The 72,089-nt window shown below is 36.3% G+C and overlaps 6 protein-coding genes and 1 long non-coding RNA gene across 16 annotated transcripts; 4 read left to right on the forward strand and 3 right to left on the reverse strand.

Annotated features, from left to right (window-relative positions):
* Positions 1 to 16,385: 16,385 nt before the first annotated feature.
* On the reverse strand, positions 16,386 to 18,502 carry LOC145031390 (beta-glucuronosyltransferase GlcAT14C-like). The gene is made up of 3 exons (XM_078979935.1): positions 17,729 to 18,502; positions 17,557 to 17,632; positions 16,386 to 17,466 (listed from the first exon to the last, which is right to left on the reverse strand). The coding sequence occupies exons 1-3, from the start codon at positions 18,261 to 18,263 to the stop codon at positions 16,827 to 16,829; spliced, it is 1,251 nt and encodes a 416-aa protein (XP_078836061.1). The 5' UTR covers positions 18,264 to 18,502; the 3' UTR covers positions 16,386 to 16,826.
* A 6,571-nt stretch (positions 18,503 to 25,073) lies between these two features.
* On the forward strand, positions 25,074 to 27,460 carry LOC145031400 (non-canonical heme oxygenase HOZ, chloroplastic-like). 2 transcript variants are annotated; one of them, XM_078979945.1, is made up of 9 exons: positions 25,074 to 25,462; positions 25,640 to 25,909; positions 26,024 to 26,126; positions 26,210 to 26,289; positions 26,369 to 26,446; positions 26,538 to 26,629; positions 26,712 to 26,823; positions 26,911 to 27,036; positions 27,120 to 27,460. In XM_078979945.1, exons 1-9 carry the CDS (start codon positions 25,217 to 25,219, stop codon positions 27,228 to 27,230), a joined length of 1,218 nt encoding a protein of 405 aa, XP_078836071.1. In that variant the 5' UTR covers positions 25,074 to 25,216; the 3' UTR covers positions 27,231 to 27,460. The 2 variants fall into 2 exon arrangements, with proteins under 2 accessions (XP_078836071.1, XP_078836079.1); XM_078979953.1 differs by having other exon boundaries at positions 25,075 to 25,462; positions 25,706 to 25,909.
* A 2,615-nt stretch (positions 27,461 to 30,075) lies between these two features.
* On the reverse strand, positions 30,076 to 31,086 carry LOC145031414 (uncharacterized). The gene is made up of 2 exons (XM_078979961.1): positions 30,727 to 31,086; positions 30,076 to 30,253 (listed from the first exon to the last, which is right to left on the reverse strand). Exon 1 carries the CDS (start codon positions 31,028 to 31,030, stop codon positions 30,758 to 30,760), a length of 273 nt encoding a protein of 90 aa, XP_078836087.1. The 5' UTR covers positions 31,031 to 31,086; the 3' UTR covers positions 30,076 to 30,253; positions 30,727 to 30,757.
* A 1,223-nt stretch (positions 31,087 to 32,309) lies between these two features.
* Positions 32,310 to 33,189, forward strand: LOC144996977 (uncharacterized). Its single transcript, XR_013659688.1, has 2 exons — positions 32,310 to 32,537; positions 32,711 to 33,189. It is a non-coding gene; the product is annotated as an uncharacterized LOC144996977 (long non-coding RNA).
* A 3,142-nt stretch (positions 33,190 to 36,331) lies between these two features.
* Positions 36,332 to 38,540, reverse strand: LOC145031424 (RING/FYVE/PHD zinc finger superfamily protein). 5 transcript variants are annotated; one of them, XM_078980004.1, is made up of 8 exons: positions 38,367 to 38,540; positions 38,019 to 38,151; positions 37,544 to 37,863; positions 37,362 to 37,447; positions 37,134 to 37,280; positions 36,928 to 37,030; positions 36,709 to 36,821; positions 36,332 to 36,568 (listed from the first exon to the last, which is right to left on the reverse strand). In XM_078980004.1, exons 3-8 carry the CDS (start codon positions 37,779 to 37,781, stop codon positions 36,476 to 36,478), a joined length of 780 nt encoding a protein of 259 aa, XP_078836130.1. In that variant the 5' UTR covers positions 37,782 to 37,863; positions 38,019 to 38,151; positions 38,367 to 38,540; the 3' UTR covers positions 36,332 to 36,475. The 5 variants fall into 5 exon arrangements, with proteins under 5 accessions (XP_078836130.1, XP_078836123.1, XP_078836108.1 ...); XM_078979997.1 differs by having other exon boundaries at positions 37,980 to 38,151; XM_078979982.1 differs by having other exon boundaries at positions 37,544 to 37,868; positions 37,980 to 38,151.
* Positions 38,541 to 61,291: 22,751 nt separating this feature from the next.
* LOC145031458 (golgin family A protein) lies at positions 61,292 to 62,524 on the forward strand. Its single transcript, XM_078980016.1, has one exon. The coding sequence runs from the start codon at positions 61,403 to 61,405 to the stop codon at positions 62,165 to 62,167; it is 765 nt and encodes a 254-aa protein (XP_078836142.1). The 5' UTR covers positions 61,292 to 61,402; the 3' UTR covers positions 62,168 to 62,524.
* A 6,676-nt stretch (positions 62,525 to 69,200) lies between these two features.
* LOC145031468 (DUF1666 family protein (DUF1666)) lies at positions 69,201 to 71,609 on the forward strand. Of its 5 annotated transcripts, none has more exons than XM_078980035.1 (5): positions 69,201 to 69,790; positions 69,869 to 70,355; positions 70,433 to 70,837; positions 70,927 to 71,132; positions 71,215 to 71,609. In XM_078980035.1, exons 2-5 carry the CDS (start codon positions 69,908 to 69,910, stop codon positions 71,464 to 71,466), a joined length of 1,311 nt encoding a protein of 436 aa, XP_078836161.1. In that variant the 5' UTR covers positions 69,201 to 69,790; positions 69,869 to 69,907; the 3' UTR covers positions 71,467 to 71,609. The 5 variants fall into 5 exon arrangements, with proteins under 5 accessions (XP_078836161.1, XP_078836168.1, XP_078836177.1 ...); XM_078980042.1 differs by having other exon boundaries at positions 69,201 to 69,786; XM_078980051.1 differs by having other exon boundaries at positions 69,201 to 69,783.
* Positions 71,610 to 72,089: the final 480 nt, after the last annotated feature.

The raw sequence follows: 72,089 nt of genomic DNA on the forward strand, positions 1-72,089 counted from the left end.
CCAATCAAACACAAATCAAATTCAAGGATTCTAGTTTAAACAAAAACATAATCACTAGAATAGAATCACAAATCAAACATCAAATCATATGCTTCAAGTCAAGCAATCAACATTTTTTTGAACAAGAACTAGAAACTAGGGTTTCTTAGCCACACATGGCTAAGAACAAATCAAACAAGAATAAGATGGAATTGGAATGTTTAATCCTTACAAAAGTGAAATCCCAATGTTTGCAATGATTAAGTCTTCTCAAAAGCTCCAAGAATTCTCCCAAAATTGGCCTAGATCGCCAGAAACTACTCCCAAAACCGTTCTCTCCTCAAAAATGACGTCTCCTGCTCTTTTATTAAAGTTCACGTGACATGCCATGAGGCCATGCGTTTTTGGCATGGCCATGCCTTTTGCCCATGTGTTTTTTCTTTGGCATGGCCATTTGTCTTGACCATGCGTTTTTGGCATGGCCCATGCTTTTTGCTAAAATTCCAAAACGTCTTCACTGTTGGCTCCATCTTCATGTTCCAAAGCTCTACGTTCCAAGCATCCAAGCATCCATGCATCCATGCATCCAAGCTCCACGTTCCATGCTCCATAATGCCTGCAAAATAAATCAAAAATAGTGAAGTACCAGGCACTCTTAATGAAATATGTAATTGCCCTAATAATCAACTAAATGCAAGAATTATAAAGTAGAATGCTATAAAAAGACGAAAATAAACATGCAAAATAGGTGCATAAAATGCACCTATCAGTTGGTATTTTGGATTTGTAAGTTTTTGGTATCTTCGATATGGATGTATCAAAATATTGTTATATTTTTTGGTAACAATATTAGGATGTGAAGTGGAATGACTTTAAGTTATGGTGTTTATTTGCATGATTTTCGTAATATGTTGACATGAATGTTCAATAAATAAATTAAAATTTCATTGTTTTAATAATTTATATAATATATGTTTACATATAAGTTATAAAACAAAGTAAAATTAAGCAAAATGGACAAAAAAAGGAAATGATGTCATTTTACATGAATTCCAATTTCATTTCCTATAAATCAAACAAAATTTGTAATTAATTCCAATTCCATTTCCTACCAACCAAACAACATACGAAAATGGATTCAAATTCCTCATAGATTGTTTTTCCAATTTCGATTCAAATTCCTTCAGCAACATTCTGCAAACCTAACAACACATCATTCTCCTCTGTTAGGAATGCAATCCGACAACCCGACTCAAGAACTCCTACATAAAGTCTAGTTCTGATTTCCAATAATGAACTCTTTAGCACTCATGGCCAACTGACGGAGTACATGATGCAAAAAAAGAGCAATCAAAATCTACAAAGAGAGATAGACCTGTTAGGGGCCAAAGTAAGGAATATTGTAAGGAACGCCCCGAAACCCTCCACTCATAGGATTACCCCTTCGGTGCCGAGAAACTTGAATTTCGACATGGACGGATATTCACTGAATCATAACAAATATTTGATCCTAATGGAAAGCGCTATAACAACATAACATGTCACCCCTGCCACTCGATTCCATACTCCAAATTTACGCATCGACCGGAGGTGTGATAGATTGGCATCAGAGCTAAATTGGCTATAGAGAACTCGTATCCTCGAAAGGGGAATACAAGTATAGAAACTGGCTTCTAATATAAGTATTATTATTATTATTATTATTATTATTATTATTATTATTATTAATTACACTACTTATTGGCTACTTATGGTATCGGGAATCTGGTTTGAAGGGGCCGCATAGGGTTGTTGGATTTCAGAACGGCTTAATTGCTAAAATGGTCCTGCCCTTCGGTGTTTCATGTCTTGCCCTCGTCTATACTTGGTAGTCTTAAAGTACAAAACAAAATTTAATAATACTGCAAACCCCATCAACAATAATATATAAGAGTGATATATACTCTGACCTGTGATGAGAACACTTACTACATCCAGACCCACTAAATTTGGTAGTGCCAAGCAATTGGCCTATCAATTGACTAAGCAGTGTATCCGTCAGGGTACCATAACCCCACAAACTCGAAAGAACCAGGTTGGGAGTATAAAAGGGAAGTTCCATGAAAAGTCAAATGGGAACTTCAAGCGTCATAAACCGAATCCAGAATATGTGGTTATGTGCATCGCAATTACAAACACTCACGCTCCATCAAAGCCCTACCCTGGGAAGTTACCCCATAGCACCAAGTGTAATTTCCACCATCTTGGAAATTGTATGGTCTGCAACATCTGTAACTTAAAAGGTTAAACCTCTAAGTTTTGCAGAAAATCCTAAGCAACACAACCTCAACCTCTATTGCAGGAAAGAGCCGTAACTGCTTCGAATCCAATCAACCAATGCATTTGAAGGAGGGCTCCCTAAAGCTGAAGAATCAGGGTGGCCAAGGAAGAACATTTGTGATAGGTGCTAGGGATGCTCTCCAGAAACCAACTGTGGTAATTGGTATGTTTCCTATCAACAATATTTATGTATCAGTATTATTTGATACTAGTGCTAATAGAAGCTTTATTTTCCCATAAGTTTAGAAGAATGATTAACCATAAATCATGCAAACTTAATGAAGCTTACATGGTAGAAGTAAAAAAAGACCAGTTAAAAAGAGCCTTAGAAATACTCACTAATTGCCTTCTCACCCTAAATAACCACGTCTTTCACATCAACCTAATACTTATGACCATTGGAAGTTTCGATGTAATCATCAGAATGGATTGGTTATCACTTTATCGAGCAGAGATCTTATGTTACAAAAAAGTCGTTCGACTACGTTTACCCAACCATGAAGCTCTCATGATTTACGGAGATAAATCATGAAAGAATCTAAGAATCATCTCTTGCATGAAGGCAAGAAGGTGTTTGCAGAAGAGATACTTTTCTTTTTTGGCACATATGGTGGATATGAAAGACAAGGGTAAGAAAATCAAAGACATTCTGCAAGTGTGAGATTACACGGACATATTTGTAAAGGATTTTCCTAGAGTACCTCCAGTCAGATAAGTCGATTTCTGAACTGACTTAATCCTGAGTGCAACACCAGTGGCAAGATCTCCTTATTGTCTGTCTCCATTGGAAATGCAAGAACTATGCATTCAACTCCAAGAACTTATTGACAAAGGCTATATCCGGCCAAGCTTCTCTCCATGAGGAGCTTCGGTACTATTTGTCAAAAAGAAGGATGAATCGCTTAGGATATGCATCGACTATCAATAGTTGAACAAACTCACCATGAAGTACTGATATTTACACCTGAGGATCGATGAACTGTTCGACAAGCTACAAGGATCCTGTTACTACTCAAAGATCGATCTAATATCCTGTTATTCTCAACTTAGAGTCCAAGAAGCATACATTCCAAATATGACATTTAGGACTCGGTATAGTCACTATTAGTTTATGTATGCCATTCGTATTGACCAAAAACCCCAAACGAAGTACGCCAATTCTTAGGGCTTGCAGACTATTATCAAAGATTCGTTAAGAATTTAACCAAAATTGTAACGCCCCAATATATTGACATAAAATTTCATTTAATTTAGAAGAAGAATCATAAATCAATTGTTTAAATAAAACCGATACATTATAATCAGAGTATACATCCCAGAACAAGTCAAAATTGGAACATAAAGTGTATGTGTCATGCAGTCAACTTGAGCTCTTCCTTTTGAAAACTGAAGTACGTGAAACATAAGCTGACAACCGTAATTACAAAGCTTATTGAGATCCCGAAGATACCACATACCATCCAAATCATGCAATAATGAGATATGGGCCACGCCCACACTCGGATAAGAGTAAGATATGGGCCCCGCCCACACTCGAATAACGGGCCCCGCCCAATGAGATATGGGCCCCTTCCACACTCAGATTATAATGAGATACAGGCCCTGCCCACACTCAGATAATAATTAGATAAAATCCACGCCCACACTCAGATAATAATGAGATATGGGCCCCGCCCATACTTAGATAATAATGAGATACGAGCCCCACCCACACTCAGATAATAATGTGATACTGGCCCCACCCACACTCGTATAATAATGAGATACGTGCCCCGCGCACACTCAGATAATAAAGAGATATGGGCCCTACCCACACTCGCGTAACATATATCAAATAAACACATACACATGCAACATAGATACATAGCATGCAAACTGTCGTTGGGCCCAGCCCGGTCATCAAACCTTAGCCCAAAAAGCATAAAACACATACACATGCAAGAGTCACAAAGACAGCTAGCATACTAACATATCATAAATATGGGCCGACATTGGTGCCTTCAAGCTGCTAAACCCAGTAAGGAAACTTACCTTACACTGCCGAATCACATAGACAACCCCTAGTTGCTGGTGGACAGATTCTCGAACTGTAAATCATTAAAACAACACCCAATTAACAATTGGGTTCCAATGCATAACCATAATTCTATACTTGGGGTAAAAGACTATTTTACCCCTAACCTAGCTTGGTCCAAAACCAAGGCCCAAACTCACACTCTAGAGGCCCAAAAGCCAAAAGATCAACCAAGACCCAATTATGGCCCAATTTTCCAAATTAGGCCCAAACCCCTTACATGGGCCTTACCCTAAAGCTCAACCAAAATCCTAGTCCATACTCTTGTTCTCAGATGGCCCATCAATAACCTAATCACCTAAGCCGAAAAGAAAGCCCAACTCAAACCCCAACAGAATTAGGGTCTTCACATAAAATGACGATTAGGGTTAAGTAAAAACACTTAACCCATTAAGTACATCATGCTACTAGGTCAATCATACAATGTGATCGGGCATAATTCATAATTCCAATCCAACGGTCCAAAACGCGAGTCCCAACAAGTCCAAACTAAAGTCTTCCAAGATTAGGGTTTCCTAAACCCTAATTAGGGTTTCCAACTAACACACATGCCAATTAGGTCCAAAGTTAAGTTTTTAGGTTAATTAGAGCTTCACTAGGTCGGGCACCACCCACTGCCACCTTGGGCGGCGGTGGTCGATGGTGGTTCACAACGGCATCCACCACCTCACGATGGCGACTCGAGAGATAATTCCAACAACCAAAAAACACACACAAACTATACATCATTTACACACACACACATCCACCCCTCATGGTTGTTGGTGGTGGTACGAGATGGCAGAAAGTGGCAGCCTACATGGTTGGCAGCCATGGTGGTTTTTTTCTCGGTTTTGGCCAACAAACACCCACACACTTCTTGGTTGTAGCAAAAACACACATACACAAACATGTGATTTATCGCAAAACATGCACCCATCTTAGCTACTTCAGGTGGTAGGCAGTAACCGAAGCATGACAGCAGGATGGAACAGCCGCTAAAGCGGCAACGACGACGATGTGTACGAAGAAGTGACGATAGAACGGAGAGGGGTGAGAAGGAAAGCACTTTGCACCACTACCAGAGGGGACAACGCCCACCACGATTTGATTTTCCGAGCTCCCGACTGAAACGATATCCAACCGATGGTCTTTGTCTTCAACAACAACAGGAATGGCAACATCGGTACTTTACTCGGTGGTTCCCGGGTCCGACAGCAGTGGCGGCGGCTGGAGGTTAGAGGGATAAGGGTGGAGGTTGGGATGAGATTTTTAGGGTTAAGGTTTTGAATTGTGTAAGGGATGAGGGAAGGAAGGTTGATGAGTCTTAAGCCCCCATCCAATTCTAACATTTAACCAATTTAACTCTTTCAGCCCCTTCTTCTCTTTTCTTTTCAATTTAAATCTAGTAATTACCCAACAGCCCCTTCTCTACAAAATATTTTTCAAACTAAGCCCTAACTACCAAACAACTACCAGCTTCGAAAATTCATTACAATTCAAGTCCAAATGTTTCAATATAGGTCCTCAAAATTCCAAAAAAATTATATCATTTAACTTCCCATGGCTAACGCTGATAAATTATTACAGCTTTAGGGCTATTATTCAATTATTAATTTTATCTATTTATTTATTTATTAAACGAAATGTTACAATTATCCCCCACTTAAATTGGATTTTGCCCTCGAAATCAGTCCTTACCATTCTTGACCCGCAAAACAACTTGAGCAACACGGCCACAATCCCAAGCATACCCCAGCCTTCCTAAGGCAACCAAACCAGCCCTCGCGGGGCTCTACAACCCGACGATGAACTCCCTGCAACATAATCACATTTACTCAATCTGAAATCTGAAGTCTCAAGATGGTCTGACTCCTTGATAGACCGTCCATAATGAATTATTATTATTGAATCTCGTCCACTTATCTCCCAGCTAGCTACTCAGCTTCTAATAACTTGAGGTTCCCATTAGAAAACAGAATCATAAACCAAATATCCCTGCATGACACTTATACTTGACAAAAGGTGTAATGCCCGTGTTTCTCGGCTTGTCATTAATAGCAATGTAATAGTCTAGGTTAACCTTTGTAACCCGTCTTGAAATAATAAAGATGTATTATTTGAGTATTATGTGTTTTGTGCTTACTTGTGTGACTTAAATGAATTAAGAAAAAAAATAAGCATCAAAATGAAATGTTAGATAATCCTGATATCTATGAAGGATAGAAGGATGTGATAGTGGTCGTGACGAGGTTTTCAAATATATAAAGAATGCTGAAATCCGAGTTATAACGAAGAAGTTGTGACCTGTCAAAGTTTCACGACAAAACCAGCACGATACTGAATGACGTAAAATACAAATTTAAGATAGAGTGATATCTAGCCTTAGTGATCTAAACGAAAGTCTTAGAATATGTTAAACCGAGAGCCTACATAAAAATAACACCTAAATCTGACTTCGAATATGAGATCAAGCGATATTTAGCCAAAACTTTCTAAATGAGAATTGAAGATCTCATCAATAGTAGTGCAACGACGGAAAGACAGACGAAAACGGACATCAGACGAAGGAGTTATGATTTTCTAACGGAGTTTCCCTGTTCCGGCCTACTAAAAATAATATAACAAATATATAATACAAATAAAGTCAAAATTAGCCGACGGAGTCCAAACGAAAGTTGTAGATCTTGTTTCTACCTATGCGTGCATATAAAGAACGTCGAAAACAGAGCTCGTATGCGAAAGATATGAATTTCTGAAGTTCGGGGCACGAAACCTGGTACTATGTCAGAGTTCACGACGTGAACACTGTGTTCACGACGTGAATTCAAAGATTTGACCCTTCCGGAGCTGGCAGACCCAGGTGGACGAGTGACACATGAAGTGACGATCAAGCCCCACGACGTGAGCATTAGAAACTCACGACGTGAACCCAGAAAACTCACCTTATAAATAGAAATCAAGGGTCAGCCGATTTAGGTTGCTACTCCGTTACTCTCCCACTCCCGATACCCTCTCTAAGCCCTAATTTAACCCCCCGAAGCCTCGGTATCATCCCGAGACCCGAAGCGAGTCCCGAAGCCCAATGATCCCGAGAAGAAAAGAGTTTCTGAGGCGAAGCTCTGCCTGCGAGAAGCCCGGTGTGTGAAGATCTTCCAAATCTACCGAAGAATACTACTTCTGCAAGCCGTAGTGCTGTCTGATCATCTTCTGATCTAATGATTGTATATTCCTTTTCATCTAACACATAGATATAAAGTATCTTCGAGTGAATACGTGCTATGTGTATATAGATATATATTATTTGTTACTTGGAATAAATCTATATATTTGGAACGAGTAGTAAATGAATATCTTATCAGTTTTTAAGTCGCATATGTATGCATATGTATATTGTTATCTACAAAATGTTGGGTAGAACTTAGGTAGATAGTTGATGTGTGATAAACTGATGAGAGGCCTCGATGTTGTTGTTGTTGACCTAGTTATCTAGCGGAGTATGGATGACGACCACAGACTCTTTCTAGATAGTCCTGTGGAACGCTAGCAGGTTCATAACCTGTATGTGTTGTGAACGATGTGTTCACCGGTGTACTCTATCCCCATCATGGTTGCCTTTAGGACATCTATTAATGTCCGTCCCGATGAAAATCCTACATTAGGTCCCTAGTAATAGATGTTGTTTTAGGGATGTAAAGTGAGGATAACAGGAATAAGTAATCGGGCTATTGTTGGTTAGTGAAATTAAATATAATTATTTATTGTGGGTTGAAAACCCTATATGCTCACCAGGATCCCAAGCCTGACCCACTCAGTTTTGTTGTATTACAGGTAGTGGCGCGTGAGCATAAGTTGGATGACTTATCAAGATCTTTTGATATTAGACCAGTTGTTATATGTAACTGTTGTATGGTCTATCTTTTGTTGTTTATGCTTTTGGTCTGTTTATCAGAACATGACATCCCGAATATTGTTATATAATGAAAATGCATCTCTTGATGAAATGCTTTGATAAACTTTATTTTATCATATTTTGTGTTAGGAAAAAATTCCACAACTCTTTTAAATCAAAAGGATTTTCTCTGAAATTATTTTAAAAGCATAAATGAAACTGGTCTCTTTTGGTCGTGATTTTGGGGATGTCACAGAAGGCTCAGATAATTCTTCGAGTGGGAGACTCATCCTTGCAACAGATAGACTCAGACGAGAGTTGCAAATCATGATCAAATCATCTACTCTAAGATTATCCAAACCCAACTGCAAGTAAACTGATATCTCCTCCGAGTAACAAGCTACTCCACACTCGAGTTCCAAATCAATAATACCGACCAGATTTATCTTGATTCTCTTACCAATAGAACCAATCCAAGACACAATCGTGAGAGCCGACCTATCATGCAAAACTGAGTCCATTCATTACGCTTGAACCCTTCAATTGATGCCCTCAGCATAAAAATACCCCAATCCTCAACCCACAGAAACAAAAATTATGCACAAAACACTCGCGATACCGACTCGAGATATTACCCATAAACCAAGATCCACATATATGCACTTGCATCTCACCCAACACTTTCTAATAACGAACACAATTGCTAGCCCGAGATGTAAAGGTTCCCAAACCAACGCTGAGACTACCAGTCTCGCACCTGGTCCAACCACCATGTTCCCAAGAGTCCAAACAATAATGCTACCCAGCCTATAAACCTCCATGAGTCACACACTGACCACTACCTGATCCTACGACTCAAGATCCAAATCCTTGACTCAACGGTCTCAACCAGGTCTCACCTGTATTGCCAAAATCACACGGGTGTCACCCACGGGTCCCACCCATCTATATCATGGAGTTGCCTTGCTCACAGGTCCCATCCTTCTAGACCTATACAGGATCGACTCTGCTCTGGACCTCAATGGTCTTCAACCCAAATAGAGAAATACTCCTCGGCAGACCTGGCCGGCATGCCAAAGGCACAATTGATTTCCTATTTACACTTATAAACATTTCCATCGTTGTCTTGCAACACTTCAAATCGATCATGGTTACCATCCATGACCTGACCACACTTTAACCATCACAATCCCACACACCTGAGTCGAAGCCCACATGCAACTAGGTGTTCGGGTCATACATCGAATTTCGAAACCCTACTCGGATAAGAACATGTAGTGAGGCTCTAACATAGCCCTCGATATGGATCCATTCACAATCCTGTTATGCATAAAAATGAAGGCGTCGACCAACTGTTGGAAGTTTTCCTGGACTTCCAACTTATACAACCTCACTCCAAGTAGCCTCTTGGGTCGTCTCTATTCCTGGACAGGATGCAAAATTTGCCCTAGTTCTACACCCGATCCAACTCCCAGAAATTCTGATCGATTCTCCCCCATTTGGATTTGACGAAGCTCCTTCATCCCATAAGTCTGATGGATTCCACACCCATCAAACCTCCTATATCATAAACCGCCTATGACCTGTGCTTACCAAACTAGCTTTCCATTACTAGTCAATCGCAACGATTGCCCAACTACTGGAATCCGGAAGAATACTCTTGTGGCCTTAAATAGTCTGATGATCCAAATCACCTCCCATGATACCATACCAATTCCTTGAGTTCTTATGCTAACCCTGTCTAAAGATCCTCCACGCAATACTCCTGAACAGATCCCGAATAAGACCCGGAACAATAATAGAACACATGGAACCAACTCCACAAGATACGTCCATCTGAAGATTCATCAAAGACTTCTTGGCATGCAGAATGGCATATAACAATCCTTGATAACCCAGACAATAGCAAAGAACCGACTCGAGATTTAACTTATTCAAACTCAATCAAAATTCCATAGCGATACAAATTCCTCATACCCACTTTGAAGAAGCAGAAGATAAAATACTCGCAAACATGTGAAGGAATCCTGACTACCTCCTCCTAAGTTACCTCGGCCATCCTGAGGACATGGTGCAAAACTCCCGTTTGATTCCAATGACAAGAACTAACAGGAGGACCCTCCTTCCTGGAGGATTCTAGAGATCCACAAGCTTTGGGCTCTAGATGAGCCCCCAACTACCCTACTACAATCTCGGCCCAAAAGGCCCTAAGATGATAATCCAAGAGCTCCAAAATCCCTTCCTTGACCGAACCCAAGACCACCGAGGTCCATTCTAAAATACCACGAAGATCCTCATCCCACAGGCTTCCTAGATTCTCCAAGACTCTTCCTGATTTGAGTATAGATCATGTGATTTCAGTAGTATGGGCCCAATACTACCTTCCACACCTATCCATACTTTCCTCAAGAATCCTCTAAGTCACCTCCTCAATCCATATGCTGACAATCGCTAACCCATGCAACAAATCCCACTGAAGAAACCCCTAGGCTTTCCTAGGTTTCTGACCTCACTCTGCCATCAGCTGCTGAAAAAATCCCCATAATACCATTCACCTACATCACGAACACAATCACACGCAACTAAGCTTAGATAATCCTTCGAGTAACAGGCTCGTCCCTACAACGGTTGGACTCAAACAAGAGTTGCGCAATAGAGTCAAATCTATCACTTTGAGATTATCCAACCTTTGTCACATGTGACTTGACATATTCACTTAGTAGCTGACTCCCATCACCTATAAATTCCACAAAGCACAAAGTAAGAAACATGCGTGTAGTATCACTCCAAGTCAACCTACTACCACACATACTAGGAGCTCCCACTCCCTTTACTAATTTCCTTACACATACAATCCAACCCAACACAACATCTGATGTATCCTATACTACCAGACATCACATATCAGGCCAACCTATCACTGGCTAACCAGAACTAGCATGCAAGTCTACAAGCTCATACAATAGGCATACAAAGGTATCTCTCCTAGAAATCTAACATGCAAAAACAGAGCAGATCCTTAGCCCTAACTAGCATGCGATTTCACAGATTCACATACCAATGCATAACAAATAACATGTATGGGTATTTTGGGAAAACTTACTTGAGCTCGGTTGATTGCATGCACCACACCATTTCTTCTCTTAGAAAAATCTTTTTCTAAAATATATTTATATTTGAAAATCTTTACCAAATCCTCGGCTTGAGCTCAGACACACCAGAAAGTATGCCTGAATCCCTCAAACCAAATCTCTAATACCAACTTGTAATGTACCCAAAATATTGATATAAAATTTAGTTTAATTTAGAAGAAGAATCATCAATCACTTCTTTAAATAAAACCGATACATTATAATCAGAGTGTAAATCCTAGAACAAGTCAAATGCAATACATAACGTGTGTGTCATGCAGTCAACCCGAGCTCTTCCTTTTGAAAACCAAAGTACATGAAACATAAACTGAAAATTGTAAGCACAAATCTTAGTGAGATCCCCAAGATACCACATACCATACAAATCATGCAATAATGAGATACGGGCCCCACCCACACTCGGATAACAATGAGATACGGGCCCCGCTCACTCTCGAATAACGAAGCCCGCCCAATGAGATACGGGCCCCGCCCACACTCAGATAATAATGAGATACGGGCCCTGCCCACACTCAGATAATAGTGAGATATATGCCCTGCCCACACTCAGATAATAATGAGATACAAGCCCTACCCAAACTAAGATAATAATGAGATACGGGCCCTGCCCACACTCAGATAATAAGGATATACAGGCCTCGCCCACACTCAGATAATAATGAGATACGGTCCCTATCCATATTCAGATAATAATGAGATGCAGACCCCGTCCACAATCAGATAAGAATGAGATAAGTGCCTCACCCACACTCGCGTAACATATATCAAATAAACACATACACATGCAACATAGATACATAGCAAGCAAACAGTCATCGGGCCCTGCCCGGTCATCGGATCTTAGCCCGAAAAGCATATAAACACATACAAATGCAATAGCTACGAAGACAACTAGCGTACTAACATAACATAAACATGGTCCAGCATTGGTGCCTTCAACCTGCTAAACCCAGTGAGGAAACTCACCTCACACTGCTGAATCACAAAGACAATCCATGGCTGCTGGCTGATAGATTCCCAAATTGTCAATCATCAAAACAACACCGAATTAACAATTAGGTTCCAATGAATAACCTTAAATCAATACTTGGTGTAAAAAGAAAATTTTACCCCTAACCTAGCTTGGTCCAAAACCAAGGCCCAAACTAACACTCTGGAAGCCCAAAAGCCAAAAGCTCAACCAAGGCCTAATTATGACCCAATTTTCCAAATTAGGTCTAAACCCCTTACATGGTCCTTACCCTAAATCCCAACCAAAATAGTAGTCCATACTCTTGTGTTGGATCAGTGTCTAAGTCCATAACTATTTTGGTATGTACTTGACCCGATGGTGCATGGTCCTTTTGGGTTGCCTTCACCAAAGCAACTTGATAGGATGAATTATGGAGAGAAAGGATTAAATATGATTTATTAATATATTATGGGAATAATATATTAAAGGAGAAATGATATTGATTAATTAATATTAGTCAAGAATTAATAAGAATTAAGTTTGTGAGTAAAAGAGATTAATTAAACTTAAGGGACTGGAATTGTAATTATAAGATAATTGCAATTGGGCTATGGATTACCTTATATTATAAGGTTAATTGTAATTATAAGATAATTGCAATTGGGCTATGGATTACCTTATATTATAAGGTTGGACGAATTCTATGGGGAAACCCATAAGAAATCATCCAAGGCCTTTAATTAAAGGAGTCCATGGGTTGCTTAGGGCTTAAGCATCCAAATTAGGGTTTCCTTGTTAGATAACCCTAATAGCCTCTCTACATATAGAACCCTTATGCCTCAAAAACGTGGACAAACTTTCTTCTAGGGTTTTGGACGGTTTTGGGCAGCCTCCTTCTCTTCTCCTCTTCATCCTCTTGCTTTTGGTGTTTGTGAACCATTAGAGGAGTGACATTTGTGACTCTAAGCTTTCTAAAGTCATTACAAGAAGGAATTGTGATTGTTATTGCTACATAAAAATCAAGGTAATATCTTAAACCCATTATTATGTTAATATCGATTATCATATGCTAGAATTAGGGTTTATAGTCTTGGATGAATTGCATGTACAATAGAGAAACCTAGATCCAAGCATTAGAGTTTGTATGAGCATATAGGATGTTCTTATGACCAAAACCCATCAGTGGTATCCGATCCTAGATTGGTTTATATTGTATTGATGCTATATGTTGCTGAAAATCGTTTTCTGGCCTTCTGTTCGACCTGACTTGGCGAGTCACTACCTGGACTCGGCGAGTTCCAGAGTGTGACTCGGCGAGTCGGAGAGTCAGATAAAGGGATTTTCGGATTTTGTTGCTGTTTTGCTTAAGGATAATTACCATATTCGTTTTAAACCTATAAAATACGAATTTTATTGTTTCTTAATGAATATCCTTGCCAAAACACAAGATAATTACCAATTGATTATATAATAACTTCCTTATATGATAAAGATTGAATTATTTGTATTAATTGGGTAACTTATTTTGCAAGAAATTGAAATTAGGTCAAATATAGATAATGATGAAATTAATTGTTTAATTTATATTATTTGTTATTTGATCCTTGTGTTATAAAAAGTATCAATTTTTCCCCTTTAGGTTTTATAATTTAAATTTGAACTTAAAAGTTTGGTTTTTGAAATTTAAATAGTTAAAACTCAAATGTTTTGAATAGTTTCAAAACTTGTCCTCAAGTTTTTGAATTTAAATGTTGATTAAAAGTTAATTTAGAAATGTTAAATTCTTAAACCCTAGCATTGTTTTGAAAAGTTCAAATCACACCCTTATGGTTTTATTAATTAATTAAGGTGTATAATTAAAAGAGGTTTAATAAATCCATAATAGTTTTGGCTTACAATTTAATTGAATTAAAAGTATAATTGTTAAATTTGACAACCTAGTATTTTAAAAGTGTAAAATACACCCTATACTATATATAACATTAAAAGTCTAACATTGTATATATATATATATATATATACGTATGAGTAAAAGTCAGTCTTACCGTTAGTAGGCCTCATTCACGAAGCTGATCTATAAGGGGTGTTTAAGGAAATTGCCTATAAAATGGCGATTGAATGGGTATCCACTCTTACCCACCGCACTCTTGACTAGTGAAGGGTCGTTAGCCGAACGGGTAGGATAGGACAAAACCTTCCATTATAAGTATAATGAAGTACAAAAGTAACTAAATATTTTTTTTTAAAAAATTCCCAATCTTAGTTACTTAGGCAAAAGTGAATTGATGCAATTCCATGAAATTACACTTTGTGCCCTTGCGAAGACGTTAGTGGAGCGTGTGTGGTTTAGCGGCACACTAAATGGTTCTAAGCAAAGGTAGCAAAGGGTGACTCAATGTTTGTCATAGTTCGGTGGAACGTGTGTGGTTTGCCGGCACATCGAATAGGTGACCGTAACATGTGAGGGCACCATGTAAGTTTGCATGGTTATTCACACCCGCTTTGTAATCCTCGGCATCCCATTCACAAACAAGAGGGGCATATCGAGATTTAGACATGCCATTGAAATGTTCAATGAATCTTAAAGGATCTAGGAGTTTTTCATAGACTTAAAACTTAAATTTCTTTTTCGTTTTTCGTGGTGGAAATTAGTGACTCGCCATTCACTTACCTTCACATATTCTGCAACTAGATTACGGCATCTCTTTTCTAGGTTGTAGCGTATTGTGTTGGGTCATAGCCTTAATATCTCATTTGGGTGATTTATTAAGGACTCAATCTATCAACTAACTTAAATTTATGTTTTTCTCCCGTTTTGTAGATGTCAAATTTCGACAACTATGGTCTTCCCAAATCCCGTGGAACAAGCTTTCCACATGAAGATGAGATTCCACGATTCGATCGAGGAACAAGAGATCATGCTTCACTTCCTCCACCTCCTCCCGTTATTCTTCCTAACCCACAAGATCGAAGAATTGAAAGGTTCAATTTCACTAAAGCCCTATTGGAAATGAAACATGAAGATGGTAAACTCGTGTGTGCCCACATTCTAGGAATGAAATCACACATTGATAGGTTGAGAATGTTGGGTGTGTCATTCCCGAATAAGTTGGCTGTGAACTGGGTTCTGCAGTCACTTCCCGAATCGTATAATGAGTTCAAAAGAAAGTATTATATGATGGATCATGACGAAAGCCTCATTGACCTAACTTACATGCTCATTGCTGCTGAATCAGAAATGATTTGGCAAAGCAATGGAGCATATTTGTTGGGAGGGTCAACCAACCATGCTTCCGAGGACGTTCTAGGAGAACCGACCTGCATTTGCTGCCAAGAGAAAGGGCGTTAGATACAAGTCTGTCCTAAGAACCTGAAGAGTCCAGAAGATGGGAGAGTCAAAGAGTATGACTATGCTTCAGGTAAAATCCACTATCTGATTCGATTAAGTTCCTATTCGTTGATTCTTAATACATAATGTGATAAGATTGCATTTGAATGTTTTGCAGGATCGATGAAAAGAGAGGAAGTTTGATGAAATAGCAAGATGAATCTAATCACGAAGACATGAATTCGAAGATTAGATTTTGAGCTTAGATAGAGTTGTTAGGATTATTTATTACATAGTTTTTCGGTTGATTTTGCATTGTAAGGACAAATGTTTTCCGCTGCTTTTATAAATAAAAATAAATTTTGTTTGACGTGTTTATTTATTTATTTCCTTGCAATGAAATCGTTATGAAAAATTGATGTTCGTATATTTACAACAAATGGATGTGATTCTTAATTATGTTGTTTGTGGAAATGTCGAGAATTTACCAAATAGGGAAAGTTTCTCATCGCCCAAGTTTCAATTGGATAGAGATTTGGAATCGTACAACAAGAATTGTATGGTGAATGAATAAACTTTCACATTTGGAAATTAGACTAATTCGTTGACAAAGTGTCAAGTGAAGGACTGGGAGATCAAGTACATAAGATTATGTGTTGATCAAGTCCACCACAAGAGTAACAAAGATATTCGTTATGATTTACTAAAAGTTTAGCAAATATGATTACACTTATAAGATTAAGTGTAATTCTGAATTGATAGTAAAAGTTTAAATCAATAAGCAGAACGAATAAGAAGAATCAAGTAGGCAGAAAGATAAAAGTTTCTCCATTCTAAGAAGAAGGGAGGGTACTTTTTATGCTTTATGATAGGTCTTAATGATTAAGAACCATTTCATGAATATACGTAGCATTAGCAATATGTATTTGGAATTAGTAGCAAAATATACTTATATAATTATATATAGATTTAACTCTTTAAAGAGACTATGTTCTCCGAATAAACCAACCTTGATAGCATTCATGAAATTTGCTACTAATTCCAAATACATATTGCTAATATTGCTAATGCTACGATATATTCATTCTCTCTTCTTTCCAAATTTAAGAACACAAGTTTGCTATAGGAAAAAAAAATCATTAAGTAATTCATCAAATATTGTCTCGACAACCATCAAATCTCCTTGTTCCTTCACCAACAAGTCTGGACAATGTTTGTCCTAACTTCACTCCTCGAGGACTTTCCTCAACCGAGTTTATGTCACCCCATCTCCAACCCTCTCTTCCTTTGCTTGCCGTTTTGTTTATAGTCATACTCACATTCTTTTTCTCGTCAAAGCACCATTTGCCACGCACAACCCCATTTCCACAACGCTTCAATATGTTGTTGTCAATCTCCTGCATCAACCCATCATCATCTTCTTTCTTCAAAGGCCTTGCAACAATCGCCATCTCCCCCATTTTGTTAAGGGTATCGTTTTTACTCATAACATATCTCAAATCATTGTCGATTGTCACGTTCTGAAAACCGGGTGAGTTACATATGATTGTTTGGAAGTACAACTCAAGAGGAGATTCCACGTTGCTCATGTACATTAGCAGTTTCCTAGGAAAGTTGTCCCATCCTTCTACACAAAACTCTATAAATGATCGGCTTAAGATTACCCAAGGAGATCCTGCTACAATCTTGAACATGTTTGGTGCATTTCTACTCCCTGTCGCGTAGAAGATCGGACTGTTCTTTCTCTCATAGACGTTTGGGTCCACAACCACTCGCTTAACTCGTTCATTCCTGCAACCCATTAACAGGTTGAAATCGATCTTTTAATCAAGAAATCAAAAGATGTTCATCTTATATCGAAATCTATCTTATAACACTTACACATCAGAGACGCTAGTGTTGGCGAAATGCACAAAGTTGAGGTCCCTAGGTAAGAATGTAAAAGCGTGGAGGATATCTGCAAACATTTGTCCAGTTTTTATTTACAAATTAGTGAAATTTTGTAATGAATTATTGAATTGAATCAAGATTATGTATATACAAAATTACAAACCATCTTGCGTGATTAGTGGGTAATCGGAAGGACCGAGTGTGATGAACCAATCCCAACTTGAACTTATTTTAAGAAGCAATGCAGACGCATGGAGCAAAGCGGCGAGACCAGATCCACCCATCTGGTTCACACCATAGCTCCGGCCAACAACGTTGACATTGTCAAATTCGATAAACAATGGGTCCGATTGTACAGAAAGTGCCAGATCCGATCTTTCATCTGAGGAAGAAGACGCATCCAGTAACAAAAGGTACTGATTTCTGGGATGATAAGTAGCCTTCAAAAGCCGAAGAATCCTTTCGCCATCTCCACTAGATCCGTAAATCCAGTAAGCCAGGACCGGAGGGTCACCGGCGGTTTTTGATGGCACTGGTTTTACTGTGTTTGGTGTCCAAGTGTCTCCGGTGGAGTATCCATATTGTAAATATGGAGTTACGGCTGCTCCAGAAATGAGTAGTAAAGTTCCAAAAGCTAAAAACTTGAGATGGGTATTAGTGAAAACGATAAAAGATTCAACAAGTTGGGGTAGTTTCATGATCGGGGTTATGTTTTGCTTAGATTAGACTTAAGACAGACACACTGAATTAGTGGTGGGATGAATCATCAGTAAAAGAAAAAGAAATTAAAGGTGGTGTTTGATAGGTATAGGTGGAGTAAAGATTACTTCAAAACAAAAGGTGGATAGATTGACAACAGAAACTATGGAAGAAATGTCAAACAGGGTGGACCAGAGATGGACGAACCCGGAACCACTCATTAAGTGATAATAGACAAGAGACTTTGGAGATGCTTTTGATATTTTCCTTAAAGTATTGGAAGGTGTATCATTATTAAATGTTCGACCCGATAACACATGGCATTTGTACATGAAACTATGCAAAAGGTTAATTTAAAATCACATAACGAAACATGCCAAAAGAAATATGTTGTGTCATCTTCAAAATCACGATCCTAATGATTTTATAATTTCATCTACATAAATGGATCCCATTCATATATAAATTATTTTTGGTTAGCAACGATAGGATCGTAAAAGTGATTGTAAGACAATTAATATTTTTTTTTTTTAATATTCTCATGTTTTTTTGGACCGACTAAATACATCGAATATAAACTTATAAAACCTTATTGTTAAAGGATACATTGAATATGTATTTTACAGATTTTAAATCATTTATTGTTAGCCGAATGATTAACATACATTGATCATAGTATTTATACAAATACATGGTTATTTATACATATACAAGATAAGTGAAATACAACTATACATGAAAACTAATAGTATCTAATATTGAAATATTGAAATTTAAAATACATACATATCTTCTAATATTATCGGCTAATAACAACCTTAGTTTCAATGCTTAATAAAATTACCGTTAATTAAAATATTATATTTTTAGTTTTTATTGAATTAATGTTTTGTAACCAAATAACCAAAAAGGCAATTAAAATATTATATTTTTAGTTTTTATTGAATTAATGTTTTGTAACCAAATAACCAAAAAGGCAAGAAAGCATGTCGCAAAGCGGTTAAAATATTATATTTTTAGTTTTTAGTAATACAGGAACGTTTGAGATTATTTAAAAAGCTTTATGTTTTCATTCTCTAGACTAGATGTTTATTGATTTATTTGGTATTAGATCTGAATTTAGAAAATTAAATTGTTTCTTACTTTTTATACCTACAAATATTCCTATCCAATAAAATTATGCCAAGTGTCAAAACAATTTATCTTGTATTTACCATAAATCTGGTTATTAATAAAAAATTAAAAATGACCAAAAAATGTACTTGATTTATTTATTCTCGTTATATATAATATTTTTATCCTCTTATAATAGTATTTTTGTTGAAATTTTATTGGAATAACATTTGAAACATATATTTTACAACTCTTAAACTTGTAATGATTTAAACTATTATATTTCTATAAATACGACTTAGCTTTAAAATATGATATTTAACGGCATATTATTGAAAAAAATAAGTAAACAATTAAAATAAAATAATTAGAAGAATGAGTAATGGTTTGAAAGGGTAACCAACTATATCTTTTGTATATATTATTATTTAATTTTTTTCTTGCACTGTTAATCCTTAAAGTTGTTTATTTTTTAAACATACCATTATGACAGGTAACAGAGGGTTTTTTCGGTTTCCGACGTTTTTTCTTGCCTATTATGATTTTTCCGATCATCTTCTCCGTCCAAAATAGATTTTCTGGCGATATGAGTTCTTGACACATTTTTTAAATTTCTTATTTCTCTTTTTCTCTATCTTTCTAACTTTTGTTTCCAGATTCGTAGGTTTTTGTATGTGTTCATGGCTGAAGAACACACACACACAAAATGATTCAAATATTTTATTCTTGTTAGAGTTTGTTCATCATCAGAAATGAGTTAGGGTTCGAACTCAAGGAAGATGAAGGCTTCCAGAAACAAAATCAAAATTTGTCATGGATGAAAGGTTTAAACTTGAGGAAAATGAAGGGTTCCGAGAAACAAAATCGAAATCTGCCATCGATGAAGAGTTCAAGAAAATCGAGGTATTGTAAGTTCATTAATGGAGAAAATCAAAGTGTTGCAGGTTGTTAATGGAGGTGTTGTGGGTTCGTTAATGAAGGTGTTGTAGGTTCGTTAATGGAAATGAGGAACTTCTTGATGTTTCTTCGACCTTATATTATTGCAATCGAAACCAGAAAATCAAGGCCAACCCTTCATCAACTTCGATTTCAGATAAGGTCTTTTCTTTAAATCGATTTCCATGGCAGCTTTGAGTTCAAGTTGTTCATCAACTTTGATTTTTATTTCTAGGGTTTCAGAAATCTTTCCAAGAACAAGAACACGAACCTGGGGTTCAGTTTCAGGTTGCATTCCATGAATACATTCATCAGGTTCATTAGATGTGTTCATAGTTTCACCGGAAAATTCATATTTTTGCCGGAAAATTCAACTTGACCGCCTAAACCTACAACGGTCGTTCATAATGGTATGTTTTAAACAAAAAAACAAGTTTAACGGTTAACAGAACACCAAAAAAAGTTAAGTGACTAAATATGTACAAAGGGTATAGTTGGTTACCCTCTTAAGTCATGATCCCTTAGAAGAAATATAATCAAACAATATATTGAAAAAAGTAAAGCAAAGTAAAGTTTAAATACAAAATTATAGGTTTGGTCCCTATGGTATGTTAAAAATTGAATGTTTGGTCCAAAATATTTTGGAGTTGCACCACTGAACCTAAAAATGAATTCTATTTTATGTTTGGTCCAAATGTTTTTACAAAAACTAAAAATGACTGATTTACCATTCATAGTTTGTTTTCTTATTTTTCCTTTATTGCATAAATTTAAAGAAATAACAAAAAGAAAATATTACTCTCTCTCTCTCTCTCTCTCTCTCTCTCTCTCTCTCTCTCTCTCTCTCTCTCAAAACCCAAAAAAGCACTATTCATTCTTCTTCTTTAAACATCGTATACACCTAAAGGTCCATAAGTTTGACTTTGATTAATATTGACCCATCAAGTATCTCCTCCGTAATACACATTCCATCGGAGCTTAAAAAGTAGATCTTTATTTCATCTGTATTTCATTCTTCATATCATCACAATACCGTTCTCTATATTCATTGTGTTTTTGAAACATTACAAATTTGTATTCCTCAAATCATCTTACCACACAATCACACGATCTCCATTTTCAGTTCATCATTTCAAACCAAATCAAATATAAAAAATCGATATGTTCTCGATGTTATTCACAGAAAAAAAAAATCTATTTATTCTTCCTATGTTCATCAAGTGGAATCCTAGAAATCTACCATCATCCATCATCAAAACCAAGTGTAACCATACTTAATAATAATATCTTATTCGACATTTTTTGGATACTAAGTATAATCGGACTTAAAATTTAAATCATCGCTATCATAAACACAATTACTACCCAATTTTTTTTTTTTTTGAAAACAAGTCCTATCAGAAGAAAAAAAATGAACCTCTAGCCATCAGGCACCATCTTCTTCCTCAAAATCGGACGTGAAAACCTTGAAATTGGACCTTGAAAACCCAAGAAATCCATGTTCAAAGGTATGTGTGTTCATCATTTGTATATTTATCATCTAGATTTACATGTTTCTTTGAAATCAAAACTTGAAAACTCTAAATCAGACCTAGATTTGTTTCATTAACAAATTATCTTTCTTCGTTCTCTAACTCCATTAAGTGAAACCTGGTTACAAGTGAAAACTTTTTCTCTGGTGACTCCATTTATTAAGTTATTGTAGCAATTCATACCGAAGGATGCTTCTCAAAAACTAGGGCAAAACAATCAACTAAAATCGATGATTGTATAATTGTGGGGCTGTTATATAGACAAAAGGAGGTGCAGATGGTGACGGGTGATGTATCGATGACAATAAGTGATATTCAGAGACTGTATTACAAGCATTTAAAAAAATGTGATCATTATCATCTTTCTCAGGCGATGCTCTTGAGACTGTATTACAAGCAGCCATTGGCGTACATAATATGCTAGAAGAAGCAATTACCAGCATGAAATACAAACAGATCGTGAAGCAGCTCACCAATGTCTCAAGCGTGATTATTTTGACAAGCATGCTCTCTTTAAAGGATATTATTTCTATATGCAGTTCTTAATGCATAAAGATTTGTTTATATCTATTGTCGAAAGCGTGTGTGGAGCGTTAGGTAATATCTGGCAATGTTCGGAAGCAAGAGGTATGTTAGGGTTTAATCCAATTCAAAATTATATAGTTGTATTCCGTGTGTTATTTGTACTCCGAAGAACGGGATACAAATTCAGTCACTATATTGTCGATGGGATCTATCCTGAACATTTAGTTTTTGTTAAAACTTTGTCGTGTCTGAATGACCCTCAAAGATAAAGATTTAAGATACTCTAAAAAAAACTGAGGAAAGATGTCGAACAAGCGTTTGGAGCACTTAAAAAGCATTGACAAATACTTGTCAAAGAATCAATGTTGTGTGGGATAAAAACTAGAATAAAGGTGATACATATACATGTATTATATTACATAATATAATAATAAAACATGAAGGAAACACAATATGTGACTACGACGAGAATCAAGTCATCCCCAAGACACAACCATTAAAATATGGTCTCTAATAATGGATACAAAGAATGGGGATAGTAAACAATGCACTAATTCATTCTTATCTTCATCGTCATTTGATCGACCATCTTTGGACGCATGAGATCCTTGATCTTAATATGTCACCCGAAGTTGAATTGAAGGCTAATTTTCGGACGAAATCTCGTTGCTTTAGATATGATGCATTGTTTTTTATGTATGTAGTCATGTTTCTAGGTATTAAGTCATATTTTAATTTCTCAATTGGTATTTTAAGTTTTAGTTTATTGAAACTTTTTTTATTTAATAGGAAATGTTTGTGTTTTATAAAAATAGAATTTGTTTAAGTTTGAAAAAAAAGTACATCCAATGTGTTACCACTTTCTAAAAAATGTTAAAGTAGAACATGTTATTAAGCAGGTAGCACAAAAGATAAGGTGACATTTTGTTAAACTGAGGTGAAAGTGTGCTAAGGATATTATCACTACCTTTACCCTAATTGATACTAAGATTATGTTTGACGTATCAACTAAAAAGAATAGTTGTTAGCTGAAAAGTAGTTGATAGCTGAAAAGCTAATTGTTAAGTAAAAAGTTAGTTGATAACTGATAAAAAATAATATTTTGTAAAACTAACTGAAAAGATAGTTGAAATATATAAAATAACATTTAAATGAATATTTTCTATAATTAATTAAGGAGTATATTTGAAAAAAAAATTAAAAACTAATTTAAGTATATATATATATATATATATATATATATATATATATATATATATATATATATATATATATATACTACTTTTTTTCTTTATTTAAATTATTTGTTTAAATTTAAATAATAAAAAAATATTTCCATTATAATAATTCATTATTTTCTTATTTTCTTATAAATTTAAAGTTCTCAATTATTTTGACTTTTATATTTAACTTTTTTTTTTTAAATTAACTCATGTAATATATTGGTCTCATAACTAGTGTGTGTGTGTATATATATATATATATATATATATATATATATATATATATATATATATATATATATATATATATATATATATATACTTTGATTAAGATGTATATTATTTTAGTTTTCAGGATCCTGACACCCTAATATTTGTAATAATTGCTAACAAACAATATTGCTTCTTTTTGTTCGTTTGGTATCTGTGTTGCTTTCTTATTTCGACACTCATTATTTTTGCATTATAAACAAAACCATCAAAAATGATGAAGCACATCATCTCCAACGAAGATGAAACGACCAATTTCTCTTCGCTTCACTGAGGCTTCAAATTAAAGTGATGGGTATTTGATTTCGAAACTTCATAGGAACATATGGGATTATTTTGAACCTCATGTCTATTTTTGATTTTAGGTATGATTTTGCATCTAAATTTATTGAAATCATTGTTATGTTGTTGTTGTTGAGATATATATGAACTTGGAAATAAAAATGAAATCTACATGGAAATGGTTTGATTATGTTAGGTGTAGGTGTTATATTTGATGAAAATAGTTATTCTTGATTGAAGATGATGTGGATGACATATATATATGTCATGTGGACAAAAAATATGAAAGCATTAAGAAATAAGGTTATATGTTGTACTTGCAATATTAACACCATATCACCTCTACACCATATCAATATCACTTTTTTTGTAACGAAAAAATAAACTAATCCTAAATTACCACATGTCTCTAATGATACTTGAGCTCATGACCTCTCAGTTAAGAGAATCGTTTATTACCGTTAAACCAAAAACCATTTGGTATCTGCGACACTTACTGGAGCAAATACCCACCATTCCACAGCCCAAAACACTTTTTTTAATTAAAAAATATTAGAGAGAGAGAGAGAGAATGTTACTAGTTAACAATCCCTAACTTCATGTCAAACATAACCCAACATAACACAAAATGGGATGATATTCATATATTATAATACGTGACGCTTCAACATGACACAACATCTGCTACATACACACGCATAACGAAACCCAAATTAGAACTAATAATGAAATATAGGTTGTTACCCGATTTCAATAATAACCCCAAATGCAACAATATATTAGTTACAACTTACAACGCTGAATGATGTAGAAATATTTTTCATACTATATAACGAAAGCCCAAAAAAAAGCCTGGCCCGATAATGTTATAACCCAACCCATGTTAGGTTAAACGGGCCAACTTTCTAGTTTCCACTTTATTCCTTTTCCCTTTTCCTACAATCTCTTTCCTGCAAAACCCTTGCTCCGATTCTTGCTGCTAAGCTCAAGCGTACTTCATGATCATGTCTACTCCCACCTTCACCAAACTATAGCCCCTTTCCTGTTTATATAATCTTTCGTTCTTGCTCCATGGAAGCTCTTTCAAGCTCTGTCTTCATTCCGCCCTTTCAAGAGACGCGCTCCTCCTCTACCTCTTCTGCTTCGCTCAGATTAAACTTTTGCTTCCCCAAAACCACGCTTCCGGGATTCCGATCTCGAGTTATTGCCGCTGTTGCTCGCGAAGTTTCAGGCGACGGAGAAGATGATGAACAAGTACAACCACTTGTTGATAATGCTTTTGCCTTGGTTCCTGAACAACCTTCATCTTTTTCTCTGGTATCAAGCTTTTCATTTTACTGGATTTCTTAGATTGTCGTGTGCATTTGTGTCTCCTAACAAAACCGTCACTAAAAATCGCTTGTCACGTATCTTAAGTAATCCAAAAGAAAAAAAAAAAACGAATGGTAAGTAGAACTTGAATGAAGGAGCACAAATCCTTTTCATGTGATGTAGTTTATGAATCGATACATCAATCGGCTGCTCAAGCTGTGTAGTGATGGCTTCTCACATTTTCTGAAGGATAACTTGGTTCAAACTCATGGAATAGAAGACTTAAAGAGCACATCAGAAATGATAACACCAACAAGCACACATGGAGCTGGAAGTGCAGGAGGCACTAGGGCTGGGCTCTTCCGAACCCCAATTTCTGGAGGTGTACAGAGCGCAACCTCTGTTCATGACTTACCTAGACCAGCCCTAGCAGTTCGCAATCTCATGGAACAGGTAAACAGATACTCTTTTCCCCAACTATTTTGATGTGAATCATGTGATATGGTGTACTTGTTTTCTCAATCACCTTCAAAATTTGTGATCTTCTTCACTATTTTGAACTTAAAGGCAAGGTTTGCTCACTTGTGTACTGTAATGTCACGGATGCACCATCGTCGTGAAGGATACCCGTTTGGTTCCCTGGTAGACTTTGCACCAGATGCAATGGGGCGTAAGTTGATTTTTATCTTTTCCTTGTTCTAAATTTAGTTTATTCTCATAATGACATGATTTTATCATAACTTTTACTTGCAGATCCAATATTTTCCTTTTCTCCATTAGCTATACACACAAGAAACTTATTAGCTGATCCAAAGTGTACATTAGTGGTGCAGGTTAGCATGCTATCTTGCACTATCTTTAAGTATGTTGGTCTTTCCATATACACCCTTTTTCTCACAGTTTTCTTGATAGATACCTGGATGGAGTGGCTTATCCAATGCAAGAGTCACTATTTTTGGTGATGTTTATCCCCTTCCTGAAGATCAACAGGTTTAAAAACATCAATAATCAAACTTTAGTGGTGAATTTTCTTGATTTTAGGGAATTGAAAGAAAAATGAAATATGGTTTTTGTGTTTAAGGAATGGGCTCATAAGCAGTATATATCAAAACATCAACAAGGGCCATCACAGCAATGGGGAAACTTTTACTACTTCAGAATGCAGAATATAAGGTCTGTTTTTGACTTTTTGAATTTTGTGATTGATGTATGGTTTGACTTTTGACTTTTGACTTTTGACATTTGATTGAAGCAGTGATATATATTTTATTGGAGGTTTTGGGACAGTTGCTTGGGTGAATGTAAAGGAATATGAGGCTCTTCGACCTGACAAGATTGCTGTGGATGGAGGTGAACAGAATCTGAAGGTGATGACTTGAGGGGGTGTTTTAGCATATTGGTGATAGTTGAGGGTTGGTTGTGTAAATTTAACTAAAGAGAATGTTATATTTCAGGAGCTGAATGCCATGTTTTCAAAGCCCTTAAAGGAGTTGTTGTCAATGGAAACAGAGGTGGATGATGCTGCATTGATATCAATAGATAGCAAAGGGACAGATGTTCGTGTTCGTCAAGGTGCACAGGTAATAATATTAATTATTAATCATTAATTATAATAAAACATGTTTTTTTTTGGAGAAGTTAATGATGTTTGTTTGTGTGGCAGTTTAATATACAGAGGTTAGCGTTTGAGGAAGGGAATGGGGTTGAGACACTTGAGGAAGCCAAAACAGCATTGTGGAACTTGATTCGAAGAGGTGGTGAACACAAGTTTTGACAAAATTTATCATTTATTATTTTTGAGTTTTTTTTTTTTTTTTTCCTTTTTTGTAAGAGAGTGGTAAATAAAAGGGGGTAGGAGTAAAAACATGGTCAAAATAGTGACGTGGCCAACTCTCATAATACTACTCATGAAGGAAAGTGTTAAAAGGGACTTTCTGTTAGATGTCTGTGATGTATCTGCATACCATTGATAACAATAGATGTTAAGTATTCGTAATGGACAAACATGTCTTCCCAAAACAAATAAGAGCTCATAAACAAATACGCAATGGGGTTAAAAGAAATCCGGAATCTTCAGATGTAGAGTGTCTGATTTTCAATTTTGACTGATTTGATGTTATAAAGTAGCAGTGTTATAATTGTTCAGATTTTTGAATGTATTTCGTTTGACACCGTGCATTTGTTATTGAGACAATGGAAAATTTTTGAATAGGAGAAAATCAGATTAAGAAAAATATGAGAAATAGGAAAAAAATAATTTTACAATGAATCAACAATTCTATTACACTATAGTTCCAAGTACTTTTAAATCGAGGGATAACTGTATAAATGATTGCATGAATTTATGAGTAGCTGAAAATACTTGGGGTGTGTTTAGTTATGAAAAAATGAGACATTTTCTTAAAAAAAGTTATATGAAAAATGATAATTTTCAATTTTTAATAAAGTTTTCATAGAAAATGAAAATTTTTCGTTTTTTAAAATTACAAAGAATTTAGAAAATTTTAAGAACATAATAATGTAATGAAAAATGAGTAAGGTTTAACTAAATACGTTTTTAAATTATTTTTCTGAAATTGAAAACGAAAAAAAAAAAAAAAACTGCATTACCCTAATTTTTGGACATTTGCAAAAATTACCCTTATTATTGAAATGACCATTGCACATTTTAATAAATATATTATGTGTGTTTTTTAATAAAAAAAAAAATTGGATCGAACATTTCTCAAAATGTCTTTAAACATATTCAAAATGGTAATCCCAAAATGGATATACCTTGAATTTATCAAACGTGCCTTATTTTAATAAATGAATTTATTAAAACTTATATTTAGAAGAATCAATAAATACATGTCCATTTTCCAGACGAAATAATCATTTACTGTCTTTCAACGAAAAAACTAAAATATTTATTTATGTATCATAGTTATATAAAACAAAAGAAAGGTCATTCAATCAAAGAAAGACAAAGGATATATGTGGTAAAAATAATTGGTCGTTGATAGTTATCAACAATGTTAGCATCTGTAAGCTTTGAAATATATCTTTTGAAATATATAAAATTACGGAGAGTATGTCGGCAACAATTGATAACGTAGTTGTAGACTTGTAGTTGTGAGCTCCTAAGACTTTAAGGTATTAGCGACTCTCTCGTGCAACACCCTTCCGCTACTTAGTAATGCGTTCACACCATGCCATAGCGGACTTGGTCATCACCTCAGAAAAGAGAATGAAGAGGATGAGAGAGGCCTCTCACGTTACAGCCCATGGCAATAGACACGACACACAAGGAAGGATGGTGTTTGTGTGTCATAACATGTGCCACGTAGGCACGTCCTGACATTTAGGGTCAAAGCCTAAATATTACTTGAAGTGTATGTTCAACGGTAAGCATTTAAAACAAATTATGATGTGTTGGTTGTTAAAACTTGTTTTCAATTTCCAAGAAAATATTCTAAAAAAATAAAGAGTTTTCGTTTTTAGTTATCAACGAAAATTTTAGAAAAACATGTATTATTGGAACCAGTAAAGTTTTCATTTTCTATCTTAGAAATTTGGAAAACTTTAAAAATCATTTTTAAAATTTTATGTACAATTTGGAAAACATAAAATTATCATTTTATTGGAAAGTTTTTGAAAACTAAACAAACCAAACTTGTTTTCAAAATTTTCGTTTTCATATGAAAGTTTTTATGGAAAACTAGAAAATTTTATGTAAACAAATGCACTCTAAGCGTGTGTTTGGTTGAAAAAAAAATCTAGTTTTCCATAAAAAATTTCAAAATGAGTTTGGTTGAAAAAAAAATCTAGTTTTCCATAAAAAATTTCAAAATGAGTTTGATCGATACAATTTTCAGAAATTTTCTAAGAAAATGAAATTTTCTTTTTTTTTAAATTGCATGTAAATTAGAAATTTGATTTTTACAGTTTTTCAAACTTTTCTAAATTTTTAATATGGAAATTAAAAATTCTTCGGTTCCAACAAAACACGTTTTCTAAATTTTTTATTGAAAACTGAAAATAAAAACTCAATTTTCTTTTAAAAAATAAAAATACATTTTCACAACAAAACACATCTTAGCTTTTTGTACAAAAACTTTAATTTAAAAAGAAAAGTTCGGATGGAAAAGTACTAGCTTATAAAGTTATATTTTAAATAGAATGAAGCTGAGTCCAAAAGTCACTTTGATGAGCTTCCAAGGGTTTTTAGTTTGTATAGCCAGTTTCACATTTCAGATTTTGAGTGATTTTAACATTGAAGAGTTTAAGGAAACTTTTGCATAAAACTTGTATACAAATAAAAGTTTCAGATTCCAATTATTTTTGCCAAACTTCTCTAATAGTTACATCTTTTAGCTATTAGATTCCAACTATTCAACTAACAACTAGTTTTGTCAAATACAGCTTTTTATATTAATAACTTTTGTTCTAAAATAAAAAGTTTTAACTTTTAAACACGTATTACAAAGCTTCTTTTTAATTCAGGACTTTTTCTTATAAGCTAAAATTCTCAAACCTCAAAAGCTCTTGCTTTGCCAAACACCATAATTATCAAACAATTACTTTTTTTTTCATTGCATAAATTAATATTTGAAAGACAGCCACAAATCAATGTTAGATGTTACAAAAATTGCTTACATTTATGATTTAATTCAAAAGCTAATAAACGCTGTTAAGTTTCAAATCTCAACAATTTATTTAGAGTGGATGTGGATCATCAACATAGCACAACACAAAACAATCTACAAACTCCATTTCCAATCCTCCATAACACCAGAAAGAGACCAATCACAATCACTGCAATCATAAAACACAACTGTTACACCTTAGAATAGAAGAATAGAGAAACTAAACTCACTAACTTAGATATGAATTAAGGGAAATATGGCATTTATATTGGACTGAAACATACATGTAATTAACAAGCTAGGGCTCTACAACTGACATTCTACCAACAAGAACCCGAAATACCACCTCTCAACATATATTATAATGTTCTGCAAAGTAGCACCAGAATCCTATTTGAATTTATCAGATGTAATCAAAACCCAGTGAATTTGCAGAGGATCGATGCTGGTGCTTTTTAAGATATCATTGCTCAGTATAGATTTTTATGAACCTAAAAATATGTAAAATTGAGCGAGAGATGAAGAAAAACAACAAGTGACCATAGACTTGCTAAAATTGATCACGCCCCAAACATTCGATAAACGGTTATGCAACAAAAGAGCAAAAAGAAAAGGGAATCGAACAATCAATGTAGAACCCACCTTGAATATGATGTGCAGATTGTTGCAGCAATCAATGGCCACCGTGCTCCTTGATGTGCTGCTGGTGTTCAAGGTGACGGCGCTCCTCTGGAAGGGCGATGAGGTAGGAGAAGATCATGCCGCCGAAGCAAAGATGATAGAGAGGTTGGATGGAGTCGGTTTGAATGTATTTGACATGGTAATTATCCAATGCTCTCTGTGTGGATGTCTTCAAGTTGCTCACTGTGAGCAACGGCTTCACGTGCGCCGCCGCATCTTTCACCTTCATCCCTCTGATCTCGTTGAGAATTTGCCTCATCGCCATTTTCAGATTGATTGACTCGGTGAAACCCTAACCCTAAACTTGGATCTAGTTCTCTACGATTCCGATTGTATATTTACTCACGTGTCGCGAGCGTAACTATCCGGACCCGGATCCTTATCAAATATTGGGCCAATTCCAACAGAAACCGGTTCATTCCTATGGACAACTATAAAATTAAAAATAATAATAATAATAATAATAAATTATGGTGTTATATAGAAATAATGACTTTTGAAGATAACAAATTTTTATTTATGTTAATATTTAGTTATTTCTACTATATTATTTATTGTTGAACTTCAAAAAATATCATTGTGAGGATTATTATACATTATTTATCGTTAAACTTGTATTACATGTTCTCATTTAACGGGTTTTCAATGACTTTGCATCTCCAATCATCTTGTCCACTGAATGTCCAATCATCTTGTCCACTGAATGTCCAACTTACATGAGTTTTCCTTAGTGACAACCAAACATGCACTTCTACATATTGGGTCAAAAACCCATGAAGAAATACTTCAAGTTTTTGGAAATGAAAACCCATATAAAAATCGGGCTTCCGGATCTAATGGGTTTTTTTCTAGGTTTTCGAATTCTTGAAGGTGAAGAGAAGCTTCGAGTTTTTATGGGTCTCTTAGAGATGAAGATTTGGTGGGTTTTTCTGGTTTTCTGAGGTGCATGTTTTCATGATGTGTCAATAACTCACTAAAAATTTTATGTTTGTTAGAAACTAGTCAGAAAAGATAATTGGAGTCATTGGAAACTGGTTAAACATATAATAACATATATATTTTTTGAAAAACAAAAACAAACCGATATAAAACATGACTAAATATAAACAAAAATGATAATTGTTAGCACTCTAAAGTTATTATCCCTATTATATAATAATGTACATGTTTAGGAGTTTTCGAGAAAAAAAAAACTAAAAACAGCCACAAAGATTTGGTAGGGGACCTTGCCATGTAAAATGTGTTTTTGGCCAATTTTAGTATGTTTATTGAAAAATCTTATACATATGAATTATTAGTATAAACTATTATTTTAGTATAATATTTTATAGAATAGACTAAATTGCAAAAATATCCTGTGGTATGCAATTTTTTTGGGGATTTTAGTCCAAACCACAACTTTTTTGGATCGGTGGTCGGTAGTTTGCTTGTAGTTTTGGTCCCTCGGAAAATCAAAAGACTAAAATACCCTTGAGGTATTTCTTTTTCATTTTTTTTATCTGTTTTTATAATTAAAAATTTAAGAAATCTCTCTCTCTGTCTCTCTCTCTCTCATAAGCACCTAAACTAGTTATCGGCGGATTAAAACTCGTTTCCAACGATGTGCACAAAATGGTTCATCCCCTTCATATACAAAGTCTCCTAAACCCTATTTGATGAACACAACAGATCAATCTATGGTGCATATCTCGAATGGTATCGCTCTAACGTCTTATCAAATTTCATCCTAATCTACCCAAGCAGTCCCCGTTGAGCTATTTTAGCCCTAAGAGGTACGATTCTGAAATCCCTAACTACTTGGCGCGACATTGGAGACATTTTTCAGTTTTTAACGTGTGAGAGTTTGAAAGAATCTGTGAGATTAAATAGCATATTGGAAATCATTAGCGAAACAGGGTTTGTTGTTGAGATGCATTTGTTTATCTGCCTTCGATTTCTCTTGCAGTGAGTTTGAAGAATATAGCGGAGAAAGCGGTTTGTGGTTGGCATAAAGTTAAATCGGTGATGCCTTCTACTACATTTGTTGTTGAAATCGAATTGATCTCAGTATGTATGTGTATGTGTTTTGTTTTATTAGATGATAACCAACAAACGGAGAAGATGACGATTCGATGAAGGAGAAACCATATCAGAACTAGATCATAGTTTTCATCTGCAGGTGGGTGCACCATCTTCCTCACATAACATGTGGTAGTTGAAGGAGAGGTTGAGTTGCAGGTTTCAAAGCGAGGAAGGAGAGCTTGGGTTATCGAGTTCTGCAGATAAATTAACCTAACCCATGTGATGTAGAAGCTTCATATTCTGAAATAAGTTTGTGACAAAATTTTCAATTACTTGACCACCAACAACTCCATTTCTGATCAGTTCCTGTATACTATCGTTTCTGATCAGTTCACTTAGCAATAACCAGATTTCTTTGCTTCTCTCCGATATTGTTTTTTTTCTGTATGATCGATCAATAACAAAAAGGGTAGCTCCACACTATTTGTCTTCTGATCTATGATCGATCGTGGGAATAAAGGAGGAGGCGTGGTGAAGATGTAGGTTTCAAAGTTGGGGAAAAAGACAATCAGCTGAGAGAGATAGAGAGGGGGGTGTGGGCCCCATTTTATTATTAATAAAACATTAAATTAAATAGAAAAAACATTAAAAAAAATATATCAAGATGGCAATTTAGTCATTTCAATTTTCGGAGGGATCATTTTTACATACAAACTAGTCTAAAAGGATCACGAAGCCAAAAAAGTCACGGTTTGGACTAAAACCCCAAAAAATGCATACCACAGGGACCATTTTTACAGTTTTGTCTATAGAATATTGTATTTTTGACATATATCTATAAACATTTCATAAGATTGCATGGTATGGGTAACGCCATCGGACGTTTTTTATTTGGCACGACTTAACGCCATTATCACACACGAAACACCGCCTGACAATGAGTTTTCATGTGTTACATTGCTAGGCATTTTCCTGGTAACGAGAGACAATGGGTGTTTTTGGATTGCATTTCAATGTAATGGTCACATATAGGATCGTTGATGAACGGTCGGAAAAAAAAATTACCTCACATATAAATACATACATACACTTTATTTTTTACCTGCATAAATCTTCTATTTCTCTCATCTTACTACACAAAAATCAACAACTTTCCCATTCAACCAAATATGGAGAAAAAACCTGAACATCCCTTCTCCAAACACAAACACATCCACTCCGATGGGGTTCACACAATATGAGAGTAATATGAACCTTTCAACACAAACTCACCACAAATATCATTTCAATGAAACTAGTTTAATCCCAACTCATCCCAATACAATTTTCTACATCGATATACATGCAACAAAACCCAAATCTCCAACAAAACATTTTTAGTATTTTCGCTTCCATGCCACAAAAACCACACAACCAACACAAGAATTGTTCCGGAAATGCAAGAGAGAGGTAGGCTGAAAAGGAAAAGGAAAAGGAAAGGCAGTCACAAAAGGTGAAGAAGAACCTCCACTATGGTGCACACCGGAGGAGGAGTACACGTTCACGGTGGCGTGGTACGGGACTTCAAAGAATCCAACCGTTGGAAATGATATGCAAACAGTTAGGTTTTGGAAGTCGTGCTTGGAAAATTACACACGATTTTGAAGAAGTAGGCATGTCACAATATTGATATGCTTAGTAGCAAGTGGGCTCTGATTAATCGTCGGTGCACCAAGTTTAATGAGATTTTCATGAGACCCGAATCGCAAAAGCAAAGTGGTGCGAATGGTTTTGATATGTATAAAGTTGCGACGGAACAATATCAACATCGAAACGGGGCACGCTTTCAAGTTTGAAAAAAAATATGAGGCTGTCAGAAAAGATCCAAAATGGATTAAGGCGCAAACATCGTCGGAGGCATAATCAAAGAGGTCTCGCAATTATATTTCGTTTGACGTTTCCGACGTACGAACTAACATCGACCTCAACGACGAAATGGATGATACCCCTGACAACATTGAAGAGATCTCCCCCCACCCCCCTTCTTGTCGACCAATCGGGCGTGACAAAGCTAAGCGTGCTCAACGACACGCGGATGAAGCCGAGAGAAGGGCACAAGAGTTGGCGAAAATGAAAGCAAAGTTCAACCAACACAATCTAATCGCACAACAAAAAAAGTTGATGTGCAACGTGAGCACATATAGTTTCTTCGTAAGCAAGCAGAGAAAAATTAAATAGCGAAGAATTTAATAATTCTCCGGACTAACGAAGAAAAATATAAGACCATGACAAGTACAAGTGCTCCAAAAGATGAATTAGATGCTTGAAAAAAAATATTTAGATGACTATTGTATCGTTTTTATGTTTTTAAGACTTTTTTTTGTATTTAATGTTTTTTTATGTAACGTTATTTTTAGATTTTAAATGTTATAATTAATTTAGTATTTAATTAAATTGCATTTTTGTTTTTTTTTAAATAATCTAACATGAATGAAAAAAATAAATTGGAAAATTAAAAAATAAATAAATTGAAAAAAAAAAGTCAAAAAAATGATTACATGGAAAATTAAAGGTGTTATTGTATGTTGTTGATTTCATTCGCTAAATGTTATAACATCATGATTGACATGGTATATAAGGTGATAATTTTTTAATGTGATAACACTATTTAATTAGTTGTCCATAGTACTAGGGGTGTGCGCGGTGCAATTTGGTGCGGTTTGTAATTGCAAACCGCACCGCATATGCGGTTTGAGTTTTTTTGAAACCACAAACTGCACTGCATAAATTCAAAACCGTGTTATGCTGTGCGGTTTGTGCGATTTAAGTGCGGTTTTGCGGTTTTAAAAGTTGCTACATTTTATAACTTTTGAAAAATCTAAAAAACAATTTGATCTTTTGAGATATAAAACTAGAAATTAGAAATGTTTTGCAAAAAACTCAAAAACAAATTGCTTTCCTTAATACATTTGATAATTAATTCCTATGGTATGACTATATTCACTAATTTTAAGCTAATTAACATACCATTTTTATCCGTACCAACATTTTAACTGTTACAAACTTATAATCAAACAATTATTACTAGTGATGAAACAATACACTTTATATATATATATATATATATATATATATATATATATATATATATATATATACATACATGCGGTGCGGTTTAAACCGTGGCTTTGTAATTGAAAACCGCACCACAAAAGTTCTAAACCGTATTATACGGTGTGGTGTGGTGCGGGCTGTTTATGCGGTTTGTACGGGTTGGTGCATACCCCTAGTCCATAGCCACTAGTCTAGCAAATAAAGAGTATTAAAAGGACCGTTAAAAAATTTATACTATCAAAAGTCAAAACTAGATAATAGCATACTCTTCTTCCTCTCATGATTCCAAAATTGCGAACGACGTAATTTGCATGAATACGTAATCCAAACATTAATTAATTCGTATACAAGCAAACTGATCCAATTTTATAACAACAGACTATCCATGCGGATTAATTAATATTTACATCAAGAAAGATGCATTGCTTCATAAACAGTTAAAAAAAAAAATAATAACTAGACACTTCCCCCACACCAAACAAATATAAATCAATCAATAATCATATGTTGTACGTGTGAAAATAAATGTACAACAAACACAACATAATGATACTCTCTCTCTCTCTCTCTCTCTCTCTCTCTCTCTCTCAAATCTCATATATGAATATACAAATGTTCAATACAGACCCAACATTCTTAGCTCTGTGACATGACTGGGGTCAAGTTCAGTAACACCCTTGTTCAACTCTCTGTCTTCAACAATGTACTCCTATTATAGCAACCAACTTTCCTCAATATAAATTTAACAATTACAAAAACTTATATATATATATATATATATATATATATATATATATATATATATATATATATATATATATATATTAAAATTAGCATGCTGTTGTTAACCTTTGTGAGTTCTTGTTTGGCAAGAATGTGATAGTGTCGTTCATTGATTCGTTGTCCACATATTATGGCTATAAAAAACCCATACAGCAACCCCACCAAAACAATTGCTAGCACTGAAATTACACAACATAACATGAATCTAAACAATCAAAATACAAAAGCCTAAAAATTAATTTCCACTAAAATGTAAAACAAGCAAAGAGAGAGAATCGAACTCACCAGCCATGGTATAAAACCCATAAGGGTGCTCTTCATATCCAAACATTTCTCTCAGTTCATCTCCATAAAATTTGTACACCAACACACCTAAGAACGCCACAATCTGCTCAAAGTGTCCAAACAAATTTCTTATGTTATAACACCAAATGGTATCAAGAACATACAAAGATAAGATCATAAGATAAATGAGTTGCAGTTTTGCATACGAGTTGAACAATGACAAAAATGAATGCATGATCTCTAGCAACCAGCAATTGAAATTTCAATCTCAACCACCATCTATCAGGAGGGACATTTGCACGTAGTATAAACACTGCCCTACATTCTGTGCAATGAGAGAAAGCAAATCCTTCCTGTAACAATGGTGGACACACATCAGCTGTAATCAATAGAATCAAGTTAGTGCTATTAACATGGTTTAGAATAGAACATACCCTGGTTGACCTCCAATTGTCTAGACATGACCTGTGGACATATTTCTGAGTGCCTCTACAATGACATGGTGCAATCAAATCATCTCCTGTGAATCATTTAAACAGGATAAGAAATGAATCTTCGTAACAGAAATTTGAAGTTTATGAAGAAGGAAGAGCTATGGAGTTACAGAAAAACAGACCTTCTGTATCAAGGCATATGCGGCACTGTGGTTGGTCTGAAGCAACCAGACTAGTATTTTCATTGGCATCGGAACTTTGTGAATCTTCAACAGATATGGAACAATCACTGCTACCTTCAGTTCTTATTTCAAATGTAGATGAATGATTGTCAATTCCATCTGCACTTCTAGACTCGTTTAAGATGGGTTCTGTTTCTGAAGAGCCTTCTCTTGGACTGTCATCTGACATTAATTGCATCTTGAGAAACTTGGAATTTGGATCAAAGTAAAGCTTGCAAAGAGGTTTCTTCTATGTACCATTTCAACAGAAACTACAAATCCTGCACTAGAATCAGAAAATGTAATTAGGATTGGAATTGGCAATAAGATACCTGCAAACAACATCCAATCCAAAACTGTTTGTAATGAATCTCTTTGATTAATCATATAATTCTACCGTTGGTAAGCCAAAATCTCCCTAGTATCTCCACCTAACCTATTATTATACAGCCAGCAGATCTTGAAATGCTCTTTGGAAGGCTACCAGCTCATAGCATAGCAGAAAGAGGAACAAGTAAGATTAACAATAAGGAATAGAAACAGCTTGAACTTTCCATAAGACAGTGACGCTGAAATCAGAAGAAAATAATTGGTTGTAGCAGTTGGAAAAAAAAACCACGGCAATGAAGAATTCAATGCTCGCACAGGTGTTCAACAATCCATTAACATCAAAAGCATAAAAAGTTATTACGATCCACACATGTAGCAATCTGTATGTGCTGATTATGAGATATTGAGAAAAAAAATTGCAGAAAAATTAGGGATAATTCGGTGAGGAGCTGACCTAGCGTTCCAGAAATGATAGGTTTTCTACAGACATTTGAGGATCGTAGGGCTGAAACAAGTCTTAAGGATTGGCGGCAGGTGGAGATTGAGAGCCTGAAGGAGATCACCAGAAAGACCTGGATTTGATCAACACGAATAACGATGACAAATTAAACTTTTGTCTTTATCCATGATTAATTACTTACCGCTTTTATTCAAGAAAAGTTGTGTATTTTTATTTTATCTTAAAATGTGTCAAACGATAAATTCAATAATCTGCATTTTTTATGTGAAAAAATAGTCGGGTTAATTAAAGATTATTCGTTAAAATAAGAGTAAAACAAATAGAGAAAATGTAATCTAGCCATATTTCTAAATAGGGAAATTGAGTAATATAGCCTCTATTTTTTGTTGTTATTAAAAAAAAACTTTTTTTTTCTTTTGTAAATTGATCATTTGGTCCGGAACGAGGCATTCCGAACCAATTTTAAATTCGTTAAACGGGTAGATAATTCTGACCTGCTAATCTGGTTCCCCTATAAATATTATTTAATTCGTTCCAGACTAGATTTTGACATCTTTTGTTTTAGATTACCATGCATCCCATTTCAGACATCTCTACAACTAAAAATATCTTCTGATAGCAGTAAAGAAATACAATTTTTATTTGTAAGTTTAAATTTGTTTCTAATTAAATGCATTTATTTTAGATTATATGTTAAAATGTTTAGTTTATGCAATTATATAGGTATTACATGGTTTTCTCTGAATTTTAATTGTACTAAGGCAATTATAGGATTACATGGACTTACACATTTATACTACATGATACATCGTTATCAAATTCGCTAGCCCGGAGTGTGTCCGGAATCCGAAAATCATGTTTGGAATACAATGAACTGAGTTTGGAATTTATGGTCTGGAATATCATACCCGATTTTTGGAATCTGGAACATACATACAAAAATCCTAATTCCAGAATACAATCAAAAGCCCTAATTCCATAATACAATCAAGCACCTTAATTTCGCTCCAAAACATACATACAAAAATCCCTAATTAATAATTCCTTTTATTGTAGCACGATAGAAAATATGAAGCGGTTGTTACTACAACCTGCAAACCTGAACTTCGACGTGAAATCATGGCACGCTTACAAAACCGTCCAGTTTGTAGGGTGATGTTTAGGCAATCATGTTTTGGTGATTACGTGAACATGTTGATGGGTGTCGAATGTCACCCTTTACTATCTCATTATCTTATGTCAAAAAGACCTGAATCTGAGCGTTGCATCATACGACGAAAGGTCATTAGATCATGGCTTATCGGTCTCTCATGATAATTGAAGTAAAGAACTTCTCTACAGTTAAGTCTGTTTAAGAAGAAGTAGGAGTCTCCAATAAGGATTGGTTTTGTAACTCGGAGGTTACAATTGAAAGTCTAACATAGTATGAAAAGCAGGTACAAGATTGAGCACCGCCTTCAGTCAAGAAGTCCAAAAGTCAGATCCTCATTCAAAGGAACATAGAGGTTACAGTTATTACCTAAGATGAAGAGATGGCGTATAGAGTCATTATACAAGCCATGTTTCATTGATGATTCTGATACATAATCATCATAAGGGGCGAGATAATTGTAACGCCCGCAAATTTGGGCTACACAATTTAGAGACAATAAGCGTCAAAAATGACTTTTTCATAGAAGATTATTTAGAATAAATAATCTTAACCAGGTTATAGTATATTTCACAAGGGTTTCGTACATATAAAGAACGCCGACATCCATGTAACATCCCAAAATTTGCAATAGATTTGAATTTTTTTAAAACAACATAAATCATCCATTTAATATATTTTATTCAAAACAAATGAAATACCAAACCCCAAGATTGATTATGTTTCTGAACATTATTAGTTATAATTCTAAAATTTATGAAAAGACAACAAATCCAATATTAGTTCCAAAAACCCGCCTCAAGCCAGTGTGTACAATCATGCCCGACCATCATGTGTACCTGAAATAGTAATTTTAAGGGAAAAGGGGGGTAAGCACAAAGCTCAGTGAATTCAACACATACACAGTATCATATCATATAGTCTTTACCCCTATATACGGATACAAACGGTATCAAACACATAAACACGCATGCATGTCAACGAACGAATCAGTAACAGACATACTCCTATTAGGACACATTGGCTAGGCCCGATCCCCCTTGCTTAATGCATCAAGCCCTTAGGACATATTGGCTAAGCCCGATTCCTCGTACCCGAACCCATTAGAACACATTGGACATGCCCGATCCCCCTTGCTCAGTTCGTCAAGCGTTTGGGACACATTGGCTACCCCCGATCCCCACTCGGATGCGCCGAGTCCTACCATGCATAATTCTCAATACTTGAGGCAAACCACTAGAGTCTACCCCGCCTAGTAATACCCACATAAATAATACAATACATAGCACACAAGCTAATGTAAAGAAGATATAACACAACACGGTGTAGTGAGGAACTCACCTCCAAAAGAAAAGCAACCTCCAAAGAAACCCGAAACTCACTCACACCTGCTTGCCCTTAACACCTCCTAATAAGAATAAATTGAGATGGTTTTAGTTATTAAATTACCTTAATTATGAATATAACTAATGGGTAAAGTTTCCAGATTTCTACATAAAAATTAGGGTCCGTTCAGGACCTGTTTTGCCCACCTTAATCTCTGTGTTTTTCAAAACTGTATCAGATGAAGATAGATCATCTCCTTAAATTTAAAAGTAGTACTTGCACACCTTAATAAGATTTTTCTATGATTTATGACAAATTTTACAAAACTGTCTCGCATAATAGATCATTCCGGACAAGTTTGGATAAATAGTCATTTTTACCTAAGCTACAGGCATTTATGAATTTCGGTCAAAACTAATGAAATGTAGTACACTCCAAAATGAAACTTTGGGCACTGGTTTCATCCAAAAACGATGTATATAGAATCAGTTATGATATTTACAACAATGGTACAGAACAATGGATTTTTCAGAAAGATAAAACTAGGGTTACGGTTCAATCCACTTAACCCATTAGGTCCCAAATTCAATTAAAACCTTCCAAGTTTGTAACAAATTAGCTCTAGGTCCTACAGTATTTTCAAATCAATGAGGAAGAAATCATACCTATGCTTTTGAGATTGAAAACCCCATACAAGCTTTGCACCGAAAACGATTTCGACAACAACCCTAAAACTTCTTCCATGATCGACGATCTGTAACTTGAGCTCCAGAATTTGAAACCCAAATCCCAACATTAAAAACTTTTATATATGTCTTGGGAGGAGGCACCCCAAATTTCACGATGATCCAACGGTTAATTCTCAAGGGATCGTCCAAACACTAATGCAAGATCTTCAAAAACGGGAATTCCGAAAACTCTTCAACTTTGAGTTGTTTCCTTTTGCATGATCGAACTATGTAACGACCCAATTTTCATGTCCAAAAATTTCATTTTAAAATATTACTTTAGAAAACATTAATAAATAAAAACATTGTTTGATCACACCATAACACATCGCAAACCATGTTTTAAAAGTCAAACCATACATCCCATCAAATATCAGAGTACAATCCCAGTGAATCTCGTAAATGCGGAAACCGAAGAGTGTGTGTGTGACATGCTGCTACCGCGCCGACTCCTTTCCTCTAGCTGAGGTGGTACCTGAAACCAAAACTGAAACCGTAAGCACAAAGCTTAGTGAGCTCCCCCATAATACCCCATACCATACAAGCATTTAACATATAACATGCAATTAGGAGATACGGGCCTCGCCCACACTCGTGAAGATACGGGCCCAGCCCACACCTCACTTTCTGAGAGATACGGGCCCCGCCCACACCCGTGAAGATACGGGCCCAGCCCACACCTCACTTTCTGAGAGATACGGGCCCCGCCCACACTTCGCTGCCTGGGAGATACGGGCCTAGCCCACACTCCATTCTCGGAGAGATACGGGCCCCGCCCACACTCAACCGCCAACTCATATCACACAAGTATCGCACAGACAACAAGTGTAAACAGTTCTATCATGCTGGTATATAACACAATCAACTCAACTAATAGATACGGGCTCGGCCCACACTATAATACTAACGTCTCATCTATACGGGCCGGCCTTGGTGCCTTAGACCCGTTACTACTGGAAGGAAACTCACCTCGAAATAGTTGCTGGTCTGTGTGAGAATTGATCACCTACTACTGCTGCTGCTGCTCCGGAAACTCCCCGGCTGTAATTCCCACAATATACTTAATCATACACTGCTAACTGTCCTTTGGGTAAAAAGACCATTTTACCCCTGGTCTAGCCCTAAGTCAAATCGAAGTCAACTTTTAGTTGACCCAACTCGCTGAGTGGATCTCCACTCGCCGAGTCCCTAGCAAACTATTGTCCTGGGTCCCTGATTCTACTCATCGAGTTGGGCTATGACTCGACGAGTTCATCTTCTAAACTGTCATTCAACTCCTTCATCCTACTCGCCGAGTTGTATGAACAACTCGTCGAGTTCATCTTCATCCGAAGAACACATATGCTAAGACTCGCCGAGTTGTATGAACAACTCGCCGAGTTTGTTCTTGATCTATGAAGATTGCCTTGGACTCGCCGAGTCAGGGCATTGACTCGCCGAGTCCTATCATGAGTGAGTTCAGCTTCCAACTCACCGAGTCACCCCCTGTGACTCACGGCTCAACTCGATACATCTTAAAGGGACCAGTTCAGTGACTCGCGACCAGACTCGTCGAGTCACATATATGACTCGCCGAGTCGCAGCCATGCATCCATCAAATACACCGATTTGCTCGATTCCAGTCCATGCCATTCACAGATCTGGGCTCCTAGGACACAATTCACACGTAAAGTTTCCAACTTTACGTGTAGATATTCACCAATATGGATTTTAAGGCTCAAAATGCACCAAAAGAGGTAGATCTAGGGCTTTCATGCAATATGACCCCATAAAGGCAATAGATCCAAGCTCCAGGGACTAAATCATGCCTAGATCTAAAGGCTAACAACTTATTATCACCCACAAAGCACAAACAAGCTTGGGGAAGAGCCCAAGAAGGACTCCAATGAAGCAAAAAGGGATTACAAGCTTGAAAACAGAGGGGAAACGAGCTATACCTCAAGGAATATGTTGAAATGACACAAAGATGCCTGATCTCCTTCTCCTCTTGTTGATCTACACCTCTTTCTCCTCAAAACCTTCAAGAACACACCAAGAGCACTTCAATCTCACAAGGAATTAAGGGAAAACGATGTTGGGGAGTTCTGGGGGGTGAATGGGGACGAGTTGGGGCGAATGAGGGTTTAAATAGGGTGCAAACCCTTGAAACTTAGGGTTTCATCCAGCAGCGGTGACTTGCCGAGTCCAGGATATGGACTCGCCGAGTCGCCCACTTAAACGTGTCCTGAGTCTCGTCCCTACTCGGCGAGTCGGACCTTATGACTCGCCGAGTCCAAGGCTAAAATAGGGCAATGCTCAAATAAAATTCACATACCGGAAACCAGGTGCTACAAATCTCCCCCACTTATTTTAGACTTCGTCCTCGAAGTCTCCTGCCCGGTCCTGAAACAGCTCAGGGTAATGCTCCATCATCTCGTCCATCGGTTCCCAAGTCTATTCCGAACCCTTGCGGTGCTGCCATTGCACCTTTACTAGTTCTACCCTCTTGTTTCTCAAAGCCTTTGTCTTTCTGTCAAGTATTGCGACTGGGCGCTCAATGTAATTCAAGCTGTCATCAACCTGAATATCCTCCAATGGTACTACTGCTGAATCGTCCACCAGGCACTTCCGCAGCTGCGAAACATGAAAGGTGTTGTGGATCTGACTCAGCTCGGCTGGCAGGTCCAGCCTATACGCCACCTTGCCCACCCGGGCTGCCACCCTGAACGGCCCGATGAATCTTGGGCCCAACTTGCCCCACTTCCTGAATCGAATGACACCTTTCCAAGGCGACACTTTCAGGAGAACCATATCCCCGACTTGGAACTCCAAGTCGGATCGACGCCTATCGGCGTAGCTTTTCTGCCGACTCTGTGCAGTCTGAAGTCTGCTCCGAACCTGCTGGATCCTCTCGGTCGTCTCTAGCACCACCTCGGTGCTTCACATGACTCTCTGGCCAACTTCACCCCAACATATCGGGGTTCTGCACTTCCGCCCATACAACATCTCGAACGGTGGTCGGTCAATACTCGCGTGATAGCTATTGTTGTAGGAGAACTCAGCCAAGGGAAGATAGGTATCCCAGCTACCACCGAAATCCAACACACACGCCCGCAACATGTCCTCCAAAGTCTGGATGGTCCGCTCACTCTGACCATCTGTCTGCGGGTGAAAGGTGGTGCTGAAATGCAGACGAGTGCCTAACTCGTCATGGAATTTCTTCCAAAATCTAGAAGTAAAACGCACATCCCTGTCCGAGATTACCGATACTGGCACTCCATGCCGTGCCACAATCTCCCTGATATAGATGTCGGCCAATTTTTCAGCCGATATGCTCTCCTGGATTGGAATAAAGTGAGCACTCTTGGTCAATCTATCCACGATGACCCAAATCGAATCCACTCCACGTGCGGTCCTGGGAAGCTTTGTGATAAAATCCATCGTGATATCTTCCCATTTCCACAGTGGGATGTCCAACGGCTGCATCTTGCCATGCGGTCTCTGATGTTCAGCCTTGACCTTCCTGCAGGTCAAACACCGCTCGACGTACCATGCCACATCCCGCTTCATGCAAGGCCACCAGTAATCCGGACGAAGATCCCTATACATCTTCGTCGCCCCGGGATGAATAGAAAATCGGGACTTGTGCGCCTCCTCCATCAAAATCTGACGCACGCCACCGTGATACGGCACCCACACCCTACGGTGTAGTGTCAAAAGTCCTCTGCCATCATAATCAAAGGAGGAAACCTGACCCACCACACGCTCTCTCTTCCGATGCTCCTCCTTGATATCCTCCTGTTGAGCCTCCCGAATCTGCTCCAATAGGGGAGTCACCACGGTCATCCTCAAGCAAACATCCCTGATCGGCACCGTCTTGCGGCTAAGCGCATCGGCCACCACATTGGCCTTCCCCGGGTGGTAAAGGATCTCGCAATCATAATCCTTCACCACGTCCAACCACCGCCGCTGCCTCATATTCAGATTCGGCTGGTCCATGAGGTACCTCAAACTCTTGTGGTCCGTGTAGATGGTACACCGAACCCCGTAGAGGTAATGTCGCCAAATCTTGAGGGCAAAGACCACCGCCCCCAACTCCAAATCGTGTGTCGGGTAGTTCGCCTCGTGAGGCTTGAGCTGCCGCGAAGCGTAGGCAATGACATGCCCCCTCTGCATCAGAACTGCGCCCAACCCCGAAATGGACGCATCGCAGTAAACCACAAAATCCTCTACGCCCTCAGGCAGGGCTAGGATCGGCGCCTCACACAATTTCTGTCTCAGCATCTCAAACGCAACCTGCTGCTCGGGTCCCCACCGAAAGACCACGGCTTTCTTCGTCAGTCGTGTCAGGGGTACGGCTATCTTGGAGAAATCTTGGATAAATCTCCGATAGTAGCCTGCCAATCCCAGGAAGCTCTGAATCTCAGATAGAGACTTCGGGACCTCCCATCTCATCACGGCCTCGACCTTGGCCGGATCAACCAGAATCCCGTTCTGGTTGACGAGGTGTCCAAGGAATTGCACCTCGCGCAACCAAAACTCACACTTGGAGAACTTGGCATACAAGCTCTCCCTCCTCAGGGTCTCCAATACCTCCCTCAGATGCTCCTCGTGTTCCTCCCGAGTCTTGGAATAGACCAAGATATCATCGATAAAGACTATCACAGACCGATCCAGCATCGGTCTACACACGCGGTTCATGAGGTCCATGAATGCGGCAGGAGCATTGGTGAGCCCAAACGGCATCACCACGAACTCGTAATGACCATAGCGCGTCCGAAACGCGGTCTTCTGCATATCCTCCTCCCTGACCCTCATCTGATGATAGCCCGAACGCAAGTCAATCTTGGAGAACCAAGATGCTCCCTGAAGCTGGTCAAATAGGTCATCAATCCTCGGAAGCGGGTATCGGTTCTTCACCGTTACCTTGTTCAGCTCCCGATAATCTATACACATCCGATGCGACCCGTCCTTCTTCCTTACAAACAGAATCGGGGCTCCCCAGGGTGAACTGCTCGAACGAATAAATCCCTTGTCTAGCAGCTCCTGCAGCTGCGTAGACAACTCCTGCATCTCGGGAGGAGCCAACCGATACGGTGCTTTGGCTATCGGAGCCGCACCGGGAATGAGGTCAATCCTGAACTCCACCTGTCGCTCCGGAGGTATCCCAGGTAGTTCCTCCGGGAAAACATCTGCAAAATCTCGAACCACCGGGACCTCGCTCATGGTCGCCTTACCCGCCTCCCGGGTATCCATCACATACGCGACATATCCCGCGCATCCCTGCTGAAGGTAGCGCCTAGCCCTCGCTGCTGAACATACAGTGGGTCCACACTGCGGCCGTTCGCCATGAATCACTAACTCTCCCCCGCTTGGGGTCCTGACTCGCACTAGCTGCTGCGCGCAATCTATCACTGCCCCATTAGGGCACAACCAATCCATACCAATAATCACCTTGTTCCCACGCAACGGGATGGGAACCAAGTCTACCAGGTAACGCTCCTCGAACAGTCGCAGAACACAATCTCGAAACACCATCGATGCTCGCACCAATCGATCGTCAGAAATCTCTACCTCTAACGGGCAATCTAACTCGCCTGAAGTCTCATGAAACCTCTTGCTAAGAGCAAGAGAAACGAATGATCGGGATGCACCCGAGTCGAACAATACCTGAACCGGGATGCCGTTCACATGGAACGATCCTAATACACATGTATACACACGGAGCACATATCAATACCATAACATCATAAAACAAAAGTTAGAAGGAAAGAATCATACCCGTCACCACATCGGGCGCGGTGCGTGCCTCCTCGGCAGTCAACTGAAATGCCCGACTCCTCACCACTGGAGCCTCTGCCTTGCCCTGCCGACCATCCGTGATCCGCAGGGTCGCTGGAGCCGGTGCCTTCACTGGCGCTGCAACTGACAACTGGGGGCAATTGGCCTTCTTGTGGCCCCTCTGGTTGCAGTGAAAACACAGCAACTCGGATGTCTGAATAGCTGAAGTTGGGGCAGTACAATCCCTGCTAAAGTGCACTATCTTGCCGTACTTGTAGCAGCCTCCTGATCCCATCCTACATATCCCCACGTGCGTCTTGCCGCATTTCCCGCAGCGGCTCGATCCTGAATGATCTTTCGGTCTACCGTCTGATCCCTTGGGCTTCTTCCCCGAAGCCCCTCCTGCCTGACCGTCCTCTAGTTTCCGTTTCCAGATGTGCTCCAAATCTATCTCCCTCTCCCTAGCCCTGGCAATCATAGAGTCCAGGGTAGGGCAATCCGAAAAGCTAACATGCTCCCGGATGTCAGCTCGTAGCATATCATGGTAACGAGTCCTCCTCATATCCTCGTCACCGGCATACTGGGGCACCAATAAAGCCCTCTCCCGGAACTTGGCGGTGATCTCCGCCACAGTCTCCGTCGTCTGCCTCATGTCTAGAAACTCCCTGGCCAGCTGTTGAAGCTCGACCGCCGGTGCAAACTCTGCCCTGAACCTAGTCACAAAGTCCGACCAGGTCATTGCCTCGATAGCCGAGGCTCCCAACGAGTCACCCACTGACTCCCACTAATCCCGGGCTCGGTCCCGTAAACACCCTGCTGCGTACCTCACCTTCGACCTCTCGGGGCAGAAGCTAGTCAACTGGGCAGACTCGATATCCGCAATCCACCGCCTGGCGACAATGGGGTCATTCACCCCATGGAAATCCGGCGCACCACTGCCCCTGAAGTCCTTGAAGGACAGTGTGCGAGATCCTGACTGGCTAGAGGCTAAATCGCTCCTGAATGCCCGTAGGCGATCCTCCATCAACTCCATGATCCCTTCCTTGATCGACCCAAAGAGGATGGGGGTCGACTCAAGGATGCCCCTGGTGATCTCCGACGCGATGAACTCACGTAGCCTCTCATCAATCGGCTCGGTGCCTGATCCCGAACCTGACCCCTCTCCTGAACCGCCATCTATCGGTCTCGGTCGAAGTACCACCATTCTGCAAAACATCATAATAATCATTAGTGATACTGCTACTTTCTGAGGGATCTCAACTACTTACAGGTTCCTTGGTCTCATCTTGGACTTCCTCGGCTCGGGTACGGATCCTCTGCTTTCAGTAGTACGGGCCCATACTACCTTCCACATCTATCCGTACCTTCTCCGAGGAATTCCTCGACTTCACCAGATCCCCTTTACTACTGCTACTCTCTGCTATTCTCATCCTAGGCTTGCCCTAGGGAAAACTCAAGTTCAACACGACTGGTCCTCAGCTGCTGTAGGTCTCCTCATAATGCCAGTTAGCCACTACCTAAACACCATCACATGTGATGAGGATTAGATAACCCTTCAAGTAAAAGATCCGTCCCTACAACGGTTGGACTCAAACAAGAGCTGCGCAATAGGGCCAGTTCCAGTACTTTGGGATTATTCAAACCTGATTACATGTGGTGTGACGTGTTCACCTAGTGGCTAACTCCCATTACTCAGAACCCCACCAAGCACGAAGCAACCAACATTCGGATAAGGGGAAACAGACTCAAGCCAAAACTATTATTATAACAAGAAAAGGCACTAGCATAGGATGCTAAGCTCATACTATCAGGCATAACCTAAACAGGCTATCCTACTGCTGTCTACTCAATTCTAGCATGCAATACTCATAAAGCTGTAACACATAAGCAGGCACATAAGGCATAACTCCTAGATCCTTAGCCCTATTCTAGCATGCGGTTCTACGTAAGCTGATAAACATAACATAAACTTGTATGGGTACTATGGGGAATACTTACTTGAGCTCGGCCGGTCACGCACGTCACACACTTCGCTCTTTCTTATGATTCTTTTCCGAGTTTTAGAGAACATTTTCTTTTGGAAAATCTTTCAATCCCTCAATTTGAGTTCAGACACTCCCGAAGGCGTGTCCGAATCCCTCAAACCAGGGCTCTGATACCAACTTGTAACGACCCAATTTTCATGTCCAAAAATTTCATTTTAAAATATTACTTTTAGAAAACATTAATAAATAAAAACATTGTTTGATCACACCATAACACATCGCAAACCATGTTTTAAAAGTCAAACCATACATCCCATCAAATATCAGAGTACAATCCCAGTGAATCTCGTAAATGCGGAAACCGAAGAGTGTGTGTGTGACATGCTGCTACCGCGCCGACTCCTTTCCTCTAGCTGAGGTGGTACCTGAAACCAAAACTGAAACCGTAAGCACAAAGCTTAGTGAGCTCCCCCATAATACCCCATACCATACAAGCATTTAACATATAACATGCAATTAGGAGATACGGGCCTCGCCCACACTCGTGAAGATACGGGCCCAGCCCACACCTCACTTTCTGAGAGATACGGGCCCCGCCCACACCCGTGAAGATACGGGCCCAGCCCACACCTCACTTTCTGAGAGATATGGGCCCCGCCCACACTCGTGAAGATACGGGCCCCGCCCACACTTCGTTGCCTGGGAGATACGGGCCTAGCCCACACTCCATTCTCGGAGAGATACGGGCCCCGCCCACACTCAACCGCCAACTCATATCACACAAGTATCGCACAGACAACAAGTGTAAACAGTTCTATCATGCTGGTATATAACACAATCAACTCAACTAATAGATACGGGCTCGGTCCACACTATAATACTAACGTCTCATCTATACGGGCCGGCCTTGGTGCCTTAGACCCGTTACTACTGGAAGGAAACTCACCTCGAAATAGCTGCTGGTCTGTGTGAGAATTGATCACCTACTACTGCTGCTGCTGCTCCGGAAACTCCCCGGCTGTAATTTCCACAATATACTTAATCATACACTGCTAACTGTCCTTTGGGTAAAAAGACCATTTTACCCCTGGTCTAGCCCTAAGTCAAATCGAAGTCAACTTTTAGTTGACCCAACTCGCCGAGTGGATCTCCACTCGCCGAGTCCCTAGCAAACTATTGTCCTGGGTCCCTGATTCTACTCGTCGAGTTGGGCTATGACTCGACGAGTTCATCTTCTAAACTGTCATTCAACTCCTTCATCCTACTCGCCAAGTTGTATGAACAACTCGTCGAGTTCATCTTCATCCGAAGAACACATATGCTAAGACTCGCCGAGTTGTATGAACAACTCGCCGAGTTTGTTCTTGATCTATGAAGATTGCCTTGGACTCGCCGAGTCAGGGAATTGACTCGCCGAGTCCTATCATGAGTGAGTTCAGCTTCCAACTCACCGAGTCACCCCCTGTGACTCACGGCTCAACTCGATACATCTTAAAGGGACCAGTTCAGTGACTCGCGACCAGACTCGTCGAGTCACATATATGACTCGCCGAGTCGCAGCCATGCATCCATCAAATACACCGATTTGCTTGATTCTAGTCCATGCCATTCACAGATCTGGGCTCCTAGGACACAATTCACACGTAAAGTTTCCAACTTTACGTGTAGATATTCACCAATATGGATTTTAAGACTCAAAATGCACCAAAAGAGGTAGATCTAGGGCTTTCATGCAATATGACCCCATAAAGGCAATAGATCCAAGCTCCAGGGACTAAATCATGCCTAGATCTAAAGGCTAACAACTTATTATCACCCACAAAGCACAAACAAGCTTGGGGAAGAGCCCAAGAAGGACTCCAATGAAGCAAAAAGGGATTACAAGCTTGAAAACAGAGGGGAAACGAGCTATACCTCAAGGAATATGTTGAAATGACACAAAGATGCCTGATCTCCTTCTCCTCTTCTTGATCTACACCTCTTTCTCCTCAAAACCTTCAAGAACACACCAAGAGCACTTCAATCTCTCAAGGAATTAAGGGAAAACGATGTTGGGGAGTTCTGGGGGGTGAATGGGGACGAGTTGGGGCGGAATGAGGGTTTAAATAGGGTGCAAACCCTTGAAACTTAGGGTTTCATCCAGCAGCGGTGACTCGCCGAGTCCAGGATATGGACTCGCCGAGTCGCCCACTTAAACGTGTCCTGAGTCTCGTCCCTACTCGGCGAGTCGGACCTTATGACTCGCTGATTCCAAGGCTAAAATAGGGCAATGCTCAAATAAAATTCACATACCGGAAACCAGGTGCTACAAACTAGTGAGTGTCTAGGTTAAGTTTTATATTAGTTTATGTTCCTCCTTTGCTTACTTTGATCCTCATGCTTCAAAACATTTACACTTAGGTCCTCCTTTTTAACTCCTTATCAAACTTAACATTTTTTTTATTAATGTTATATCTTTCTAACCCCTCATATATACCTTATACAAACTAATATTAATCCTTAAAATCATATTATTACTTTCAACCCGAAAATTATAACCTTTAACATTATAAATCTATTTCTCTGATAATTTGTGATTTTAAAATATAAAACAAAAAATGGGGCGTTACAACTCTCCCCTACTTGAATTAGACTTCGTCCTCGAAGCCATATTAGTGAACCACTACGAGTGATGCTCCCACATCTCTGTGTCTGTCTCCTAGCCCATTAAGAACCTTTCTGTTTTTTTTTTCAACTGAACTTTCACTATCTCGATCACCTTGTTATGCAAGGTATTTGTCTTTTTCTCAATAATGACAATCGACTTTTCAATGTAGTTGAACCCGCTCATTGATCTAAATATCTTCCAGAAAAAATCACCGATGTCTCATCCACTAAACACTTTAAAGCTAAGACACATAGAAAGTTTTGTGCATCAATCCCAACTCATCTGCCAGCTCCAACCAATACACCACCTTACTAACCCAAGCAAAACCTTGTAAGGGCCTATATGTTGGGGTTACAAATTTCCCCTCTTGCATAAACGAATCACCAATTTCCATGTTGAAACCTTTAGTAACACGTAACTCCATCCTAGAACTCTAAATCATTCCTCTCTTGTCAATGTATCTCTTCTGGTGACTCTGTGTCGTAACCAATCTCTCTTGTACCATCTGGATCAATTCATTCGTCTAAGCACTATATTTATGCTCTCTAAGACCTGATGACCAACCTCACCGCAAAAAATATGCATCCCACACTTCTTGCCATATAACGGATCAAATGGTTGCATGCCAATACCGGAATGAAAGTTGTTATTATTGGAAAACTCTTCCAATGGGAGATATCGATCCTACATACCTCCAAAATGGATGACACAAGCTCGAAGCACATCTTCGAGTGTGTGGGTTGTCCCAGAACCGAGACATACCTACGCATAACATGTCAAATAAGAATTTCACCACTCCAAAAAGAAGCAATATCTTGAGCAACACTTCTTCAACATCTCCATGAGTACAATAGTTATGACACTCATCCATAAAAATCCCAACACTCAAGCTATCTTCCTAAAAAAATCAACAACACCCACTACATGAACGAGGCACACCCTATACACTAGCTAGCGATCTTCCAACAATACGCCTCATTTACACTCCTATATTGTTCCACATCACACCCAAGGTCTCGTATCTTGCGTGAACCATACACCTGGGTATCCTCATCATTAAATTGATAAGCAACCAGACTAACTAGTCTAAACACGCATACAATACCTACCAATTGTAATCATTTTTCGGTCTAGCTATCATCCAAAATGAGCCTGCCTGGCTTACGACCAACACCTTTATAAGCCTAAAGGTAAAAAACCATGATCCCACAAACCTGAAGGAACCCAACCATCGTCTCACATTCCATAACAGTAGAAGCCAAGAACAAAATGAAATATCGAACCCTATGAACCTAGATCTATCTGGTCTTTAGACCATCCCACGAATTTCCAAGTCTTCATCAAACAAGAACATGCAAAGGAACTCTCACCACAATCCTAAACCAGAGCCTATCCAAATGCATAATACGTGAATCGATGTTTATGACTCTAAACACCTGACAAACACTTACTAAAACAAGTTGCACCCGCTAAAGGTGAACGAATCCGCGACATTCTTGAATACATATCAGACATAAATGATACACCATTCTCGAATCAAATCATCCATATCTAAGAGTTGTCTACTATTTCTCTTCCCTATACGTATTGCCCAAAAACACTAGAGTTTTCATAAATCTTCAACAGTTGTCTTAATCCTTTCATTCTATACTGAGATATGCGTAGTCCCTAGACTGTTCCTTGGATGGGTAACTCTCCCCCACTTGGAATCCAATGAACATTTGATACTGCCCTTGACGGAGTCTGTGTGTAGAAGTTATGAATTTTACATAGTGGTTAATAGTGTAATCGTCTCATACTGTTAAGTTTAAAATAAATCGAGAATTAGCAATTGGAGTCAAATGGAGTGTTTTATATCTTCTCAATACCTACGTGTGGATATAAAGAATGACAAAAACAAAGCTCGTATGCAAAAGTTATGGAGTTTTGAAGATGGAAGGGTGCTGCTGCGAAGGGGGTGACGTAGTTTAATCTGGACCATTGCTTTCTCCCCAAACCTTGCCACCAGAGGGTGACATGTGGCACCAACTTGATGAGTTGGAGACCAAAACTCGACGAGTAGGTCCAAAACTCATCCCATAAATAGCATGCGAAGGTGCCTTCATTTCTCACACCGAAAGCCCTAGTAACCTCAAGGTGCTAAAGGAAAGGCCCGTAGCGCCCAAAGGCTCCGAGAAAAAGAGCTTTTCGACTTGGAAGTTCTGCCCTGCAAAGCCTGGTTCCTCGCTAAACCCCTTGTAAGTTGATTTATGCTTACCGTACTTTAAGTATAACTTATGTATAAGTTCATTATCGTTATTATGAACCTATAAACAAGATTTATCAGTGATTCCAAGTCATTATATTGATTGATCTACTTACGGGGATGATATCTAGGTTGTACTTTAAGTATAACTTATGTATAAGCCGACAACATGGTCCTTAAGCTTCTGATAGGAAAGAAGGGGTGGCATTTGATTTCGCCACAAAAGATAATTAGATGAAGAGGGACGGATAGTAATCATATGAATGATGGTATACATAGAAAGAGTGTCATCTATATTAGCCATAGCGACACTAGTAACTAGGGTAATGAGAGCGAAAGGAAAAAAAAATGATGAATTCCAGAGAGAAGAAAGAAGTTTGTTAGACTGATACCATATGAATTATGGAAATCATACCCATAACAAAAGGGGTGAAATGTATTTATATCAACAAATTTTGGTACATAATATTACAGATAAAATATAAGATATGAATAAATATACACCATACTTAAATCAAGATTTTATACGTCTAATAGTAGGATTCAAAGTTATATAAAAATGAAGCAATTATGAAATGTTGTTATTCGTGAATCATATTATTCCATCTTTAAATATATTTATTAGAACATTGAAATAAAACTAATATTTTGTCATTTGTCATAAAAATCATTATATTTTTTTTCTATAAAAAGTTTAAATGGTAAAGTTGAACTTCGTCATTATCTTGCTCACCTCTCGATAGTTGGTGTTAACTTATTATTTTGTGTAGTACCTGCTATGCTCCATTTGCTAATAAAACTTCACCTTAACGCCTCTCCAAAAATGGTGAGACGTTTGTGAATTACAAGTCGTCTTGTCTTCCGATGCATCAACCCACAATTTGGCTAACATGACTTTTTTCCTCAATTGTCCACATTAGAATATGTTGCTTGTCTTTTCTTGTGAACCCGACTAAGTTGGGGTTGGATTTATGGAACATATCCGGGAAAAGGAGTAAAGTTGGGAAATATCATTAGGGTTAAGTTTTGCCTTAGATAAAACAATGACAGATCTTGAAACTGAAATTGATTAGGGGAGTAAATAAGAGTGTCATGTTGTGGCCGATAGCATATGTTTTGGAATCAAAACAAACATTGTTTCAAGTAGGTCTACTTGAAGTATTTATCTATGAATATGATTGGTTTCTTACGATATTGGAGAATTGTTAGAAACCAGTTTAAAAAATATAACTAAAAGAGTAGTACATTCGGTTTTACTGTGACTAAATGAGTTATTTGGGTTGCTATATATATATGACAACTTTTCAAAAATGGTCCCTGTGGTTGTCAAAATTCTATGTTCTTGGTCCAAAACGAAATGTTGGTGCACCACTAGTCCAAAATAGGATTTGTTTAGTGATTTTGGTCCCTATCCACTTAAAAAGACAATTATACCCTTTATATATTTTTTTCTTATTTTTATATAAATTTTAATGATTTTAAATAATTAAAAATTAGAGAATGGCTCTCTCTCTCTCTCTCTCTCTCTCTCTCTCTCTCGTGAAGAATACAAATCATCATCTTCTACCCCTTTATCTTCTTCGTGATTTCCAGGGTTTTTGATTTTTGCAACAACATTAACAGAGACACACACACAAGATGAACATATTTGCAAACGATCTTGATTTCTAGACACAAGCTATACACAAGGACAAACATACATACATGCATAGGATTTTAGAACCCAAATCGTGTATGTGTTTGTTCAAAATGCTTTATTGATCTTCACTCATGGGTTCTCATCTTCTAGATCTAAGAAGCGAGGATGGGGAGATCTCAAGAAGCCCAATTCAAGAACCAAACATCTAAATGATTTCAACAAGTTGTGCGCAAGTTATATATGCTGGAGATTTTGTAACCCCCCCCCCCCCATAATTCATCTAATTTCTATTCCATTCTTAATATCAGATCCTCCGTCTATATGAGGTTTGACTAATGAGTTTTATTTTTCTCGCAGCTACGGATGAATTCTTTCAGGAACCTTCACCACTTCTAGTAAGCTTTCCAGTCTACTATTTTTTTTATCTCAATTTAACCACTATATATTTATGTATTAATTTCCGTTCTTTAGCCATCGAATTGGGATGCCACAACCCTAAATTTTCTTCTTCCTCGGGTAGGTTGAAGTTTAATCGAATGTTTACTTTCCGAATTTTGAATATCTGATAAATTCTCATTTATATTCGTTTTTTCTTTCCACCAGGAGTCATCCACATCGCTAAAAGAACCTATGTGTATGTGTGTCGGTGTGTGTGTGAGAGAGAGAGAGAGAGAAAGAGTGAGAGAGAGCATTGGGAATTGGGAAATTATGGGTAATGAAATCGTGAATGGAGGAAGAATCTGAGCATTGGAGAAATAAGGTGAATAGAGGTTTCGATGTCAGGTGTCATCAAAGAAGATGAAAATGTCGAAGATTTGTCATAACCAGAGAACCTGAAACCTCTCCTTCTTCTCCACCCTTATCCCCCGCCATGTAGAAATTGTCCCATATATTTTTGGATATGGGTCTTGCCGGAGTTAAGGTTCTCCGAGCACACCTCAGAATAGTGAATAGAGGCAGAAATTCAAAGGAATGTTGGTGGATGCTTACCTGCAAGCATTAACAGAGGAAAAGAATATGGCGGACCACTGGTGTATGTATGAGAGAGAGAGAGAGAGAGAGAGTATGTGTGAGTAGGTGATATATTTTTTTAACAAAAATAATAAGAAATTAAATAAAAGAAGTAAAAAAAGTAATGAAGGGCATATTTGTCATTTCATGTGGGGTATGAATCAAAACCACAAAAAATACCAACCATAAGGACCAAAAACACACAAAGTTTCCGAAATTGGACCACTGATGCACCATGCTTTCGTTTTGGACCAAAAAGGAAATAAATTTGCCAACCACAGGGACCATTTTTGCAATTATATATATGGTTAAGATCAAATGTGAATCATAAGTATTGTGTGAACGTGTGATCATATTGTGGCCATTAGATTTAAAAGAATGAATGAATGTGATCTTATGGTGCATTATGTTAGAATAGACTAACGTTTACTACATAATTACACTTACTCAATTATAATGGAAAACATGACATTTCATTAAGAGATATAAATGATAATTACCAATATTTTAAGCAACTAAATCAAATTAATTAATTAAATTGAAAATTTAAAATTCAAAATTTTAAATAAAATATAAGATTTTTTTTAAATGCTTCCAGAATCCAATTTTTATTCTTGTCGTTCTTATTATTAAAGAATAAATTTTCATTGGAAATTGCTTTGAACTTTTTAGGGATACATTTTTGCCATTCTCATTCTTAAAGAATGATTTTTCATTAGTGAATGTTTTTGAACTTTTCAGGGATACAAGTCAATTTTCATTATGATCATTTCTTGAAGAATGAGTCATAAATTACAAGTTCACATACTATATTTTTTTAAGAATAATAATTACATTAATGGAAAAAAAATGACATTCTCGAAGAATAAAAATTAAATACAATTAGATAACAAGAGTTCTTGAAGAATAATATAACATTCTTGAAAAAATAAAATATATTCTTAAAAAAATATACATGTGCATTACATACAAGTATGTGTTCTTAAAGAATAGCAATATTCATTCTGCGAGAATAAGAGTATTACATAAAACACATATTCCTTATATTATATTATATAAAAATGATAAACAAATCGTTGTTGAAATCCCACAATTTATGTAAGTCCAACACGCATTCTTCGGTTTAATTTAGCTTGACAGGAATAGCTTGTTCTCATTTTAAGGATATAGAATTTAATACATAATGATACATCAAACCTGCAACCAAGAGTAGAAAAAATGCAGAAAATTTATTTGTGAAAATATAGTAAAATAAGAAAAAGCAATATGTTAATATCCTAACAAAAAGTATCTATCATAAAATTTGCTAAGGAATAGAAAATTAACCTATATTTAGTATTTTATACACAATGAGATGTTATATAGTATAACATAATCAGTACTCTAAGCCATAAATAAATTAAATTTGAAGTACTGTTTTGAATTTGTAAATTAGACATAATCACATGTTATGTAGTATACCATATTTTTTAAGAATATTCAATAAATAGTATATTATTGGTATGTAGTATAACATATTCTTTAAGAATATGAAATAAAGAGTCTATTATTGGTATGTATTATAACAATTAATAATTTAGTATAAACTATTGGTATGATACAACTACTAAATAGATCTTCAAATGAAACACGACTTGAAAATGATAAGCGGTGACGCATGTTCTTCAAAATTACACTATCCAAAATATAAAAAAATTAAGAAAAATTTGACTTCGTTTTGGTGAATGCAACATATTACACTAACAATTCAAAATAAATCTATTAAGGAATTAACTGAATTAGAAAATACAAAGCACTAACAATGAAAGTCCCAAATGATGATATTTATCATGTACACAAGTATTTAAAGTGATCAACAATGAAAGGCAAACATTACAGAAAAACATTTACATGAATAACTCGAATCAGGAACTTGTAATAGTTTATTTACTAAAATCAAATAACCAACAACTCAAATTCAATCAAAAAATTAACAAACCTTTTCCCCAACAGTTGATGTTTGGACCAAAAACTAACTACAAAACTGTTACGATGACGAAATAACAACAATACCTTAAAAACCTGAATACATTGGCATCGAGGTGGAAGGGGCTGCCAAAGGTGCCCTTTGTCGATGATGGTGGTGGCCGCTAAATTGTTGGAATGAGATGGTGATGCGCTTCGTCGGTGATGGTGGCATAAACTATTTTACCCAAAATCTCGTCGGATGTGGACTGACGGAGGGTGGATGGAGTATAGTAGCTACTTTTCATTTTTTTTCTTGTGGCAGTACATTTATTTCTTCTACCCTAATACATACGTAGGTTTCTAAAATATATGTTATCTATATTTAGTTTTTCCTTAATTATAATTTATATATTAACCTATTAGGTTATCAAATATCATTAACTAATATAGAAAGACAAATTACAATCATGTCATTATCTGGAAATTTGAAATCAATGGACAAGATTAGGTTATACATTCACACAAAAGATATGGGTTATATATGAACCTAACTCTCTCTCTCTCTCTCTCTCTATATATATATATATATATATATATATATATCTTAATTACCTTATAAAGCATTTTTTGGTCAAATGCTGAATTTTAAGTCGTACAAACATACAATGCATTTGTACAATCAATTTGTGCATTACAAAAAGAGTAAAGTACATATGGTCAACAGTTGAAAATGTCAAATCTTTTATCCCCTATTCTTAGGTTATTTTGATCCGGTTCATTTCTTATCTCCGTATTTCCTCAAATCTCGCAATTTCTGTTCACAAATCTTGGATATATATCATTGACGTTTCCGTTTTCTAGGGTTTAATTCATCTGTCAACATTCAACCACCATTGTCACACCCGTCGCTTGGCGCGGGTAAACGGCTAGTATATATATATATATATATATATATATATATATATATATATATATATATATATATATATATATATATATATATATATAGGGGAGGGTTCAATTGAAAAAAAAAGTTGAGAATGGGGGAATCATTCCTAGTCAATCATTTATTTTTGCCGCAAAATCATCCAACGTACCTGCGGAAATGAGAAAGGAATGAACATGTGTTTTCCAACAAAACATATTTTCTTAAACTATGCTAATCATTACCTTAATATATACAAAAATATAGTTTTTTTTTTTTTTTCGTTTTTTATAAATTTTTAGAAGATATTTTTATCAAAAAATGATTTTAAATATACCAAAATTCATGATTTTTTATTCTCTACAAATAGACATCAATATTGATATAGTTTTAAGATAAAATAATTTTTTTTTATATTTCCAGCTATCGTTATTCATAAGTGAATAAAAATGCATCATGTTTTATTACAGTACATTCATTATTCACTTATGAATAAAAAGTATGATTTTTTTTTTTTTACAATTTAACTATCATTCATATATGAATATAGCATATAATAAACATAGTATATTCATATTTTAATATTGAACGATGCATTCACTTGTGAATATTAACATACTATATTCACTTGTGAATATTAGATGATATATTCACTTATGAGTATTAAATAATATTTTATATGTGAATATTACATAGTATTACACGGTATATCAAATGTGAATATTACATACTATATTCACTTGTGAAATTTACATACTATATTCACTTGTGAATATTAGATAATATATTCACTTATGAATGTTACATAGTATATTCACATATGAATATTACAAAGTATATTCACTTGTGAATATATTCATTTATGAATATTCGAAGGTATTTTGACAAATATATATAATTTTTATATGTTATTCACATATGAATAACATACAGACTTGTATATTTGTTTTGTGTTTTCAATAATCATATACTCATTTAGGTGAGAAAACATATTCATATGTGAATATAACGTGGTAATTTAGTTTATGCATTTCATCAAACAGTTGGAGTGCATACAAGTTAACTATTTTAAAAATCTTAAAAACATCAAGTTATCAATTCCAAATCATCATATATGTCCGATTTCGACTTCAGATGCGACATCCTATGTCTGATCGATTTCTCATTTTGATTTTGATTTCCGAAAATCCGATTGGAAACCTTTGAGTACCGATTTCATGAACAACAAAGAAATACCGGTTTAGTTGAAGAAATCTGGATGATTATTGAAGGTTGGAGGAAATTTTTTGATAAGTTACAAGTTTGTCACCGTGTCTTTTTATGCTTAAATCAAATGAGTGGCTGAGAATGATTCTTCCATTCTCAACTTTTTTTATTTTCTCAATTGAACCCACCTCTTTCTCTCTCTCTCTATCTCTCTCTCTCTCTCTCTCTCTCTCTCTCTCTCTCTCTCTATATATATATATATATATATATATATATATATATATATATATATATATATATATATATATATATATATATATATATATATGAACAAAAATTGTTAAGGAAGCTAAGAAAGAGCATAGCGAATTGTCCGACCCCTCCGATCTTATGATCCAAAAGAGTCGCATTTTAACCCTTACCATATAAAAATCAGTAAATCACAGCACTCTTGCTAACAAATGGATAAAATCATGAAACTCAACATCTCTCTACGCTCCGCCGCTCCTCCTCATAGTTTTCTCATTTGCTCCTCCTCCTCCCTGAAGGTCTCATGCTTTAATAATATCAGGAAAACAACATGGAATAACGAGATGAGGGCGATTCCGGCTCGGGACAGAGTTATAGACATCGGGAAACACAAAGGGAAGATGTTAGGGATGCTGTCGTCGGAGTATCTGAGATGGATGTCAAAGAATCTGATAACCGGAGATTCCGAGAAATGGGGGAAATTAGCAGAGGATGTGCTGGAAGACGAGGTATACGCGGACAGACTGGAATGGGAGGTGGCGGAGAGACTCCTGACTGGAGAGGGTATGGTGGGGTCGTCGGGTAGTGGTGTTGCCGTCGAATTGAAGGAACTGAGCAAGAGGTTTGGGTGGGACTACGACGACAAGGTTGGGTGGAGCAAGGTTGACTTTAGATTGTTGGGGACATCCAAGGGGGGTCGATTACCTAGGGTTCAAGATAAGCAGCAGCAGGTCGAGAGCAATCTCAAGAAACCTTCCGGGAAAGGGAGCAGCGGTGGTGGTGGTGTTGGGAGGGAGAAAAGACGAGAGAGGGCGGCGAAGAAAAGGGAGAATCAGACTGCTGTAGCTGGTAAAAGGATCACTACCGAGAAAGAAGAGACGAATGACGATAATGACGGAAAAAAGGAGGAGGAGATTGGCCGGAGTCGATTTCCAGGGCGACAATCTCTTATTAACAAGGTGCTACATGAGGAATGAACGACGTGTATAGTGTCGAGATTAACAGAATCAAAGAAGATGGGAATCGGGGTTTGAAAAATAACATGTTGCTAATCAATTCTTGGTTTTTCCATATTCATCATATATCTCTTAAATTGGATGATGTTGGGTTGAACTTGGTATGCCGATTTTCAAAAGGAAGGGTTCAAGCTATCAATTCCAGTTTAGGATTGGTACAATTTCAAGGGTGATGGATTAATGGATAGGTTATTGTTTGAATATTTATTTCTTCAGATGTATGGAGAAATTGAATCTTTTGGAAGTTCGTTTCTTCTCTTGGGTTAAAGATTGTAATCATCTTATTCTTAATCAAGGAATGAAAGATGGATTGTATTACAGCAAGCTTCGGCAGCTATATTTAAAAAAAAAAAAAAAAAACACATTATGTAGAGGTACTGATAATGTGGTCTTCCAATGTTCCTTGTTAAATACTAACTGGATCAGGTGGTATAACTAGCAAATGGGCAAATGGGGTTTGCAGCCGTGGGAAACTGGGAATCATCATTTAGAGGTACTGTTAATGTTACGAAGGAGGCTAAAAAAACAGCAGCCAAATATAAAAATGGGAAAATGTAAGGAAAAATGATATAAATGTCCTCTATGAACTTTCTAGAGTTTAACCGTTGAGTTCATAAAGTTTTTTTCGGATCTTATGGGTTCCTAAACTAAAATATGACGTGCTCTTTTAGTTCATATCAACCTATAATATCCGGTTTAATGACCTTTTAGACAAAAAAAAAAAACTTACATTGTGTCCCAATAAAGCAAAAAAAAAAAAAAAAATTGGAGATCAATACAAATTGAGTGTGAATCAGATTTAAAAGAAAATAATAAATTTTTTTTTACGAATTGATCCTCGAGTTTTTTTTTTTTTTTTTAGGGGGTACAAAGGTACAATGTAAGTTTTTTTGATCTAAAAGGTTACTGAACCGGTTATTACAGGTTGATATGGACTAAAAGAACAGGTCATATCTTAGTTTAGAGATTCATAAAATCTAAAAAAAAAACTTTATGGATTCAAAGAATAAACCCTAAAAAGTTTCTAGGACGTTTGTGTTATTTTCCCGAAAATATCACATTAAAATTATGATGATTGTCCGGTTTAGTCATTAATTTTTTTTTTTTTTTTTTTATATTAGACCATTAAAATCATGTTTTACCTCTTAATTTAGTCATTTTTCATTATTTTAATAGGTTTACATGTTTTCTTTTTAGCAAGTAGCATTTAATATTTTTTTTTAAGGATATGGTGAAATGTATGATGAATAAAAGTCCCCACCTCTTAAATTCCCGTTGGTCTAGCCACACACATTCACTATCCATCTTCTTCCCTAAATCTTATTTTCTTTTCTCTTTTATAGCGGTAAAATACTAGAAAAAAGACGTAGACATGATGGTGTGTATATCGTGGGGATTTTTTTTTTTTTTTCTTTTTTTTTTTTTAAATTTAGGGTCTTTGATTAAAGAGAAAAAAGCTACGTATTAAAAGTTTAATAATAAAATCATATCAACAACGTTTAACCGGTGAAACCGAGAAAAAATTATGATTTTCCCCCTATTTAATAGGTAAAACATGATTTTAATAGTCTAATATGCAAAAGAATAATTTAGTGATTAAATCGGATAAACATCATAACATCATAACTTTTATAGACTATAGTGACATTTTCAATTATTAAAAAATATATAATTTACACCCTTTAACTTTTCAAATACGTCCAAAACGCAGTTAACCAACTAAATACGTCTAAAATGCAGCTAACTGCACTCATGTTTTCATATATAGTCCTTTCCTAAAAAAAAATCTTAACATAATGGTAGCTTAGGAAAGTCAAGACTTGATTAAACACAAGTGTTTATTATTATTATTATTATTATTATTATTATTATTATTTATCAAAATAATTTTACATATTTGCCAAAGTTAACCTCTTAATTTTGGTTTTAATTGTATAGTTAATTTTTCTCAAGGACTATTTGTTTTATTTTATTATTTGTTTCTTTAAATCTCTCTCTCTCTCTCTCTCTCTATATATATATATATATATATATATATATATATATATATATATATATATATATATATATATATATATATATATATAGGTTTAAATATGGATTGACATCTATTGTGCGAACGTGTGGACAATAGTATTCTATGAGAATGACAAAGAAAATATATTGTTTGATAATATCAATACGTTCAATATTATATACTTATTAGCATTTTCATTAATTAAATTGTCTATAAGATTATTATAGATTTTTTTTTTAATTGTTCTCATTTTGTCAAAATGTTATCAGAATTTTATTGAGTCGTATTCTGTAATAAAAAATAAATAAATGAAAAACGATGCATGAAAATAAAAATGAATTAGAATTAGTGAGAATACATCAAAATAACAATAGTTATGTGAGATTGAACGTATTCACACACCTAAACAACATATTTTATTAATAATTATCATAAAATAACATTATCCACACGTTCGTACAATAGTTATCCATCCACATTACAACCTAGCGGTCAAATACCAGAAAAAAGACGTAGACATGATGGTGTGTATATGGTGGGGATTTGTTTTTTAATTTAGGGTCTTGATTAAAGAGAAAAAAGCTACGTATTAAAAGTTTAATAATAAAGTCATATCAACAATGTTTAACCGGTGAAACCGAAAAAAATTATGATTTTTCCACTATTTAACAGATAAAACATGATTTTAATGGTTTAATGAGCAAAAGAATAATTTAGTGATTAGATCGGATAAACATCATAACATCATCACTTTGATATGCAACAGTGACATCTTCCATTATTAAAAAATGTATAATTTACACCCTTTAACTTTTCAAACACGTCCAAAATGCAGTTAACTAACTAACTACCCTCATGTTTTCATATATAGTCATTTCCTAAAAAAAATCTTAACACAATGGTAGGTTAGCAAAGTCAAGACTTGATTAAATAGAAGGGTTTATTATTTTATATATATATATATATATATATATATATATATATATATATATATATATATATATATATATTAAAGTTATGAAAAAATTTAACCCTTCAACCTTATATTTTTTTCACAAACAACCCTTTCACTTTCGTTTGAATTTTTCATAACCCTCGCCTTTTATTACATATTATTAGTATTTAGTTAATGTGTATATGGTGGGGATTTGTTTTTTAATTTAGGGTCTTGATTAAAGAGAAAAAAGCTACGAATTAAAATTTAATAATAAAGTCATATCAACAACGTTTAACCGGTGAAACCGAAAAAAATTATGATTTTTCCACTATTTAACAGATAAAACATGATTTTAATGGTCTAATGTGCAAAAGAATAATTTAGTTATTAAATCGGATAAACATCATAACATCATCACTTTGATATGCTACAGTGACATTTTCCATTATTAAAAAATGTATAATTTACACCCTTTAACTTTTCAAACACGTCCAAAATGCAGTTAACTAACTAACTACCCTCATGTTTTCATATATAGTCATTTCCTAAAAAAAATCTTAACACATTGGTAGGTTAGCAAAGTCAAGACTTGATTAAATAGAAGGGTTTATTATTTTATATATATATATATATATATATATATATATATATATATATATATATATATATATAAAAGTTATGAAAAAATTTAACCCTTCAACCTTATATTTTTGTTCACAAACAACCATTTCACTTTCGTTTGAATTTTTCATAACCCTCGCCTTTTATTACATATTATTAGTATTTAGTTACATTAATATTTTTTTTGGCATGAATGGTCCCTCAACTATATTTGAGTCATTTAAAGTTGCTTTCTTTTTGTCTTTTTTGGTCCCTCTACTTCCATCAGTTATTTGTGGCATTATAGGTTACTATGTTTTCGTTTAATTGTCACTTTATTAGTTTTGATTACAGATTCATTGATGTTTTTTTTTCTTATTTATTTATTTATTTGTTTATAGATCAGTTAAAGAGAGAATGAATGAACAACTCAAAAACTATAAACATTTTCAAAGAAAAAACAATGAAAAATTTTGTCGCAACCGATCCCCGCAACGCGGGGGTTCCCCATCTAGTTATTATTATTATTATTATTATTATTATTATTATTATTATAAATTTATCAAAATAATTTTACATATTTGCCAAAGTTAACCTTTTAATTTAGTTTTAATTATATAGTTAATTTTTCTCAATGACTATTTGTTTTATTTTATTATTTGTTTCTTTAAATTTATTTATTTATTTATTTTAACAAAATTTTAATTACTTCAGTTTAATATATATATATATATATATATATATATATATATATATATATATATATATAAAAGTTCAAATGTGGGTTGACATCTATTGTACGAACGTGTGGACAATGCTATTCTTTGAGAATGACAAAGAAAATATATTGTTTGATAATATGAATACGTTCAATATTATATAATTATTGTAATTCTTAAGCATTTTTACTAATTAAATCGTCTATAAGGTTATTATAGATTTTTTTAATTATTCTCATTTTGTCAGAATGTTTATTGAGTCATGTTCTGTAAGAATAAAAATAAATGAAAAACGATGCATGAGAACAAAAATGAATTAGAATTAGTGAGAATACATTAAAATAACAATAGTTATGTGAGATTAAGCGTATTCACATTACTAAATAACATATTTTCTTAATAATTATCATAAAATAGCATTATCCACACGTACAATTATTACCCATCCACATTATAACTTAGCCATATATATATATATATATATATATATATATATATATATATATATATATATATATATAAAGTAAAAAACAAAGTTTTAGACCTAAAATGAGGATGTTATAGTTTATGAAAACTATGAAATAGAAACCCCACTAAACCTTCTTATTTCTCTTCTCACTGTAGGTTCCATATCGCTTTCTCTTATGATCGATAGACAATAATAAAGAGGCACACCTAAAAGTTTCTTTTAATTTTTAGTGTTTAGGAGTAGTCTATATCGGCTTGTACAGATATCGATAACGCTAATATTGATTACTATCTCCTACATCAAATAATCCTTACATAACAAGGTTTGAATCCTAAACATTATATGACTAATAATCTGATCCTTACATAGCAATGTATGAATCCTAAACATTATATGACTAATAATCCTAGTTGAATAGTTTGGTGTCTACTTGAATCCTAGTTTTAGGAATTGTAAAATTTTAATATGTTATTTTCACTAGACATTCTTCGTAAAATCATTTTGAATCATTTAATTACCAATAATCTTCAGAATTTGTCCATATTGTTTTTCAAAAGGTTTTGAACATAGAAATACATCTCGTTATTCCTGATTTTTCTTGCTTCATTCTCCATATGGTAGTGCCTCGTCTATGTGTTTAGTTGGCCTTGTACATCTTTGTTTGGTTGTTTACAAAGTTAATGGTGATTGTCCAAACACTGACGTGGTGGGAATGTTTTTTTTTCTTCCACTTAGGAGGGATCATACATTTTTTCTCGGCTAATCGTAACAAGGTGCTCGTCATTTGCTCAATATGAATTACGAACGACATTTACGATAAAGTGTTAGTGCAATAGACTCTACATTCTTGGGCTACTAGATCATGGATATGGATAAGAGGGTTTCGCATTTAATATATAAACATTAGAAAAAAGGGCTACTAGTATATTTTAACAACCCGATCAACCCAATGACGGACCTGAATACATCTAACGTGGCGTAAAAAGGGGTACACCATTAGATATTATTTATAAAAAAATAAAAAGGTTTTAAAAGAATTGACATCAATTAGGGATGAGCATCCGACTTGGGACTGGACCGGACCGGAAAAGAATCGGGATCGGATCCAGACCGAACCGAATTATCGTATTAGTGGGCCGGTTTTCAGGTTTGATTTTTATTAATAGTCGGGTTTCGGGTTTGGACCGGACAGTACCCAAATTAAAGGATTTAACCCGGACTGGAAAATGAAAAGTTAATTTTTTTTTCGACAAATTGTAAGCTAGAATTACTAAAAAATGTTGTCTGATTGAACTGATTCGCCATCTCATTTGGATGACATTATAGTGTTATTATTTTTTTTTTTGCTTTCGGCCTCTTCTCTTGATCGCATTATGATGTCGATTTTTTTTCTTGAAAAACCAAGAGTTATTTCATAGTTTAATTTTTTTAATAAAAATTTTGTTTTATAAAAGCAGTGCAGTTATATATATATATATATATATATATATATATATATATATATATATATATATATATATATATATATATATATATATATATATATAGTGATGTTAAGTGCATATTTTTTAATAGCGTTTGTATTTGTTTCCATACACCTCATTTGCACATGTTTTAATTAGTGTCTCACAATATACGGTTTTATTCATCATCTTTTATGCATTTTTTTTAATCGAATTGTGCAAACAATAAAGATATGAATGATGTATGTTAAGATTATAATTTGAAATAGTATGCTAGAGAGTAACATGACAAACAAAACCTAAAACCGTAAACAACAAACATATGAAACCCAGTTTGGTATCAAGAACATGATTGAACCGAAACCTTAAACAACACTACCAAAATCTAATTCGGTTCAAAACAAAAAACCCGTTTTAGTACCATGACCTGGAACGGACCAAACTCGGACCTGCTACAATAAATACGGTCCACTTTTCGGGTAAAATAATTCACGATTTTCAGTACTCTGACTGGCCTAGTCTAGATTCAGCCTGTTGTTCATCCCTAGGAATTTTTTGAACACCGTTGTTTTCAAGTTAAAATTTTATTTATTAATTTTTTTAGTGTTTTTAGGACTGCATGAACATTACAAAATAAAATTTTATTTGTGTACTTTAATAATAACAAAAAGAAGACGTTGACGAAATCAAATATGCTTTTTTCTCTACAAAATATAAAGAAAACCTTTCAAAAACAGTCCATGTATTTTCCCGGCTTTGTGTTTCGAGCAGTGTCCTGTCTTCGATAGTAAAGAGGGGTCGTGCCTCTTTCTGACAATATTCTCTGAACGTCTTCTCTCTCTCCTATTTCTTTTGTATTTCTCTGCTTCTCGTTTGTCTGGGTGCTTGTGCCCCTCTCACTAATCTAATCAAACCTCGGTTGGCTCTAATTAGTAGCAAACACAACAGTTAATTCACCAACAAATCCGAAAAACACATCAAGTGGAAGCAACCAAGCATCAATGTCAACACTGTTTGCACTTCTCCTGCTCCCTTCCCAAACTCACTTCTTTTAGGGTTTCTTTTTCTACCTTCTGGCTACTCGATTGCTACTACACTTTCCTCACATCGCTTTCGCTGGATTTCCCGTTGCTGATTTCTGGTATGTATCCCAGCGAATCTACTTTACCAAACCTTTCTCATTGTTTCATCTCTTGTAAATCGATCTCTGTGTTTATCATCACATCTTTCGAGATTCTATATCGTTGCCAATTCCGTTCAAGAAGAAAAAATCCCTCTTTTTAACGTGAAGAATCTTGGTGGCGAAAATGGAGTTAGATCTATGGATTCTCAGTACATTTGATGATTTTTAACCTGATCGGTCTTTTGACAAGTTGTGGGTTTGTCATTGTTTGATATCACCGTTTCCTGTATGCTCTGTATTTCTTTTTTCTTTATTGAGCTTGCTTTTCTACCAGGATCGTAATACCAGTACATTTGCATCTTTATATCCGAAAATGGAGTTCCTTAAAATGAGGAAGTTCAGAAAAGCCCACAAACCAAACCCAGAAAAGGAATCCGACAACAATCCTGTTCCTGTTCCGGGTCCCGAAGATCCCAGGAAAGATAACGACGATGACTTGGGGAAATCGGCGACGGCGGATGTCGACAATGCTACGGAAGCCGATGAGGACGATGATGACTTTATCATGAATGAGGTAAAGAGAAGACTAAAAGAACTGAGAAGGAACAGTTTCATGGTGCTGATACCTGAAGAAACATGTCCCGAGGAAGAGGAACCAGAGGAGGAAGAGGAAGACGAAGGTCAAGCCAGCTCCAATGAGTGGCGCGATGTAGAAGCCGAAGGCCGACAATTATGGTCTTGTTTTGGTGCTTTCTACGATAAGTACTGTGAGCGCATGTTGTTCTTCGATCGTCTCACTACACAGCTCTTAAAAGAAATCGGTAATTTTTCCCATCGTAACTTCTCTTATCGATTGATTTCTAACGTCTAACTTCTAAGAATCTAAAATGTCACACAGGTTCACTCAATCCTTCGACTCCATCACCAAGGTCTGTGTCCAAGAAGCTTACATCCCCTCTTCGATGTCTATCTTTGAAAAAATTCGAACCCCCTGAAGATGAAACAGAGCACCTGCAACAACAACCAGAGAATGATCCATATCTGGATCTGGAAACAGCATACGTATCTCAACTTTGCTTGACATGGGAGGCACTTCATTGCCAGTATACTCAACTAAGCCAGATTCAATCTGAAAATGAAAATTCCAAATGTTACAACCATAGCGCACAACAGTTTCAGCAATTTCAGGTTTTGCTGCAACGATTTATTGAAAACGAACCTTTTGAACGTGGTCTTAGGCCTGAAGTTTATGGTCAAACAAGAAATTCGCTTTCTAAACTTCTGCAAGTTCCGAATATATTAGGTGAATATCATTAGGCATTGGGTATCGCTTCTATTTGAAGAATAAAATGATCGTTTATAAAAATTCTTGATGGTTATATCTAATTACAGGTCAAGATCGAAAGGAGATGACAGAAGAGGAATCGGAAATGGTTGTGGAAGCTTCAGATCTTCTTAGAATAATTGAGACCTCGATTCTTACTTTTCAATTGTTCATAAAGATGGACAAGAAGAAGTCAAATGGTGTCCGGAATCTATTTGGAGGTCAGAATCAGATGGTTACCCCTGTTCAGCAGGTTCAGGCGTCACTGGAGAAGGTGAGGAAAGGGTTAATTAGTAATTTCACATATGCCACCATGAATCTATTTGATTGATGATGATATTTGTTGATTATTGCAGAAGAAGGTGAAGTTGAAGGAGCTGTGGAAGAAGAGGAAAGGTGGGAAGAAGAATCAGTGGCCTGGAACACAAGAGGAGGTGGAGTTGTTACTTGGGGTTATAGATGTGAAGGTGATAAACAGGGTGTTGAGGATGGTGAAGATTAGTAAAGATCAATTGTTTTGGAGTGAAGAAAAGATGAAAAAACTGGATTTATCAGCAGCAAATGGAAAACTTCAAAGGGATCCATCTCCTATTCTTTTCCCTTGTTGATATAATGTTTTTAGTATCTATGAAAAGATGTAGTCCAAGCTTTTTGTTTAAAGACTCATTGTAAAGTCAACCTCAAGGGATTAGTTATTTCATGATCTTGGATGAGGTAGGGTATATGCAATGCAAATCTTTATTATTTTAAATCCATAGTTGCATGCTCATTTGGGATTGAGTAAGATTATGACTACAAAGCAAAGCTTGCTTGGGATCAAAGTTGTGCAAGTCTCTGCTTCCACCTAATAACGAAACAATCTTTTCTAACGAAAATGTGTTTTGCAACTCGTGAATCTTACTTTTCTATGCGAAACAAAGGGATGGCGGGTATGTATCTCTCTAATATACGAAACACAAACTCTTATAGTGAATCTGGATGTAGGTTACTATGTTGTATATGAGGATCATCCTATATAATTTAATAATAGTAAGTATGTAAGTTAAAATTATCAAAATTATAACAACATTTTAGTTCCCGGTCAAATAAATCATTACATTAATACTAAGGGATTTTTGATCTTTTACATAATTTGATAATAACAAGTATGAAAGTGTTGAAATATTCTCATTTATTTGGTCAAACTAATTGTTGATTCGTTTTGTTATTATTTGTTTGTTTAAGGTAGATA

The sequence above is a fragment of the Lactuca saligna genome, chromosome 1 (assembly GCF_052625555.1).
Source record: "Lactuca saligna cultivar CGN05327 chromosome 1, ASM5262555v1, whole genome shotgun sequence".
Taxonomy (NCBI): Eukaryota; Viridiplantae; Streptophyta; class Magnoliopsida; order Asterales; family Asteraceae; genus Lactuca; species Lactuca saligna.

Excerpts from the sequence above, each read along its gene's own strand:
- LOC145031390 (XM_078979935.1), bottom strand. The coding sequence starts at position 18,263 with ATGAAACTACCCCAACTTGTTGAATCTTTTATCGTTTTCACTAATACC. Across the intron at positions 17,633-17,728 it reads CCCACTAATCACGCAAGATG|ATATCCTCCACGCTTTTACA; the intron begins GTTTGTAATTTT and ends AAATGTTTGCAG. Across the intron at positions 17,467-17,556 it reads AACACTAGCGTCTCTGATGT|GAATGAACGAGTTAAGCGAG; the intron begins GTAAGTGTTATA and ends AATGGGTTGCAG.
- LOC145031400 (XM_078979945.1), top strand. The coding sequence starts at position 25,217 with ATGGAAGCTCTTTCAAGCTCTGTCTTCATTCCGCCCTTTCAAGAGACG. Across the intron at positions 25,463-25,639 it reads AACCTTCATCTTTTTCTCTG|TTTATGAATCGATACATCAA; the intron begins GTATCAAGCTTT and ends CATGTGATGTAG. Across the intron at positions 27,037-27,119 it reads GTGTTCGTCAAGGTGCACAG|TTTAATATACAGAGGTTAGC; the intron begins GTAATAATATTA and ends TTTGTGTGGCAG.
- LOC145031414 (XM_078979961.1), bottom strand. The coding sequence starts at position 31,030 with ATGGCGATGAGGCAAATTCTCAACGAGATCAGAGGGATGAAGGTGAAA.
- LOC145031424 (XM_078979973.1), bottom strand. The coding sequence starts at position 37,781 with ATGCAATTAATGTCAGATGACAGTCCAAGAGAAGGCTCTTCAGAAACA. Across the intron at positions 37,448-37,543 it reads CATATGCCTTGATACAGAAG|GAGATGATTTGATTGCACCA; the intron begins GTCTGTTTTTCT and ends AATGATTCACAG. Across the intron at positions 36,569-36,708 it reads CCAAACAAGAACTCACAAAG|GAGTACATTGTTGAAGACAG; the intron begins GTTAACAACAGC and ends TTGCTATAATAG.
- LOC145031458 (XM_078980016.1), top strand. The coding sequence starts at position 61,403 with ATGGATAAAATCATGAAACTCAACATCTCTCTACGCTCCGCCGCTCCT.
- LOC145031468 (XM_078980035.1), top strand. The coding sequence starts at position 69,908 with ATGGAGTTCCTTAAAATGAGGAAGTTCAGAAAAGCCCACAAACCAAAC. Across the intron at positions 70,838-70,926 it reads GCAAGTTCCGAATATATTAG|GTCAAGATCGAAAGGAGATG; the intron begins GTGAATATCATT and ends ATCTAATTACAG. Across the intron at positions 71,133-71,214 it reads TTCAGGCGTCACTGGAGAAG|AAGAAGGTGAAGTTGAAGGA; the intron begins GTGAGGAAAGGG and ends TGATTATTGCAG.